Genomic DNA, 72089 nt, shown 5'->3' on the forward strand with positions numbered 1-72089 from the left:
ATAAATTTATTTATTTTAATTTTCAAAGAAGACTAAAGATGGAGATTGAAGCTCACTCCCGCTACATGGATCAAGATGGAACATCGAGACAAGCTTCTCGGGTCCATGGATGGATTCCAAAGTTGTATTAATGTTCATTTTGATAGGATAGGCCACACTAGGACTTTTTATTGTTTTTACGTTTTTCATTCCTATTGCTTTTCATTCACATGATAGTTTATGCATCATATTCCGCCTAAAACCAAACCACCTACTACTAAAATGCATAAAAAATGACACATATAGGTTGTATGTTAGTTTTCATAGACATACAGATGTCACATGTTCATTAAGCCATCATCTTAGTTTATTCATTCACGCATGCTAGATATTAGTTCACTTAAAATGAATTAAAATAAAGTTGATGGGATCTTCCTCTAAAACGGAAATTGAGATTAGTCTTTATAAGGGCAAACAACTATTAATTCCTTCTTCTTCGGTAGGCATAATATGACCCCTTCTACGTTGGGTAAGTAGTTTGTGTTGACTTAGTTTATCTCAACATTATAGTCCGAAGAGTTTCTCGTGATTATGATGGACTAAAGATAGAATTCACAGAAATTTATCGACCAAGAATTCTAACAGTAGAATTAGCCAAAAGGTTGGCTTATCAATTTACAGATAATTGAGTCTTGGGATCATTTATATAATTCTTGAGGAAGGTCAATTGTATAAATGCTTGAGTCTTCGCGTTATGACATTAGATCATTAGACTTAAATTAAATTGATGCACATGCTTATTATTTATTCTTCTTTTCGCAGTGTAGAACACGTTTATATTGTTGGAATATGTGTCCTCCGACAATAATGCGATCACAACTGTTGATCATAATGATCACATGTTTAAATCTCATTTTAAAAGAATACGTTTGGGAAGTATTTTTACTGTCAACTGGTCCACACATATCGGTAATGATTGACTGACTAGAGTTTGACATTACTGTCGTGCGACGGTGGTGATCAGTTGACCCCCTAGGTCATACCTATAGGGCAACACTCTTAATTGATCATTTAATTGATCGTATAACGTTAAGAGTCAATTAAATTATTTAAAATTGACGGAATATTTTGGAAGTATTATTTACGTATCTCATTGAAATTTGATTAAATGAGATACGATCCGAAAACTAACCGAATTGTATCATTACTCAGATGAAATTATTGTTTAAGGAAACATTTAAATTTGAATGAATTATTATAAATACAAATTGTTGTGATTTATAATTGGTAAAATATTTTTGGTACAAGTAATTATGAATTACTAAGTCGATTTTTGTATATGACGTATTTTTATTAATACGTTGATTTTTAATATGTTAAAAATACATAACAAATTTATGTAACATATGACATGTGACATAAGACAAATTGACATTTTGACAAAGATAATATGGAGTCCATATTATCTATATGTACCGAAATTAAGGGAGGATTAAGGATAATATTGTGTTTATAATGCGAGTGGTAAACACAATGATTACCTACTAAACTAGCCATGCAACCCTAATGCTCATTGTGAAGAACAACTCAAGCATGCATTGGCTCCCTCTAATCTCCCCTTCCACCAGGTTTTATGAGATGAAAAACCACTTTGGTTTTTCATCTTATTTTTACCTAATATACACTAAAATGTAGTTAGTGTATCATTCATTCTTCATTCACCTAAAATTAGAATTTTAGAAAGATAAAAACCTTCCTCTTCCTTCTCTCTAAAACCGGTTTTGAGGAGACCAAAATAAAATATTTTTGGGTCAATTTTCTTACAAAAATTAATATTGTCTAGTATACATAATATTAATTTTATTAAGAGTGTGCTTTGGGTATTAATCCTTGGGAGAGATCCTACACTTGGGTCTTTGTTCATCCAAAAGGAAAGCACAAGAACAAGAGAGAAGGTGAGCTCTCTTGTGCCCATTTAAACCGAATTTCCAATGTAAGGATGAATGCTTCTTCTTTATTTTGTTTATAAGTTTCCATGCATAAGATCATTTATTAATTTTATGACAAATTAAAATAGAACACATATGAATATGTTAGGTATATAGTTCTACTTTTCCTTCAATCGGTATCAAGAGCAATGGTTGTTTGCATGCAAATCGGTTAAAAGTTTTTCCGAGTTATAAAGATTAACATATAAAACTTGTATAATTTGTGTTATTATGATATATCACAAAATTAATTTTTGCATGTTAAATTTTCTGATCCTAAAACATTTTTAGGATATTTTGGTTATTTTATGGATTTTTATTGTTCATATTACACAATAATGGCATTAAAATATGATTTTATGAGTAAAAATGTCATTTTCGGACTAAAATTAGCTAAACTTCGAATTTTCCATTGATTTTTGGATATGTTGTCACATGTAATATTTTGAGATGACCTGTAAATTTTCATAATTTTTGGACTTCTTATGCTCGAAAAATGAATTTTTCATTGTTAAAATCGGATTTAAGTGAAAAATAGGTTAATATGAGATAAATTTCGAATCTGGTCATAGAAATTTAGTATGTTGTCACGTGAAATTTTAAAAGATGTGTGTAAAATAATAGGCTATAGTGAAGTCTTTTTTCATGATTTATGGATTTTTGAAGAAAAATAGCATGAATAGTGACTTTATTAGTGAAATATTAATAAAACATACTCTATGACTAAGGAAAAACATTATATGTTGCATTTTATTATCTTTTTCAGATCTAAAATTTAAAAGTTGATGTGTATAATTTTTCACATGTTTTTATGATTATTTTAGTTAAAACCGATAAACCGCAACATTGTTTTTCCGGATAAATTTCGTAATTTTTAACCTAAGTTTTTGAACATTATGAGTGTCATGGTATTTTTCCAGAATGTTCATGAGTTTAAATTTCAAATTTTTGAATTTATTTGAAATAATTAGTGAAGACTAAATTTTGAGTCCTAAGAGGTTAGGGTAATTAACTTATTCATAAATATGAATTTATGTAATTTTTGTGATTATAAAATGTTGAAATCACGCAAATCCGTAAAAACTGAGTAATATACGATATTGGCTAATTAAAGGCGATTTAGCATAAAATTGGGCATGTTCATACATATTATAATACTGCATTTTCTTTATGATTGTCATAATGTTAATTTATGTAATTTTTGAATTATGTAATTTTTACTTAGTATGGCCTTAGTTTTTAATTGGTATTTCCCGAAATGTATGGGAATATCGATTCGGTTGTAATTTATTGTGATCTCGTATCACCGTTTTGTAATTTAATAGATTTATTTTATTTTAGTTACAAATGTATAATAAGAAATTATGTAATTTATTATGTAATTTTATTCATTTCGGAGTTCCCAAAGACGGATTTCTTCAAGATGGCAATACATAAAGACGGTGTTACCTCGAGATGCGTGCCACAACCGAAGTTCAAGGGACCAATGGAGTTGGTTTCCGAATGTGTAATAGTTAAATAGTTTTCTATTTTAGGAAGGCCATACTAGGATTTTTTTTTTTTTTTATGCTTTGCATTTTATTTATATGTCGCATGCATCGCTAAATCGCCATAACTAAAACATGCATCTTCTTTCATCGAGTTTATCAACCGTGTCAATTAGAATTATCGTAGTTCACCGCTTTAGTTCACTTAAAACGTGATAGATAATAAATTAACATGACCTCTCGCTAAAACAATTAATTGAGACATAGCCTTACCAAATAGTAGAAACCATGAAAACCTATTTCGCGAGGGAGTGCACTCGGCCCTACCAGGGTACAAACCTTGTTGCGTAGGGGAAGTGGGTGATGAATGTTTATCCACCAAGTTCATGTTAATGAGGGTTTCATCGGCCATACCGTGCCCAAGTTGATGTGGATTTGGATCATGGACACATTTATTCGAAATTTGGATTGAGCTCAACGGAAGTATTCGTGACCGTAGTTGCATGTGTTCCGGGCTATAGATAATTATTAAAGTAATTTTATCGACCAAGAGTTCTAAAAGTAGAATCGATTAAAACGTTAATCAACCGGGTTATATTGATAAGGGTTTCATCGGCCATACCGTGCCTAAGTCGATATGAATTTGGGTCTTGGAATCATTTATCTAGTTGGGTAGAGGTCACTAGAAAAATGCATAAAACTTGTTTAAATTATAAATTTTTACGAGTATTATTATTAAAACGACATTTGTTTTACTCCTTCTATTTTGTTTTGTAGACCACTTCTTTTTCTTATAACAAATGGCAACATCAACCCCTAACGCCACGCCTCTCGCTAATTCATCATGGCTCCGATCCTTCATGGATCGATGTAAACTTGAAAAGAATGGGTCAAATTTCTCCGATTGGGATGCCCAACTCAAACTAGCCGCCCAAGGTGACGACAAGCTTCATTACCTTACCGAGGCCTCTCCACCCGAACCTACTACTAGGTCGACCGCCGCCACTAGGGAAGCATATGAGGCTTACCAAAAGGAGTCCGCCGCAATGAAAAATGTCTTGATATTTGCGATGGAGGCGGATCTCCAAAGGAGAGCCTTTAAAATGGGCAATGCTAATGAGATTTACTCCAAGCTTGTGACAATATTTTCACAAACTCCGCGGATCGTCCAATATGAGGCGGCCGCGGCATTCTTTGATCTCGACTTCAAAGAGGGCCAAAAGGTTAGCCCTCATGTGCTCAAACTTATGGTGCTTGTCGAGACCTTGAAGATTCAAAAGGTTGAAATCCCCAAAGAATTCATTGTAGATAGGATTCTACACTCCTTGTCTAAAGTCAAAGCATATGTTCAATTCCGGGTGAATTTTAACATGCAAGACAAGGATGTGTCTCTTGAAGAATTGCACAAGTTACTTGTGCAAGCCGAAAGGGACATGGGGTTAAATGTGAACCCTCCAAAGGATGTGCTTAACATAAGCACTAAGAGTAAGGGGAAGTTCAAGAAGAATGGGAGGAAGGGTAAGTAGCAAGCTCCCACTTTCACCAAAGCTAAGGCTAATGATGCTAGCACATCAAAAATCAAGAAGGGTCGTCTTGATAAATGCCATTATTGTAATGGTATGGGACATTGGAAAAGAAATTGTTCCAAATACCTTGGTGATATTAAGGCTGGAAAGATTACTCCAGTAGGTAAATGACTATCCTTTCTTTTATGTTTCTAATTCAACTATGGTATTGTGATACAAAGTTGTGATAATGTATCTCCCTTTTTATTGTAAATAGGGCCTCCACCAAGCAAAGACAAAGGAAAAGAAAAGCAAGCTTAAGAAACCATCAAGGAGCTAGGAATAGCTTTCATGGAGCTTCGCTTTTTATTGTCTTATTTTAAATTATGTTTTGGATTTTTAGAACCTTAAGTTTCCGTGTTCGACATGGAAAGGTATTTTGGATAATTGGTTGTATTTTGGATAATGGTGACTTGGTTTGCAACCCAAGTCACCCGTTTTATCATTTTATCCTTTTGTTCTAAAAATCATGTTTAAATGCTTGTTCTTAGAGACATATAACTTAAAGTGATCTAATAGACAAATATAATGACGGGATTCATTATATGTACACATGCTTAAGGCTTGTGTATGATCATTTACAAAGTGATTTTGAGTCTATGAACTCTCTTAAAGGATTGTCAATCACCAAGTACACTTGCGAAATCTAAAACTATTAGTCGATCTATGAGATATTTCTCCTTATACTTCAACATCATTATTTGTGTCTCATATGCTATCTTTGAATCTATAGTGTATTTATTCTAAAGATAGAGTGGGAGAAAAATGAGGACACAAAACACGATAAATTTGTGTACTTGTGTAAATGAGATCTACGCAAGAGAGAATGATTTGAATGAAGGTATATATATTCACATAGTGTACCCAAATAGATGAGATCTATGGTCTCAAGTAAGTTCTATATGACTTAAGAGACCAAGTAATATAGTCATAAGAGTATGTTCTCAAGATTACTACACGAGGAGACCAAAAGAAAGCTTTGGAAGAAAAAATGACTAATGTAAAGTCTTAACAAGAGTTTTGACTAGTTTATGAAAAATTTTGACCAATAGTTTCAACCTTGGGATTTACTTAAGAGCCTAAATGAATCAAAGTAACATACTAGTTATGAACGAATTGCAAGGATTGATATACCGATATCCTCTATAGCTAAGTTTTGAACCTCGCAAATGTCATTACTTAACCGCATTATGAAAATGAATTGGTTAAACCTCCTTCTAAATGGGATATTTTGAAGGACGTGTATTAGATATTACTTATATTTAATAAATGACATTGCCACACATCATTATGACATGAATGTGTTAGAGATTTAAAATCTCTTTCCATAAGGTTAAGATGAGACCTCTTCGAAATAGGAATTTTGAAAGGATATGATGGGAACATATATGGCTTCATCTTAATAACTTTGCAAAAGCAACATACATTCCAATTTTGAAATGTTTTCGATTAAGTAATCAATTTTGAAACATGTGTAATTAAGTGGGAGCATTAGAAATTATCATGTGAAGACATGGAATTTAGTGGGAGCTATCATCCTTTGAATGTTTACAACTCATTACTCATTAGGAATGACGAGCTAATATCTTCTTTCACAAAGAAGAATTTGAGTTTTCAATTCTGGATGAATTTGGACTATGATGAATCCCATTACGTCAAGGAATATTGGATTAGTATTAAGATATACACATCGTATCAACATACACATAGGTTATTCATGTAGATGAAAATGGAATTGCCATTAGCAGTCATGGTCGTTCATTGAACCTATGAACGGTTGATCTCATGATTATTAGTAACTAATGTTTCCGCCATTAGAATAATCATGCACGTGTCCAATAGTGAATCATATGCATGAGAGCATGATGATTCATTGGCAAGCCATACAAGAAACGTCATGAATTCTCGAGGAGAATCCGATGAGCGATTTCAGTGTTTAACAGAATACTCTATTATGTGTCAAGAGGTTGCACATATTATAGAAAATCCGAGCACATATAAGGATTTATGAGAATCCTAAGCCTTTAAAGCTAAAAGGAGAAATAAGAAGTTTGGAAAGATACTTAGTTGAATAAGAAGTTACTCAAAACTAATCTTTCCTAACTATGCTAGGACTTGTGAGAAGTGCTAGGCTAATCATCTTGACAAATTGTTGTAAGACTCTACAAAACATATACCTAGTGCATTATGTGTGGATGGAGTACTTGATCAGTACAAGTTATATCATTCACCACAAATTCGTTCGTTATGTGATAATCGATAAGGAAATTCTTTCAAGATAAAGAACCGAAACCAAGGTCGGGAACCTTGATGTGTACTTGGTAAGGTTCATGCTATGAGAGAGAACATGAATGTAAAGGAAAGTGCAAGTATAAGAAGTTTGAACACATGGACACATGACATGTTAAACTTCTATTGCAATCAACAAGTGTTTACACACTTACGATATGCATCACAAGGTTGTAATATGGTATTGACTACCCGAGTGTGATGTCGACATTTGTCGTTTGAGTTATTATTAACTCACCTAATACATTGTTATATCCAACCGGGTTGTAGAGACAATTGAACCCCGATAAAGTGAACATGGATTAACATTGTGTTTGCCCATAGTCACTTGTATGAGGTGACGTCTCGAAGTGACTAGAGTGTGATGCGATTGATGGCAAGTTCAAGTGCCATGGAGTCATGTGAGATGACTAGTCGATCACATAGGCAGACTGTTAGGAACTTTTGTCGGGCCTTATGACCGCTTATAGAGTTCTGGCAAATTTATATAGCCTGGTCGTGGCGAGAGCTGCTATAGTATTCAAATGAGTCGATTCTTTTGACTAAAGACAATTCGCCTAAGATGGCACAGTTTCAGATTAACTTTGATTTGTGTTACTACGACCTTCGTAAATGGGGTCAAATGGGCATATTTTGGGTTATGATGGTTGTGGCTAGTTGAAGGGAATAAGTGCGATAGGAATTGTCCACCCCTTGTCAGGGTTATAACAATATCTCAGGACCACTCGAGGAGTAATGAACTGGAAATGCGTGGCCACGCTCGGAATGTATCCATGGTGGATAAATCCGGTCAATCAGTTATTCTCCAGATCGAGGAAACCACTCTCAATATGATCACTTGCAAGTACGACCTGAAAGACACCTTGCATTGAGTGGGAGATAGTAATAGGACAAGGGAATTGGTGACGCACACTTGTCGAGGACAAGTGGGAGATTGTTGGAATATGTGTCCTCCGACAATAATGCGATCACAACTGTTGATCATAATGATCACGTGTTTAAATCTCATTTTAAAAGAATACGTTTGGGAAGTATTTTTACCACAACTGTCCACACATATCGGTAATGATTGGCTGACTAGAGTTTGACATTACTGTCGTGCGACGGTGGTGATCAGTTGATCCCCTAGGTCATACCTATAGGGCAACACTCTTAATTGATCATTTAATTGATCGTATAACGTTACGAGTCAATTAAATTATTTAAAATTGACGGAAGATTTTGGAAGTATTATTTACGTATCTCATTGAAATTTGATTAAATGAGATACGGTCTGAGTCACCGAATTGTATCATTACTCAGATGAAATTATTGTTTAAGGAAACATTTAAATTTGAATGAATTATTATAAATACAAATTGTTGTGATTTATAATTGGTAAAATATTTTTGGTACAAGTAATTATGAATTACTAAGTCGATTTTTGTATATGACGTATTTTTATTAATACGTTGATTTTTAATATGTTAAAAATACATAAAAAATTTATGTAACATATGACATGTGACATAAGACAAATTGACATTTTGACAAAGATAATATGGAGTCCATATTATCTATATGTACCGAAATTAAGGGAGGATTAAGGATAATATTGTGTTTATAATGTGAGTGGTAAACACAATTATTACCTACTAAACTAGCCATGCAACCCTAATGCTCATTGTGAAGAACAACTCAAGCATGCATTGGCTCCCTCTAATCCCCCCTTCCACCCGGTTTTATGAGATGAAAAACCACTTTGGTTTTTCATCTTATTTTTACCTAATATACAATAAAATGTAGTTAGTGTATCATTCATTCTTCATTCACCTAAAATTAGAATTTTAGAAAGATAAAAACCTTCCTCTTCCTTCTCTCTAAAACCGGTTTTGAGGAGACCAAAATAAAATATTTTTGGGTCAATTTTCTTACAAAAATTAATATTATCTAGTATACATAATATTAATTTTATTAAGAGTGTGCTTTGGGTATTAATCCTTGGGAGAGATCCTACACTTGGGTCTTTGTTCATTCAAAAGGAAAGCACAAGAACAAGAGAGAAGGTGATCTCTCTTGTGCCCATTTAAACCGAATTTCCAATGTAAGGATGAATGCTTCTTCTTTATTTTGTTTATAAGTTTGCATGCATAAGATCATTTATTAATTTTATGACAAATTAAAATAGAACATATATGAATATGTTAGGTATATAGATCTACTTTTCCTTCATATATTACTGTTACAACAAATGGCTGGAAATAACGAAATCCCAATGCCTAGTGCCACACTTGGACGCGAGTCCTGGCTGAAAGTTTTTATGGACAACATGAATCAGTACACGCGACTGAAGAATGATGGGTCCAACTTTGCGGACTGGGAGGCAGCACTACGGAATGCTCCCATTGCTGACGATAAGCTCAAGTACTTAACTGAGCCAATACCGGTAAACCCAAGCCCCAATGCGGGAGTTAACGAGTCACTTGCTTATAGTGATTTCGTTATGGAAGCGGGTGCGATAAAGAACGTACTCATCTTTGCAATGGAAACCAATTTGCAGAGACGCTTCATTGTCCAAGGTGCGAACAAGATTTTCATCACGCTCACTAACGAGTTCTCAAAAGCACCGAGGATCGTTACTTATGAGCATACCTATCGCTTCTTTGATGCGAAACTCCAAAAGGGCCAACCGGTTAGCCCATACATTCTTAACATGATTGAGAATGTCGAGAACTTGGAGGCACTTGATTGCAAAATCAGTGAGAGCATTGTTATTGACCGAATGCTTCATTCTCTTCACGATGGTTTTGCTCTTTTCAGGGCGAACTACTACATGAATGACTTGAAAAAGAGTCCTCATGAGCTACACTCCCTTCTCGTACAGACCGATGATACATGTATTTTATATAGTCTTATTAGCCTATTTTATGCACGTATTTCTATGCTTTTATCGTGGTTTTATGCTACGAAAGGCCCCGAATATGCTACTTTGGTGTATTTTGTCTTAATTGCAGGAATGGACCATAAAGTAGTGAAATCAAGCCATTTTTCGTCCGTTTTGCATGCATTTGGAGGAAGAGTGGATTTGGAGCGGGAATTATAGCTGTCTTGGGATGCGTGAAGCCTTTTTGAGAGCTAAAAGGACAAGTCAAAGTCAAACTAACGAGAATCATGAGCTGCTGAAGTCAAGATCCACTCGATCGAGTAATTAATTAGTCGATCGAGTGGTTTTAGGATGAATAATCAGGCGGTCGAGTAGTTTATCTAGTCGATCGACCATTTGCATTTATTGTTTTAGTTGATCGAGTAACTATTCTGGTCGATCGACCAGTTTTGAGCCTGAGTTGCTCGATCGAGTGGTTTTATTCCACTCGATCAAGTGGATTTTGCTACGGGCTGGGCTTTTTGCTTTAATTCCGTCAATTAGGTTTAGCAAATCCTATTTTCTTATAAATAGGAAGTCAGTATGTCATTGTAAACTCTCTCATCTCCTCCCTCCTTTTCATCTGACACTTCTATTACGTTACTTTGGCTACTGTTACTTTTGTTCTTCATTTCTGGATCTTTTAATTTAGTAATTCTTTCTTCCCTTTTCTCTCTTTATTTTAATGTTTATTGTTCCTATTTCTTTTATTCTAGTTTTCCTTATTCCCATGTCTAGCTAAATCCCCTTAGTATGTTAAAATTAAGGAAGCCGTGGTAGCAACATGTTATAATTGACTTGAATAGATTAGTCTGGCGATAAGAATTGTATTAGGCAATTTAATTGTTATTAGGTTGAATGTATGCATGCCGGAGACCAATTTATAAAAGTAGTTAACCCCGACCTGGATCGAAAGATTGGAAGGGAAGGCTTGCTTAATTACAATAGGTAATACCTAATTAGGGCGAAAGCTAAGATTGGAGACCCTAGGGCGGTTTAAGGACCGAAAGGTGACGACCATAGCTCTTCTTATCAATAGTCTAATCGCCTCAGTACACCCGATAGTACAGCTGCCACGGTAGACCGACTCCTAGCATATTCCCTTCTCCTCTGTTAAATTCTCGCTTTCCTCTCCCTCTTGCTTAGCATCTTTAGTTAATATAAATAATCAAAACCCCCAACTTGTGACATTAGACAGATAGAATAGACAAGTAGATAGTACACCGCCTCTCTGTGGAGATCGACCCTACTTATCGCTAGCTTCTGTTAGTTATACTTAGGTATTTTATTTTTGGTACAGAAACGACAGTATCAAATTTTGGCGCCGTTGCCGGGGAGGCATCTATTTATTTAATTGTTTCATTTTATCTGTTTCTAGCCTCAGGGGATTTTTCCCTTGAGGCCGTTTTAATCTTTTTCCTTGAGTGCTGTTTTGATAGGCCTTACAGGTTCTACCTAGACAGTTCTAGGTGAAAGATCGTCAAAGGGAAGGCTTGAGTACCTTTGACCCATCACCAATGTCCTATTATATGGGACAACCGGTGATTTACTGCGGGAGATGTGGTGCTGCTGGACATGATGCAGTTTTTTGTCTGGCAGAGAATGACGAAGTTTACGCGTTCAAGCAGCGTAGTCGAGCTAGTAAAGCAGCTGTAGTTGTGGCGCCACATCCACCCTATCAATGGCCACCGCAACAAGATCCTCCTGATATACAAGAAGAAGAAATTGCGGAGCTGAAATCTCTATTGGAGACACTTGCATCTCAATTGCAAGAGAAGCAAGATCATGATAGACGCACTTCTTCGCGATTTGCTAAGCTCGAAACTGACATTGCTCAGTTAGTAGCTGATATACAGGAAGAAGAGGTTGCGGAACTGAGGTCTTTAATGAAGACATTAGTGTCAAATTTATCCATGAGGCAAGAGAGTGATAGACATAGGGATGCTCGATTCATTGAGCTGGAGTCTGATATTGCTCAGTTAGTAGCTGAGATGCAAGAAGAAGAGGTATACCTTACCGAGAGCGGTTTTTCCCACGAAGAAACCGTGTTGCCCAATGCTGAGGATGACCTCTACGACTCGAATGACGAGTTTCTATCATATTTCAATGCCTTACGCGAAGATTTCAGCCCTGTACAGGAGGAATCACTCGATCGAGTGACTTATATTGGTCGATCGAGTGATTTTCCAGGAGAAAGTCCTCGATCGAGTGATATTTCCACTCGATCGAGTGGAATTCAGGAGGAAATTGGTCGATCGAGTGATTATTCTGCTCGATCGACTGAATTGGCCATTGGGAGCTTTGATCTGTCATATGGGTTTGATTTAGATGACGATTTTGATGACGACAATGGTTACGGTGAATCTCCCTTATTCAAAGCCGAGTTATATGCACTCGAGGCCGAGATTTACGGGACGAATTCCACTGAGGGCGACGAAAGGACAGCTGAGTCGGTACTTGCTCCTAGCACGGATGAGGTAATGCATTCCCTTGTCAGTGATTCCGTTGTTGAGAGCGACCAACCTGAGGTAGTAGACGATAATCTTATAATTGTTTGTTTTAATAGCATATTGCCCCGTTTGATTCATGCTTCTTCCTTTAATGCTATACCCCCTCCCATGTGGACGAATAAATTAGCGATTATTCACCATCCCTGTCGTCTTAATTTTGTTAATCCAAAACGAATCCTTACTATATTGACGATTGCTCCCGCGCTCCTTTATTTTGTGGATAAATTTAGGAGTTCGCATAGGAAACTTGTTCGACTTAAACGGTTGTTTAATTTTATTTCCTATTTCTTCATTCCACTTTGGTGCTACTTATGCTTTTGTGTAGCACATGCGCAGATGTACGATCTAATGTCGCGCTTTGAAATGTTTTTGATTGTAGCTGATTATAAAGGCTCGAAGAAAAAGGAGGTCGAGCTGGGACCTGACTGAAGCTAGCGCTACCCGGGAGGCAACCCGGATAATTTTATTTTATTTTGCATTTTATTAACTTTCAGTTGTAATAAATGGTTTTTATACCATAGACTATCTTAGTATGCTTGTTTAGTTAGTTTGCGGGCCGTTTTTAATTACGTTTTGCAGGGAACACGCTGGGAATCACTCGATCGAGTAGTTTCCCTACTCGATCGAGCACTTTTGCTGATGAATTCACTCGATCGAGTGAAATATTTACTCGATCGACCACCTGAGATAGAGAAACCGCTTTCGTCATCGTTTTTCCTCGATCGAGCAAGTTTTGAATGCCCACTCTACTCGATCAGCTACTGTTCATCTGCTATCGAGTGTATTTGACTTGGATTAGCTTCCTGAGACGGTTTTTCCGGGCCTTTAGCAACCTCCCATGTTCATGGTCGGTTTGGGGAGGTCCCTTTATTCGCGCATTTGTGAGTTTTTCCGTATTTACTCTCTTTCTCCTTCAGTTTGCATTTCCTTTTCATGTTTTGGTACAATGGGGGCATTGTACGGTTTGGTTTGGGGAGGTTTTGCATCCATATCTATGTCTGCATTTTGTTTTCATTGCATTTCAGTTATCACGTTTAATTTATGTTTGCATTGTTGTTTATTTTTGTTAAAAACTCAAAAATTCCATAAAAATTAAAAAAATTGTTAAAATTCAAAAAAATCACGTTTATTTTTGCATATAGGTTGAGTCGGAATGGTAGATTTCAGTGATGAAATTGCACTATTTTTTTGTCTTTTTGCTTAAGCCTTGCAATAAACGTTTATCTTTTAGCTTTGTCTTATTGCATATCTACGAGTTTATGTTAAAATTTAGCTGAACATATAGACTTGACCTGAGATTTTGGCAACCTACTTATAATTTCTAAGATTTAGAGCCTTATAAACTGGTGTCATTTGTGACTAGTTTCATGTAGGATTGTGAGTAGTTACTCCTTGCATAACATGTACCATTAATTTGCATATATATGAAATTCAATTGCTTTTTGCCTACATACATTCGGTTAGTGGTTGGTGTCACATGCAGGGAGGTACTTACAATTTCCCTTTCTTTCATTTTTACCCATTTAACTCCACATTAGCCAAATTTGCCTGTTGACCCTTAACTACATTCCAAATTTAGCCTGCCTTGTCAAGCTAGTTTAGATTGTTTTTGCGGTATATTGTCTATTGTATCAAGTTTGGCTTATATCTATTGTTTTGGAGTTGGTATTTATGAAGAAAAGGAGGAAAATAGAAAAAAAAAGAGTTGAAAAAAAACGTGAAAAAGAAAGAAAGAAGAAAAAAAGAAAGTTGAAAAAAAAGAATGAAAAAAAAAAAGATTTCGAAAAAAGATGTTGTTTGGTTGTTGACGGTTTTCGCTCCTATGTTTTATTTATATCATTTGAGGAGTGTTTCTAGTTCGGTTTGGTGAGTTTTGTGCCAAATGAAGGGCATGTATTTATTCATAATTGAGTTGGAAATGGATGTTGCCATATGGTTTTGTTTAGGTACTAGCTTGGCCGCCTATACCTCCACATTTCCATAAAATGTTTTGCCTTTTCTTACCCATTGCCTCACTTTACCATATTTTTATAAGCCCTCGGCCGTGACAGACCTTGTTTGGTTGGAATGTATGTACGGTAGTTAGAATTGTCTATCATATTAGTTGCATGCATGTTTATGTGGGTCGTAGTCTAGGTGAGCGACTATTTTTCTTTCTCTCTTACATATATATGTTCACCCTTTGCTTCATGAGAGAAGAGTGACCCGTGAGAGTCCATTATTAAAGGTCTTGCAAGTTCGACTTTTTCGACTTTATTATAAACATCCTATAACTCGTTTGCATTTGACTCTGTTTAGCTATAAGTGTTAGTTTGCTTGCACTAAATCGGCTTAAGTGGGCATTTGTAGCTAGCTCTGAGTTATCTTTCCCGTTCCTTTAGTTGCATTTTAGTTTACTCGAGGACGAGTAAAGGTTTGGTTTGGGGAGATTTGATACGTACATTTTATATAGTCTTATTAGCCTATTTTATGCACGTATTTCTATGCTTTTATCGTGGTTTTATGCTACGAAATGCCCCGAATATGCTACTTTGGTGTATTTTGTCTTAATTGCAGGAATGGACCATAAAGTAGTGAAATCAAGCCATTTACCGTCCGTTTTGCATGCATTTGGAGGAAGAGTGGATTTGGAGCGGGAATTATAGCTGTCTTGGGATGCGTGAAGCCTTTTCGAGAGCTAAAAGGACAAGTCAAAGTCAAACTAACGAGAATCATGAGCTGCTGAAGTCAAGATCCACTCGATCGAGTAATTAATTAGTCGATCGAGTGGTTTTAGGATGAATAATCAGGCGGTCGAGTAGTTTATCTAGTCGATCGACCATTTGCATTTATTGTTTTAGTCGATCGAGTAACTATTGTGGTCAATCGACCAGTTTTGAGCCTGAGTTGCTCGATCGAGTGGTTTTATTCCACTCGATCGAGTGGATTTTGCTACGGGCTAGGCTTTTTGCTTTAATTCCGTCAACTAGGTTTAGCAAATCCTATTTTCTTATAAATAGGAAGTCAGTATGTCATTGTAAACTCTCTCATCTCCTCCCTCCTTTTCATCTGACACTTCTATTACGTTACTTTGGCTACTGTTACTTTTGTTCTTCATTTCCGGATCTTTTAATTTAGTAATTCTTTCTTCCCTTTTCTCTCTTTATTTTAATGTTTATTGTTCCTATTTCTTTTATTCTAGTTTTCCTTATTCCCATGTCTAGCTAAATCCCCTTAGTATGTTAAAATTAGGGAAGCCGTGGTAGCAACATGTTATAATTGACTTGAATAGATTAGTCTGGCGATAAGAATTGTATTAGGCAATTTAATTGTTATTAGGTTGAATGTATGCATGCAGGAGACCAATTTATAAAAGTAGTTAACCCCGACCTGGATGGAAAGATTGGAAGGGAAGGCTTGCTTAATTACAATAGGTAATACCTAATTAGGGGGAAAGCTAAGTTAGGAGACCCTAGGTCGGTTTAAGGACCGAAAGGTGACGACCATAGCTCTTCTTATCAATAGTCTAATCGCCTCAGTACACCCGATAGTACAGCTGCCACGGTAGACCGACTCCTAGCATATTCCCTTCTCCTCTGTTAAATTCTCGCTTTCCTCTCCCTCTTGCTTAGCATCTTTAGTTTAATATAAATAATCAAAACCCCCAACTTGTGACATTAGACAGATAGAATAGACAAGTAGATAGTACACCGCCTCTCTGTGGAGATCGACCCTACTTATCTCTAGCTTCTGTTAGTTATACTTAGGTATTTTATTTTTGGTACAAAAACGACAGTATCAACCGAGAAGGATATGAAATTGAGTGGGAGCATAAAGCAGGATGTTCTCACGATTTCCAACAAGGGTAAAGGTAAGGGCAAAGCTCCAGGCGACCTAACTGTAGGTAAGCCAAAATTCAAGAAGCCAGAAAACGGTAAGAGTGGGCCCGGTGAGACTAGTGGCTCACAAGGCAAGGCAAAGAGCAAGGGCGGTGACATTGAGTGCCACCATTGTCACAAGACTGGACATTGGAGGAGGAACTGTCCCATCTATCGTGAGGACATCAATGCAGGCCGCGTCGCTCCTGTTGGTATGTCATCTTATATTCATATGATTGAGATTAACCATGCAAGTTTCGGAACTTGGGTACTTGATAATGGTTGTGGTTCTCATTTGTGTAATCATTTGCAGGGCCTAAGAAACATCACACCTCTCGGAAAGGGTGATGTGGACCTGCGAGTTGGGAATGGAGCTAGAGTTGCTGCTGTCTCGAAGGGAACATATGTAATCCAACTCCCTAGTGGTTTTGCGTTATTTTTAAATAACTGTTACTATGTACCCGGTTTGTCTAAGAACATTATTTCAGTTTCCGTACTTGATAAAGACGGATTTTCATTTTTACTAAAGGATAATAGCTGTATTTTCTCTTTCAATGAAATGATTTATGGCAAAGCGGTTTCCATGAATGGAATTTACATCTTAGATCAAACCACGGAAGTATTACACATGAATAATAAGAAATTTAAGGTTGGTGACAAAGATCAAACCTATCTATGGCATTGTCGAATGGGACACATAAATGAGAAACGCGTAAAGAAACTCGTCGATAATGGGACCATTCCCGCATTCGAATTTTCTACATATGGCACGTGTGAATCATGTCTCATTGGCAAAATGACTCGAATTTCCTTCAAAGGTGTTGGAATACGCGCTAGTGACCTATTAGGACTCATACATACTGATGTTTGTGGACCTATGTGAATTACCGCTAGAGATGGCTATAGATATTTTATCACTTTCACGGACGATTTGAGTAGATACGGATATGTCTACTTAATGAAGCATAAAAGTGAGTCCTTTCAGAAATTCAAGGAATACCAGAACAGGGTTGAAAACCAACTGGGTAGAAAGGTTAAAGCACTCCGTTCAGATCGGGGTGGCGAATATCTTTCAAATGAGTTTGATCAACACTTTAAAAACTGTGGAATCGTTTTGCAGTTAACTCCACCTAGAACACCTCAATTAAATGGTGTGTCTGAACGGAGAAATCGAACCTTACTTGATATGGTTCGATCCATGATGAGACACATGGTAGTGCCTGATTCATTATGGGGTTTTGCTCTTTTGTCAGCTGCTCTTATACTTAACCGAAGTCCGACTAAAGCTGTCGACAAGACTCCATATGAAATGTGGAAGGGAACGGTACCTAACTTGTCCTTTATTCGGGTTTGGGGCTGCGAGACTTATTTCAAGTGGAGACACGAGGATAAGCTCGGCCTGCGATCGGTCAAGACATACTTTATAGGTTATCCAAAAGGAACATTTGGTCATTACTTCTATTCGCCTACTGAACATCGAGTTTTTGTTGCGGCTAGTGCGACGTTCTTAGAGAAAGAATTTCTCGAGAAAAAGACAAGTAATATAACCTTCGAGCTGTCGGAGATTCCAGAACCAACAACCGAGGAACGGATGGAGGAAGTTATTCCTCCAACTGATGACACGGTTAATATTCCTGAGGAACCTAGGAGGTCGGGTAGAGTCTCTCATCCTCCGAACAGATACATTGGTATGGTCGAGGAGAATGACGTTTTACTCCTAGAGAGTAATGAACCCGCTACCTATAAAGGTGCAATGGCCTGTTCCGACTCAAAGCTATGGCTCGAAGCCATGCAATCCAAGATGGACTCCATGTATGAGAATGATGTATGGGATCTAGTTGATTTACCTAATAAGGTAAAACCTCTACAGTGCAAATGGCTTTACAAAATAAAGCATTCTGTAGACGCGCAACCAGATACCTATAAGGCACGACTTGTGGCAAAAAGTTTCACTCAAGTGCACGGATTGCATGATGATGAAATTTTTGCACCTGTAGTCATGTTACGTTCCATTCGGATAATCTTAGCGATTGCCGCTTTTCATGACTATGAAATTTGGCAAATGGATGTGAAAACCGCCTTCTTAAACGGTTATTTGGAGGAAGAGTTGTACATGGTGCAACCCGAAGGTTTCATAGATCCTGAACATCCTAAGAAAGTATGCAAACTTAAGCGTTCCATTTATGGACTTAAGCAAGCTTCTCGGAGTTGGAATCATCGTTTCGACCAGGTGATAAAAGAGTATGGTTTCACTCGATCGGTCGAAGAACCATGCTTATATATCAAGTCGAGTGGGAGCAAGATTGTATTCTTGATATTGTATGTCGATGACATATTCCTGATTGGGAATGACATTCCTCTCCTATCTTCGGTTAAAGAATGGTTGAAGAACCATTTCCAGATGAAAGATCTGGGTGAGGCACAACGCATTTTTGGAATCCGTATCTACCGAGATAGATCACGACGGACGTTATCACTTAGTCAGGAGTCTTATTTGGATAAGATTCTTGAGAAGTTCAGCATGACCAACTCCAAGAGGGGGAACCTTCCAATGACGTCTGGGATGCAGTTGAGCAAGTCTCAGTCACCCACGACGCCTGAAGGGATTGAGCGCATGAGTCGTGTTCCTTATGCTTCTGCAATAGGATCAATCATGTATGCCATGATATGCACATGTCCAGACGTGGCATATGCATTGAGTATGACGAGTCGGTACCAAAAGAATCCAGGTGAAACACACTGGAGAGCTATTAAAAATATTCTCAAGTACCTATGGAGGACTAAGGATAGGGTATTGACTTATGGAGGCGATACTAAGCTATGCGCAATCGGTTATGCAGATGCTAACTTCCAAACAGATCGAGATGATTCAAAATCTCAGTCCGGGTTCGTCTTCACTCTTAATGGTGCTGCGGTCAGCTGGAAGAGTTCTAAAAAGAGTGTTGTAGCAGATTCTACTACTGAATCCGAGTACTATGCCGCTTCGGAAGCAGCTAAGGAAGTGATATGGATGCGTCAATTCTTACAAGGACTTACGATAGTTCCTAGTTCGATTGACCCGATCACCATCTATTGTGACAATAGAGGTGTCATCTTCCAGGCTAAGGAGCCTAAGTCTAGCAACAAATCTAGACATGTACATCGGAAAGCTCACCTGATCCGTGATTATGTGGAGCAAGAAGAGATAGTGATTGACAAGATTGCGACGGATGATAACATCGCGGACCCTCTCACTAAAACATTGAATTTTGATAAGCATGAAGGGCACGTTATTTCCATGGGAATTAAATGTGTTCCTGAGTTGTTGTAGTCGATTATGGATTTGATACATTATCTTTTTCATATACTATTTATAACTTCATCGTTTTATTATAATATTTTTTTTTTCATGTGGTTTGTACTGACAACTTTGAACGCCACAAAGTGAACTGAATTATATTATATTTTGTTTTGGTCCGTAATCGCCTACAAGAGATGATAACTCTGGCTATTTTATTGTGCAGTCGATTGATGGTGGGTTCAACGAGCCATAAGTCAAACTGTTGACTAATCGATCACAAATGCGAGATTATAACGATACCTCGTAGGACAAATTTTTGTGACAATGTAATGGAGTCCTAAATGTTTAAAAACATTCGGTGCCAGGTCATGGATAGGACATCCATTGTGTTCCTAGAGTCGATTCTTTTGACTATCGACTGTCTCTTGAGATTAAGGCAGTTTTTGGGTGACTTTGGTTTCTTTCTCACGGTCTCCGTAAATCGGAGGCTAAGTAGATTTTTTTCTGGGTCATTTCATACTGTGCTTACATCTGCAGGATTCGAGTTGAGGAAAATATCCAACCCTTATCAGGTATAGTTATTTCTCAGGGCCACTCGAGGAGTTGTAACTGAAATACATGGCTATTCTCGAATGATGATTCGTTTATCAGTTAAGTTACTCTCTAGTCGGGGAAACCACTCTTGATACATATCACTTTCAAAATACGACCTTTGTGAATACAGATTTTGCAAATTGTTTTACATTGAGTGGGAGAAATTTTAGGATATGAGAATCGGTTATCGCACATACACTTGTGAGGACAAGTGGGAGTTTGTTGGAGCTTGTGTCCTCCACAAATTAGTGTGATAACATTTGTAAATATCTTACAGGTTCACAAGGGTATACTTCATATTTAATCAGTTGATTAACGATTACCTAATAACGGTTGGCTTGCTAGAAAGTTTGACGTTATTATCATACAGATGGCGGTGATCAACTGGTCCCTAAAGGTTACACCTATAGGATGTGTTTGAGAGATGTGGTTATGGAAATGTAATCACATTGATGCCTTATATGATTAAACAGTTAGTTAATGTGTTGATGAGACGATTATTTAATGCCGATTAAATAATATTAGCTGAGACGAATTAATTGTCAATTCGTAAATTGAATATAATAAGTTATATTTAATTAATGTATATAATGTTAGCTTAGACAAATTAATATGTTAATTCGTAATTAAATGTAATCGGTTATATTTAATCAACAAGATGAATGTGTCATAGTGGTAATAGTAAGGGTACTCAAACCAAGAGGTTATGGGTTCGATCCTCACTAGATGACAATTTATATTTAACACATTTTATACATTTTTGGAATAACCGAAAATAAGGATTTTAATCCTTATTATTTCGGTGGGATTTGGGCCGAAATGAGGAAGAAAAAAAGACTCCTCATTCACTTCTCTTTTTCGGTTAGAATAAGAGGAAGAGGGAGCTTATTTTTTTTAACCTAATCATTTTCTAACCTAGCCTCCATCTCATCAAAAGAAAAACACAAAACCTAAAAATTAATCAGTTAATTTTTGGATCGATTCTAGCAAAATCAAAGGGCATTTCTCATATCGTCTTGGGTGCAACTGATAGGAGAATACCATTGCGATATTGTTCATAGGCCATAAAAGCTAGGACCGAAGGTTATTTCTTAATCCTTTACGTTTTGTTTATGCAATTTAGTTTTATGACTCGTAATCATCACTTTATAATTCGTTATAATCCTTAAATTTAAAGGGATGCATACAGATAAATCCCACAAAGACTGCCCAGCCTCAGTCGGTGTGGACCCCTCTCCAGTCTCAGGTCTCTTCCGCTTCTTAGGGGCGAAAGTAGTGGGAGGAGCGAGTGTGAGGTGGTAGGAAGGTAGAGGTGGAGGTAACCTACCCGACATAATGGTCAAAGGTGAAAGACGGGGTAGGTCGGGAAACGGTAAGGTCATGGACTCGGAACCACAGATCTTCCAAGTCCGGTGATCCTTAACTAACCAAAACATCGCCTGCATGGCGTTGACATCTAAGTCTGCTTCCTTATCTAAGTGTGTCAGGACATGGGGAAAGTAAGTGAAGAGATAACGGGTGAGGTAGGAGGCTATGCCTCCACAGGAAATCGTGCCCGTCTTCTTCAGCCCGACAGCATTAAAATGCTGAGCTGTCAAGTAGGCAATGTTAAAAACGAAGGGGCTAGCGCTATCAGTGTTCAGATATCCCCCTAAAATAGACAACTCAACATTGTTAATGTTGTTAGGCTCCTTACGGCCAAAAATCGTGCTTCTAAGGAGACGGAGAAAGTAACGGGCCGGGGGAAGGTGAACGTGAGCCAGCCTTCGCTGCTCAAAGGGAGTCTGTGCCAAGGTGGGCCAAAGTAAACGCAGGACCTGTCGAGGAGGGTCCAAATGGCCATGAGAAGATAAACCTAACCGCCTGCCAAACTCAGCTAAGGTCCAAGAAGTGGTCTGGTTAAAACGTCTAAAGGAGACACAAGAGCTCTCCAGGTCAGTGTCATATGCACCAGCCGAGAAGCTGAAAGAGCTGAAAAACTCAAGGGTTAGCTACTCGTAGGTCAGTGCATGCATTGTGGTAAGCCCGGTCATCCCCGTCCCGTTTAAAATTTCAGCTACAGGCTCATAAATCCCCAATCTCTCAAGTAGTTCGACATAAAAACTTAGTATAAGTGATGTCACAGCGCATTAAATTCTTAAAACGTTTACGATGAAGCGAGTTCACGAAACGTACCTCAGGAAAATCAGGAAGCGGGTCCAAGGAATCGTCTGCTCGGAACGTCGCAGCAGTGCGTTCAGCAGTAGAGGCTCCTCGACCCCGTCCCCGTCCTCGTCCAGCATCACCTAAATAAGAAGAAGCCATTCTAGGAGCCTGGCCTATGACTGGTCGAGGCACTAAAGCTGACGAGAAAGCATCTGCAACGGCTGGTGACGACGGAGCAGGGGTCGTCACCGTGGAAGGGACAGTAGCTGGACTAACAGCGGCGACAGTAACAGTACCAGCAGAGCTAGTGACGGTGGCAGCATCAAGAACCACCGTCTCAGAAAGGGATGGAGTAACAGTAGAACTAGTAGAGAGCAAAGTGCTACTATCCATCCTATAATGCAAATAAGTCCGTTAATTAGTCAATTAAACAATTGCAACACGATTTTCCCAAATTTATCAAAAATTTTGAAACCCTAGCCCTAACTAAGGTCGAAAAGGATCAATTAAACAACAAGAATCAAAGGGAAATACTTACTTGATTGATTACCCACAGAAAGATGCAAAAGAATCGACAAAAACACAAGAAATTAGTCGGATTGAAACCCGACTTTCGCAAACCCTAAATCCCTAATTAAAATGCAACGAACACGAAATTGAGGGGGAAAAGAGAGGGCTTATGTCGAAATAAGCACAAGGAACACAATGTGGATGTTCAATAAGGTAAAGGGGAAGAACAATGGAGGATTGGGGGATTTTTTTTGGTGTTTATCGCATAAGTAAAGGAAGAGGAAGAGTTAGAATGAAATTAGAAGAGGAATAAAGTTACTCCCTCCGTCTTATAAGCCATAGTTCCTTGATTGAGTGATTTGAAACCACTCGATTGAGAGCTTCCTCCTTCATTCTGCTCGATCGAGTAAAACACCTCTCGATCGAGAACTCCTCTTTTTGGACCATTCGATCGAGGACTTGAACCTGTTCGATCGAAGACTTTGTCTGGGTATTTCTCTCGATCGAGTATAAAAAGTACTCGATCGAGTTATTTTCCTTTGGCACGCATCCCAATGCAGCATATCTACCCCAAACCTGCATAAAAACAGATAGAAATGCTTCCCGCAAATACCAAATTCAAAAATACGCAGTCTATATTCGGTCTTATGCTAAAACTAACTACGCCATTATCTAACAGTCTGAAACGCAAATAAAGGTGTCTAACGGAAATTCAAATTACAAAGTTTTACAACGGGGCATTCCCCGCTCATCTTCCAAAACACTGTAACAGCCCGAAAGAGGGCTTCTGACTGGAGGAGGTCCCTTCAGCATCGCGGACCGTCCTCTTGGATCGCCATGAGCTTGAACTTGAACTAATTGAAGAAGAATAGTTTGCGTCCAAGTACGCCTTCACTTTCTTCTTTCCTTTGGCATTCCTGCTGGCAGTTTCATTTGCAGCAAACCCATCACTTAACTTGACTTTCACTGTACCTTGACCGACGGAGTCTCCAATATCCACCCTGTTTGTACCTGTAGTAAGGGAAACAACAGAATGGTCCTCCTTTTTGCTCTCAGTCTGAGGCGGAGGTGTCACTATAGCAGCACAAAACTCAATGTCATCAGCTGGAGAATCTGTGTCTGGGTATATAGAGGGTAAGGCATTGCACGGTTGAACTTGCATAGGGGCCCTACGAGCTTTGGACTGATAAAATGTCAGCTCCTCGTCACCTACCTGAAAAGTAAGGGTCTTCCCCCCGACATCGATTACCGCACGAGCTGGAAATAAGAATGGTCGTCCTAATATAATAGGAGTGTAAGAGTCTTCAGGTATGTCTAAGACCACAAAATCAACGGGAATAAAGAGTCTCCCGATCTTCGCAGGTATGTCCTCTAAGACACCTAGTGGCCGTGATATAGTACGGTCGGCCATCTGAACAGTCATGTTGGTACAATGAAATTTGGTCAAACCTAGTCTCTTAGCGAGTGACGGTGGCAAGACACTTACGCTATCTCCTAAGTCGCATAGCGCATTATCAATTAAGTGGGTCCCTATATGGCATGGAATCGAAAAGCTACCCGGGTCGGATTGTTTGGGTGGTGTCTTATTCTGAACTAAGGCGGACCCTATTTTACAAAGCTACCGTTTCGTGATCTGTAATATGCCTCTTACGCGTTAATATTTCTTTCATAAACTTCATGTAGAGGGTACCTGGGTAAGCAGTTCGGTGAAAGGAACGTTGACATAAAGCCTCTTTAGGATATCAACAAATTTCCCAAACTATTGTTCGGCTTTCTTGTTTTGCAATCACCTCGGAAAAGGAACCGTGATAGGAATTTCCAAGCCCTTATTTCTTTCTGCCAACGTCTCAACACGATCTTCATCATTTCTACTCGATCGACCCCTTTTGCTCTCGATCAAGCTCTTTCACCAGCAATTTCCTTCGATCGAGAACAATCACCTACTCGATCGAAGTCTTCCTTTTCAGCACTACTCGATCGAACATCAGTTTCACTCGATCGAGTAGTTTCCTCAGCATTTCCTCTCGATCGACCACCTGAAATGAGTCGATCGAGGATTTTCTTCGGGTTCAGCATAGTTTCGTCCGATAACGACTGTTCACGCTCAACAACAGTAGGTTCCGGGTCTGATTTATCTTCGTCAGTTGACAATTTAGGTCCTTCGTAGGAAAGACCGCTCCTCAAATTTATCAGATTCACCGTCTCATGTTGGTTCTTATCAGGTTGAGATGGTAAATGGCTCGGCTTCCTTGAAGATTGATTAGTGGCAAGTTGAGCTATTTGAGATTCGAGTGACTTTATCGACGCATCTTTCTGTTGGTCACTCTTCTGCAACTGAATTGTCAATGACTGAATCATCGACTTCAACTCTCCCATTTCACTTACACCACTGGAGGAGCACCTTGTTGCGGCGGTGGAAAGGATGGAGGCTTTTGAAAGCCTTGTTGAGCTTTATGAGGGGGAAGGTAAGGCTGTTGCTGCTGCGGTAGAAGTGTAGAATTCAACACATTCTAATTAGTCCATCTCAAATTAGGATGGACTCCATTCTGATTGTTGTAATAGGAGCCCCCTTGCCTATATTGCTGAAAGGCAAGAACCTGCTCCTTCTTAGTTAGACAGTCAACAACAGTGTGACCGTCATTGCTACCGCACCTCTCACATGAAACGGCTTCTTGTCTAGTCAATAAGTGAACCGTCTGTTGATCACCAGCATTTTGCAACTCTAACTTATCAAAACGGGCATTCATGGCTTCCAGCTGAGCCATAACTATGCTATCTACAGAACAGACTGTTCGAATAACTCCTCTTGGGTTCCCATATTCAGCACAATGGGTAACCATCTCCTCTATAATTTCCCATCCCTTGTCATCATCATTATTCTTCTGAAATTGCCCGTTTGATGAGGCGTCCAAAATAGCACGGTGGTCGTCATACAACCCATTATAAAACTGATTGCATAAGAACCACTGATCGAAACCATGATGAGGAAGAGACCACACAACTTCTTAAACCGGCACCATGCGTCGTACAAGTTTTCATCTGGTGTTTGCTTGAAACTTGTAATTTTTCCTCTCATCTAATTAGTCCGTTGTGGAGGAAAATACCTTTTATAAAAAGCAAGGGCCAGGCTCTCCCAGTCGGTGATACCAGCCGTGGTTCTATCGAGATATATGAGCCATTATCGGGCTCCATCGGTCAAAGAAAAAGGAAATAGAACCTCCTTAATCTTGTCCTGATTCACTCCCTTAGTAGCGGGAATGGTTGAGCAATAGTCTATGAAAACCTCCATATGTTTCTGCGGATCTTCACCAGCTACTCCACGGTACATATTTCTTTCGACCAGATTGATATAAGACGGCCGAATGTCAAATGTGTTCCCATCCTCGATCGCAAGTTTGAAACCTTTGGGGATAGAAGCAGCTGTAGGCTCAGAGTAACTCACGATATTAGGCATCTTCACAGAACTAGCAGCAGAAATAGAATTATCTTCTTTGAAAGACTAGTCTTATGCAAATAAGAAGTGTTCTAGCTCGGGTTCAAAAGTACTCAAGCCTTCCTTTTGAATCTTTCTCTGCAGTCTTTGTCTATAACTAAAGGTCTGTTCTGGTTCAGGATCAGCTTGAACTAACTCTGACCTGTTAGACCTGGGCATAAACAGCACTGGAGAAAATAAATAAGAACTGTCTCAAGGAATTAAAAATTCCCTGAGACTGAGAGACAAACGAAATGAAACAGACAAATAGGCTAATTGCCTCCCCAGCAACGGCCCCAAAATTTGATACCGTCGTTTTAGTATCAAAAATAAATACCTAAGTACTACTAACAGAAGTCACCGGTAAGTAGGGTTGATCTCCACAGGGAGGCTAAAGTATCTATCTATTAATTACGTCTATCTAGTAACAAATAGGGGGTTTTTAAATTGGTTTCTAAACTACTGAAGGTCTAAGGCAAGAGAAGTAAAGACAAGAGCAATAAAGCACGAAAAGGCAAGATATGTGATTAGATAGAGAGAGAGATATGTCAGGATTTCAGTTCACCATGGCAGTTCACTAACTCAGTTATAAATAGTCCAGACGATCTACTATGATAAGGGCAAGGGAAAGGTCCTTCCGGTCCGCTATCCACCCTATATTACAACTAACTTAACTTCCGTCCTCATTAGGGTAGTGTATTGTTCATAATAGGTCTGTTCATTCCAATCTTCCAATCCAGGAGCAAATTTAACCGGATTAAGGGGTTTAGAAGCGTGCACTCAACTTAACTTATTACAGTTATATTGTTATAAAACAGTTCTCACAGTCAATTATCTAGCCTATTCACAACATCGTCACTTCTCTACCATGGCTCCCCTAATCCTAACATAAGAGGAATTAATTACTCATGCTTTTGATGTAATCAACAACAATAACAATAAATATGCTAAGGAAAGACATAATAAATAAATTAAGGATAAAGTATAAACTAATGACAATGAAGAAACAGTAATAAGGAACAAATAATTAAGAGCAAAGAAGATTAGATTGAATAAAGAGTAGAGAAAGATTACAAAAGAGCGAATCCGGCAATAGGAACGAGTTAACGTCGCAAGAGAAAAGTAGCAGCAGTCGTAAAGAGGAAAATAGTGATTAAGAGTGTATAAGATGATCATTAACCTAATGACGACTCCCTTTATATAGGGAGGTGATTATTACCATAAAATAAACCTAACACGGAATAGAAATCCCGAGTATATAAGCTAATCACTCGATCGAGGCATACCATTCCTCTCGATTGAGTGATTCTCCAGCAATTCTTCTCGATCGAACAGATGTAGCTCTCGATCGAACACTCCCAAAATAGCTCCCTTCGATCGAGTACAGCAGGAACTCGATCGAACAACTTCAACTGCCAATTCCACTCGATCGACCATAAAACCTCTCGATCGAGTGTCTTCCACTGGAAAACAGCTTGGTCTCGTTTGGTTAGCTTCTAAGAACCTCCTTCACGCTTCCCGAGGTACGACATTCTGCTCTAAATCTCCATCCCCTCAAAATGCATGCTAAGAGGAACGAAAAAGGTACGATATCGCCACTCTAAGGTCAATTCCTGCAAATGAGACAAAACGAACCAAAGTAGCCAATTCGGGGCATTTTGCAATTCAAAGCAATGAAAATGATACATAAATGCGTGCAATAAAAGGCTAAAAAGACTATATAAATTGCACGTATCACCTAACAACACACCAACAACACAAGCGTATCCAAAATGGTTCCCAAATGGAACACCCACATCACATATATCGTCCTCCTCCATGCTTATATATACAAAAAGAAAAGGAAAGATAAAGGAGAAAGGATTGGAAGAATTTCCCAAACGTCTTCTTCGATGCTCGCATGTGTTGTTAATAAAAAAGGTTAGGACAAATGCAATATATATAATATAAACAATGCAAATTTTGGTAACTTTTCGATTTGTAAGCATTTTTTGTAATTTTCTCAAATTAACAAGTATAAACAAATATTTACAAATATTTACAAATATTCACAAGGTGGATATTTCCCTCCCCACACATAAGATGTACATCATCCTCGATGGGACTAAAGTAGGGAGAGAATGGAAAATTAAAGGACATATTTTTGTATTTTTGATATTTTCAAAAATTAAATGCGTGTTTTTGGATCTTAAATTTTTGAAAATGAAATACATGTTTTTGCAATCTTTCAAAATTTTCAAATTTTTATGGTTTTTATATAATGAATCCCCTCCCCACACTTAAAACGTGACATTGTCCTCAGTAGAACAAATGTAGGGAGGGAACTAAAATGCAAGTAAAGTATAAGTGAGTAAGGGAAGAGAATATATACAATTTGGTGGTTCTTGAAGGACTCCACAAAACCTCTGATTCAAAATTTTGTTGCTTGAATTTCCAAGTAACATGATCCATGTCACTCAAGGCATGAAGGAGACGATCAAAGGCTCTAGCAAAATCCTCAAATAAGCATGGGTATCTCCAAGCTATAGCTAACCACATCCAACTTCTCTTCCAATGCTTCTTCCCGTTCTTCCTCTTTCTCCTCTCGGTATTATTTCTAGGACACTCCATTTCAATGTAATAGCGAGAAGGAGAGAGGGACAACATCTCATAAACTTCATAGGATGAGGAACCCTCCTCATGCAAATCAAGGTAAGGAGAATGGTGGGAAATAAGAGGTGGAGGAGTCAACTTCTCAACATTGAGGTTCACGATGCTATCATTTATGTCCTCATTTCTTTGACTCTCCAATTAAACCGAGCCATTTTCAAAGATGATAGCTTCAATTTTTTCCAAGCTAGAGTCAAAACTACAAACGTCGTAGTTTTTCTCATGGCTCCTTAACTCTCCAAATATGGCAAGCTCAAATTCATCAACCTCCGTTTCCCAACTTTTATCTTCTTTCCCACACTTGTCATTGACACACACTTCTTCTTTATCCTCACAAATTTCCCAACACTCATCCGTTGAGGCAACAAGTTCACGATCATTGATAAGTTTTTGCTTTGAGATAACTTCCGTTAAGAAGTTGTTGTAAGGGGGCATCCCTTCCGTGGAGGGAGGGGTTGTCTTCATATTTTTCACCAAGTTCATGAACTTCTCGTGTCGTGATTCTTCATTGACCACTTCCCCTTTTGAGAAAAAGGTGATGGTGGCACATAAGAAGGTCTTGGTGTAGTCTCGGATTGCTCAATAGCCAACTTACCCATGTTGTCATTGTTGCTCACCTTCTCAACCTCAATTTCCTCCAACACAAAATGCTCATCATTTTGGGGTTCATCATTCACCATCTCCATTGATCCTCCTAATTCCTTCCCACTTCTCAAGGTAACCAAGTGGACTTGTTGATGAAGTGGTAGTCCATCTTTGTAGTTAAGCCCTTGAGTTGGCAAAGAATGCGGGCTTCTTTGAGTGTTAGAAATCCATTGATTGTCTATGTGAGAATCAAATGTTCTTTAATGATCTTGGACATTAGCGAGATCAATTATCAAATTCTTGAATTGTTAATCATAATGGGCTTCTCTTTGTTGTGCCCTAGCATCCATTTCTTTCAACATTCCTTCAATGAAAGAGTTTGGGTTTGGGGGTTCAATTGGTAGAGGTTGATAATGGCTTTGTTGTTGATGGGAATGGTGAGGTGGTTGGTCTTGTAAAACATAGGGTTCTTGTGGGTATAGGTCTTGTTGTGAAAAGGATGAGCAAGTGTTATATGAATGTTTAATACCGCCACAATTCTCACAAGTAGGAGCATATCGTTGATAGTTCCTTAGAGGAGAACTTGGTTAAGAGTAGGTCCTTGGTGGTGTCCTAGGCTCTTGAACGTAGTAGACCTTGGGGTGTTTTGGTCTTTCTTCATGATAAGCATTTTCATGCTTCCTCTCCACCAAAAAGCTATCAAATTTCTTTGACAATTCATCCAACTTGGCCTTGTTTTCCAATTCTAGCTCCTTCACTCTTGGACTCATTTTCTCTTCTATAATCACCTTCTCTACCTCCACAGCTAATTTCCATGTCGGAAATATTTTAGATCAACTCTGTGATTTTGAGCATTTTTCATCTTGTCAAAGTTGCCACCGGAGGCCGCCACAATCATATCTCTAAACCTTTGCTCAAGGGTTTTAAAGAAGATTTGGGTTGTCATCCATTTGGGGATTCCATGATGTGGGCAAGAGGTAAGAAGGTCTCTAAATATTTCCCATGCTTCACTCAAAGTTTCAAGATGCTTTTGCTTGAAGGTTTGGATTTCATGTCTCATTCTAGCGGTTTTTGAAGAAGGGTAAAATTTGTTGATAAAAGCCCTTGACAAGCTTTCCCAAGTAGTGAAGTACCCGGTTCATGTGAATTCAACCATTTTCTAGCATTGTCCTTCAAGGAAAGAGGAAAGAGCATAAGGAGAATTTTCTCTTCCGTGATGCCATCGTACTTGATCATATCCGCTTTTTCTTTGAATAAGATAAAATGTTCATGAACATCTTCACTCTTCAAGCCATGAAAAATATCTTATTGAATAAAGGAGATTGTATGATGACGGAGCTCAAACGTATTAGGAGCAAGAACTCCATAATTAATTGCCGAGTAAGACCGATTAGGGTCCGGTCTATGGTAGTAACCCATTGGTTGGTCCGTCATTTGTTTGTCCATGAAGTTAGTTCTTGGTGTATTTGGTGGGCTAGGTGAGTTTGAATGTTGTGAGTGGGTGGGTGAGTGATTTGGAGAGTGGTTTGGTGAATGGTTTGGTTGAGAGATGGTGGAATGGTAAGGAAACAATTGTGGGAGTGGGTGTATTTTGTAGTTAGTTTGGTAAGGATGGAGATCCCTTTAGGGCCGATAGTGCCAACCATCTTCTTACCTGGAAAGACTTCTCACTCTCTCGATTAAGACGGAAAAGAGAACTGGTGTTGCACCTATACATACACTCAAAAAGATATCAAATGGTCCTCAAAGAATGCACTAGGACAAGGATGGAAAAACAAACAAATAACAAACTAAGCCTAGAAACAAACAATTAATCTAATCCAATATTGTCGTCCCCAGCAACGGCGCCATTTTGATACCGAGGTTCATTGTACTCCTCGATATGTAAACAATAATTATAATCTCAATACCAAACTAATGAATGTAGTAGGGTAAGGAGGTCGATCCACAGAGACAGTGCTTGGCTCTTAGATTAATTATCGAGTTTCTAGTTTAGTTCTAGCAAGTATTAAATGATTTATAAACTAATTACCAAAACTACAACTACAAACAAGTAAATAGACTAATGATTGCTAAAGCGATTTAAGATGATAATTAAGGAAACTAGGGTATTAAGGTTCACTTATGTAGAAGGAGATGGACACAAACATAGAATGACAATTATCAAAGAGTAAAATCAAGACTAATCCTAACCTCTCGGTGTGAGGCTAATCCTAGATTTAAGATTCATTAAGTTCTCGCTTAATTAACCCAACCCATAATTTTGTCAAGGAATTCCTAGCAACTAATCAAGCTCTCACCCAACTAGTAGAAAAGATAGTGGAAAAGACTCAAACTACTCATTCAAGCATTTCCACAAACACCTTATGTGCAAGACAAAATCAACATGGGTTTACTCAAAGATTGGAGTCACTTTATGCCATAATCCAATCTTATCTACACAAGATTCCCTCCACCTTAGTAAATGACTACTTACACATGGTAGTAAAGATGGAAGCAAAAGATGAAGAAACCAACACGAAATTAACATGAGACAACATAATGTGTAAGCAAATAAATTGGGTGACAATAAACATGTAATTAATGAAAGGAAATGAAATTGATATAGAAATTGTACCAACTTAACACTACAAGAAAAACTAAAACATGCGACCGAAATTTGGCGACTGATAATAGTAGTCGCCAATTTGGCGACTGATTAACAAATTAGCGACTGAAATCAGTCGCTAATTTGGCGACTGATTTTTTTAAAAAAGGGAATCTGATTTGGCGACTGATTTCAAGGTAGTCGCCAATTTGGCGACTGAAATTCAGTCGCTAAATTGCTTTTCAGTCGCCAATTTTTTTTTTTTACAGAAAATAGATCCTCCTCTCTCCTGCTTTACTCTTTCGAAAAAAAAAAAAAAAAGAACAAGCAGCGACAGGCGACAGGCGGCGAACAACCACACAACCACACCACCACTTCCACCGCCACTTCCACCACACTGCCTCCATCACTCTCTTTAATTAGGTGAGTTTTTTTTTGTTTAATTTCAGTTTAATTAGTTTAATTTGTTAGATTAAATTTTAGTTAGTTTGATTAATTTGTGGTTAGTTTGTTAGATTTATTTGTAGTTAGTATGTTAGATTAATTTGTAGTTAGATTTAGTTTAATTTGTGTTTGAATTAAAAGGGAATGATTAAGGGGGTTTGTGTTTAGGTTCAGGGTTATGGGTGGGGGTTTGGTCGGCCGTGGGTGGTGGTGGGTCGTGGGTGGCGGTGGTCCGTGGGTGGCGGTGGACCGTGGGTGGGGTGGGTCGTGGGTGGCCTTGGGTGGGTCATGGGTTGTGTTTGGTGAAACCGTCTCATTATTATTAGTATTAAGCTAAGTGGAACTGTCTTAATATTATTATTATTATTATTATTATTATTATTATTATTATTGTTATTATTATTATTATTATTATTATTATTATTATTATTATTATTATTATTATTATTATTATTATTATTATTATTATTATTATTATTATTATTATTATTATTATTATTATTATTATTATTATTACTAATTAAACCGTCTTATTATTATTATTAGTATTAAGCTAAGTGAAATCGTCTTTTTTATTAATGGAATTAGCTAAGTGGAACCGTCTTTTGAATTAAGAGAAATTAGCTATTAGCTAAGTGGAACCTTCTTTAGGACTTGATTTTGATAAATTTAGTTTGATAATTCATGTTATTGATGAATTGAAGTTGAATAACCCTGTTTTTTTTGTTTTTCTTTTCTCCTTCCAGGGTTGTCACCGCGCTGCTGAGCACCACCATCCGCGGTAGCTGTTGCTTATTGTTTTCTTTTCATTTTTGCTTTTACTTGATTAGGTAACCTCCTCTTACCAGTTACCTTTTAAATTTACTAATTTTATTTCAAATTATGCTACGGACTCTAGGATAGAAACCTTTATTATGTTGTTAAATTGTGCTATTGATTGACTTAATTAATTTAGTACCAAGTGTTGTTGTTTATCTTAAACTTTAAATTAGTGTTAGTTTGATTTGATGTTGACTTAGTACCCGTTCAAGAATTACTCATTAGGAGTAATTCTTGAATAGTCCCCATTTTGGGACTGTCTTTGTACGTTTTAAGTTATTTAGGTAGTAAACACGTACTTGTGATTTATTAATGAGGAATGAGTTTGGTGGCGATCCCTTTAATGTTCTTCGAATACATGTATATGTGGAGTAATTAGATATTCTACATTGATGTGTATTTGGAGAACTGAAGGGAATTGCTGCCAAATTTTTTCCTCATTAGACAAGTGAAGGAGATACAGTTTTGGTGTTGAAAAAAGGCAAGGGTAGTAAGAGGGCCAAAAAGAGTAAGAAACCAATAGCATGTAACCAATTGTTTTACTTTCCTCTCGCTCCAACACTTTAAAGAATCTATGCCACCAAAAACATTGCCGAACAAATGAGATGGCACAAAGAAAACCCATGTGCTCCGGGGAAGATGTGTCATCCTAGTGATGGGAAAGAATGGAAACGATTTGATCAGATGTATCCTGAATTTGCCAAGGAACCCCGCAATGTACGACTTGGCTTGTGTACGGATGGATTTGATCCTTTCGGTAATTTTGAGAGGAAGTATTCTTGTTGGCCCGTTATGGTCACACCATACAACTTACCACCTTGGTTATGTATGAAAAGACCATTTATTTTCTTGTCACTTATTGTTCCCGGACCAAAAAGCCCGAAACGTAATTTGGATGTTTATTTACAACCATTGGTGGAGGAGTTGAAATATTTGTGGGAAGTTGGGGTGGAAACTTATGATGTGTCTAAAAACCAAAATTTTCAACTTAAAGCTTCCCTTTTGTGGACAATAAATGATTTTCCCGCCTATGGTATGCTATCTGGGTGGTCTACACAAGGACAAAAAGCATGTCCTTGTTGCATGGGAGAAAGTAAAGCATTTTGGCTTCCCAATAGCAAGAAAATAAGCTGGTTTGATTGTCATAGATGCTTCTTACGAGAGGGAAATCCACATAGAAGGAACAAGAAAGCTTTCAGAAAAGGTAAAGAGGTGCTTGATGCCCCTCCGAAACGAGTTCCTGGGGATGAGATATGGAAGACGGTATGTGATTTACCATCCCCTGTTGATGGTACCGAAGAAGAATTTACAGAATTGAAAAGGCAGAAAAACGGTTGGTTTAAAAGAAGCATTCTTTGGGACCTTCCTTATTAGGAGACAATGTTGATAAGACATAATTTAGATGTAATGCACATATAAAAGAATTTCTTTGAGCAACTAATTGACATGATCATGGATGTAGAAGGTGAAAAATATGATAGCATTGCTTCTAGAAAAGATTTGCAGAAATTTTGTCATCGTCCCAAATTACACATTCGCGGCGACGCGTCTAAGCCAACATCCATTTTCACTCTCGACAAAGCTAAGAGAAAGGTATTGTGTGAGTGGTTACAAAATTTGAAGTTTCCTGATGGGGATGCATCAGATTTTAGTCAATGTGTTGATCTTAAGAAGCTGAAGTTGCAAGGCTTGAAAAGTCATGATTGTCATGTATTCATGGAGCGATTATTACCCGTTGCTTTGAAAAACCTCGTGCCGACAAACGTTTGGAATGCAGTTGTTGAGATTAGTCAATTTTTCCGAGATTTATGTGCCTCTTCAACATGTGTTGATGACATGATTCGTCTGGAAGAGCAAATACCACAGATATTGTGTAAGCTTGAAATGATCTTTCCTCCTGCATTTTTTAACTCCATGGAGCATCTACCGGTTCATTTGCCATATGAAGCCAAAGTTGGGGGACTCGTCCAATATAGGTGGATATATCCATTTGAAATGTAATTAAGATAATCTAGCTACTTTTAAATTAAAATTAATAATAATAACTAATCTATTTATTATATGTTAACTTTATTATTAATTAACTATTAATAAAACTCATCATTAACTTTTATAGGTTTCTTAATCATTTGAAGAAAAAAATTGGTAATAAAGCTAGAGTGGAAGGTTCTATATGCAATGCTTATTTAACGGAAGAGATTGCAAACTTTTGTTCTCTTTACTTTGAAAAACATATAGAAACCAAAGCAAAAAACTTGAATGTTGAGAAACCGGATGAAATAGACGGAAGTTTACCCGAATTTTTTCAAACTCAAGATGATGAAGAGTGTTCATCAAAGGGGCAAACAAGATATTTGGATGATAAGGAGTATAATCGTACCCACCTTTACGTGCTATCTAATTGTGACCTCTTGAAGTCATACGAAACACAGTTTGTTAATGATTTCATTGAGAGGAACCCTAATATAAGTAAGGATGATGTTTCGGACAAACATGAGGACCAATTTCCAACATGGTTTCAGAAACATATAATTTAGTTGAATATTCAAGATGATTTGATAAGAAGTTTGGCGTTTGGTCCTTCAAGAATGGTAAGTGTTGGAATATGTGTCCTCCGACAATAATGCGATCACAATTGTCGATCATATTGATCACATGTTTAAATCTCATTTTAAGAATACATGTGGGATGTAATATTTTACAGTCAACTGGTCCACACATATCGGTAATGATTGGCTGACTAGAGTTTGACATTACTGTCGTGCGACGGTGGTGATCAGTTGATCCCCTTAGGTCATACCTATAGGGAAATACTCTTAATTGATTATTTAATTAATCGTATGTCGACACGAGTTAATTAAATTGCTTAAAATTGACGGATGATTTTGTGAGTAAAATTAACGTGTCTTATTGTAATTCGATTAAATGAGATACGGTCTGAGTAATCGAATTGTTTTATTACTTAGATAAAATTATTGTTTACGAAACAATTGAAATTGGATAAATAATTTATTATAAATACAAGTTGTTGTAATTTATGTAATTAAGAATTACTAGTTGATTTTGTATATGACATATTTTTATTGATATGTTGATTTTTAATATGTTAAAAATACATTATAGTGTTACATGTCATGTAACATGTAACACATGACAAAATTGACAAATGACAAAATAAAATGGATCCTCCATTTTATATTTATATGTGTCGAAAATTTTTTGGAGGGTTTTAGTGGATAATTTGTGTTGATTATATTAATAAGTGGAAACACTATGATTACCACCTCTCATAGCCTTGCATGCCTATGTTTTCTTGGGTAGAAAAATTAGCCCATGCATTGGGCACTCTAATCCCCTCCAACCGGTTCATCCAAGAGAAAATGATAGAGTTTTTCTCTATTATTATTCATTCACACTTCAACTTTTTTTTGGCTAGTGTGTTAAAAATTATGATTTTTCCTCTCTACAATTTATGATAATTCTAGAGAAATAAACTCACATTATCCTATCCTCTTGACCGAAATGTTCAAGAGCATTGCAATTTATTCTGTATCAATTTTTAAGCAAGACTTATATTATTTCTAGTAAATAAATAATATTAGTTATTAAGAGATTTCTTTGGGTATATGCTTTTGGGAGAGATTCTATACTTGAATCTATGTTCATCCATTAATGGAAAGCTCAAGAACTAACAAGAAGGAGATCTTGTTGGTGCCCATTTGACCAAAAATTAGATGGTGAGAAATTGATTTTCTTATCTCTTCTTATTTATTTTGCATGCACAAGATTTGTAATTAATTTTATGACTAAATTAATTTGAAACATATATGAATATGTTAAATAATGAGATATAGATTTCTAACAGTAAGAACGTGGAATCGATACTCGGTTAATGGGTTTAATTTTCAAACATTCAACCACGGTAAAGGTAAGGCTAGGTGCAATTGGGGGGTTACTATTTCTTCTCTTGATGACAAAGAATACTATGGTATAGTTAAAGATATCTTTGAAATTAGTTATAATGGACGTTACCGAGCTTATTAAACCGTCTTATTCAAGATTGACTGGAAGGATAATTCTGTGGCTGGAATGAGAGTACATGAACAATACAAGCTTGTAGAAGTGAATCGTACTAGAACATACTCTAAGTATGATCCATTTATACTTGCACATCAGGCTCATCAAGTGTATTTTGATACTTATCCAAGCACAACAAATGATAGAAATCAAAATGCGTGGTGTGCAATCTTTAAGACAAAGGCACGGTCACAAGTTGATACAACTTTTTTCCAAGAAGAAAACAATTCAAATGAAACACTTTTGTCTCCACCCGATGAAATCAACTATGAGCATGAGAATAAAGATGGTGAAGACATGGAAGAGGAAGAATATTATGATGTGGAAGAGAGACTACCGGGGGAGGATGAGGAGGAGGAGGAGGAGGAGAAGAGGGAAGAAGAAGAGGAGAGGAGGGGGGGAAGAGGAGGTGAGGAGGAGAAAAGGAGGAGGCGGGACGAGGGGTTTGGAGATGAAGATGATTATGATTATGATGATGATGAGGATGAGGATGAGGATGAGGAGGAAGACGATGACGATGATGAGTATGATTAAATTGGTATAATTTTGTATTCCTCAAGAGTAAATAATTAAAATTTAGAAGTCCGTATAATTTACATTTATCATTATTTGTGTTAATTTTTATTTGTATTACTGCAGATGGCTGGAGCAGGTCGAGGTAGGAAGCTTGGAGGTGGTTCAGGTTCTGGACAGAGTACGCGTGAGGAGGAGGAGGAGGAGGAGTTTGTGCGTGAGGATCTGATGCAGATAGACGGTGACGGTGACGAGGATCAGCCTGACGCTACCGACGAGGCAATACAGGTGTAGATACGGTACAATTCGGATCATCGGATGATACTTGAGCCGGCAGGATTATGGTAAGTCTTATTCTTTATTAGTCTACTATTATTATTATTATTATTATTTTGTAAAATAATAATTGTTTCTAATTTTACATGTTCAAAATAAATGCAGGTTATGGACGATTGCGTGATACGAGGTGTAACGAAAAGCACGAAGACTAATTTCGTGGGTCCAATTCCTACATCGTGGACACAAGCTTCTAATGCACAAAAAGAGACGTGGTTCAATAACTTTCGGGTATATATTTTCCGTAGTTCTTTGTTTTAGAAACCAAATAATTAATTTTGATAAATTTTTTAAGAACCAAGTTAGACTTTTATTTTATACTGATATGAAATTTTGTCGCCTTTTTTTTGTAGCAAGCATTTCCTTGGGAACCGTCTCAAGAAATGAATGTCCGTAACAGGTACAATGAAGTCGGTACTCGACGATATAGGGACGTGATCTGAAAGACGGTCAGGCGCCCGAAGGAGCCAGACAACATGAAAGGTATTTAATTAACTTGTTTTGTTATTTGTATTAATTAGCATATACTCTCTTATATTATAAATAATATCAGTAACTTATTAGTTATGATTTCATATGTGTAATTGCAGGTGAGAAGTATGAAGGCTTAATAAAGTATACCAAAAGTGAAGCTTTTCAGAAAAAGTCTAAGCAAGCATCCCTCAACAAAAAGGAGGAAAGATAGATGACGTGGTCGAGCCTACTCATTACGGGGGATCCCGATCGTGTATTGGGTGTAAGTTTGTCTATTATTTCACACTTTTTGTGGTTTTCAACATGTTTATTTTATGTTAGATTTTTTGTTGATTTTCTAACATGTATGTTTTTTTTCATTCAGAAAGGAAAGAAGAAGTCAAAGCCGATTCTGACGATGGGAACTTTTTCTGGACACGCATTCCAGGGTTGACCACAAAGGGATTAGAAGTTGGACTAAGCCAAAAGACAAGGAATTATATGTAAGTTTTCCCTAACACTTAATTTTTGTTAATTTACTCTTTTTTAATGTCTTATATATTTTGGTTACCATATTAACTTATAATGATTTGTTTAATATTGTAGGATGCATTTGAACATGCAAAAGGCGCCAATCCAGAAAAGGCGGACAATGACATATGGTTTGAGTTGGTGAAGGGCTTCAAGAAAGGGCACGTGTATGGTACCAGAAGTTCAACACCGGCTTTCTATGAGAACACGCGTAGGAGATCGACTTCAACAATTCCTAGGAACACGTATCAACCGGGAGTTATTAGTCAACTTTACGCTCAAGTAAGAGAGCAAGATGAACGTGAAAGAAAACGTGATGAAGAATTCCGCCAAATGAAGGAAAAAATGGCAATGTTTGAGACTTGGTGGCATGGTTTTAACCCCGGACCTAGACCCAACTACGATTCTTTTGATCCGAATAGTCCACAAGGGGGGAGTGGAGCCGGTGTTGGCTTCCAAGTAGTTAAGTAAGTTTAATTTAGCATGTAATAAGACTTGAACTTTAGAATATGTTAGCTTGTAAAACTTTCATTTTCAATATATGAAATAAAGTTTGGGAAAATGTGTGGTGTTGGGTTGAAATTTGAAATGTATGGTGTTTTGTGTGTTGAAGTTTGGGATGTATGGCGTTGTGGAACTTCGGTTTGTATGCAGGTTGTAAATATTTGGCTAGCAATGAAAACGAAAAAAACCACCAAAACAATCAGTGGCTTTGGCGACTGAAAAGCCATTTAGCGACTGAATTTCAGTCGCCAATTTGGCGACTACCTTGAAATCAGTCGCCAATTTTGCCTCAGTGATATTGGCGACTAAAAGGCAATTTAGCGACTGAAATTCAGTCGCTAATTTGGCGACTACCTGGTTTCGGTCGCCAAACTGGCGACTACCATTTCAGTTGCTATTTTTCTCATTTGGCGACTGATATGTCAGTCGCGAAATTTGGCGACCGACATTAGTCGCCAAAATTAGAAAAGGCAACTAATGTCTGCGACTGGCGTTTGGCGACTGAAATCAGTCGCTAAATTGATTTTAGCGACTGATTGCAGTCGCCAAAATCGGTCACCTGTTTTATTTCTTTTTGTAGTGTTAAATTAAAGGAGTAAACTTGGATTGAAATAAGGAGGATCATTATCTTCTTGTCTTCCAAAATTACAACCCAAAACTAATTGTAAACTAATGAAAAGAGTAGATCTTGAATAAACTAAAGAGGAATTAAACTAATATGGAAGAAAGATTACAACTTTGATTAAAAGGAAATTAAAGAGAGAAATGTTCTAATCTAGGGCTCTTGTTACAATAATGAGAGAGTAAGAGAGATTAATTATTCTAATATGGGAGAGAGTAATCTAAGTAGTCTAATTGGTAGAATAATCTAAGGTAAAGGTATGGTAGTCTAATAATAATAATAATAAGAGTGTGCCTTTTATACTACTAGTCTAATAGTCAAATAATAATAATAATTTTAACAATAGTAGTAATAATTATTATTAATAATTGCATTGTTGAATATGATGGAGTATGAATATATTGTGAATAATTTGCAGGATAAAAAGCTGAATGACTAAGTGGTTGTATTCCTTTGTGGGAATATTTTGACTTCGTTAATTGTCATGTATCATAATCTGAAGCATCAGGTTTTTTGGCAGATTATCAAGAGTGATGGATAATCTAATCGGATAATGGGTTCACAAAGATTGTGAATTGTAAGTGGATATTGAGATCCCTTACACAATAATGTGATATCATGATAGTACGTATGTAAATTGTGAAGAGGATATTGAGATCCTCCTACCAATGGCCATGGTAGAAGTTGGTATTGGTGACACCACAAGGAATGAGTTTAAGGCCTACTGGGAGTGAATCGTGACGGGGCTCCCCTACTTGGGTTTACCAAGTTCAATGGGTCAAACGAAGTCACGAGGATCTCATGTTGTAATACTACTACCATTCCTATTTTAAAAGTGATTTATTATTCTTTCTATATATTGTGCTATTTCTCTCATGTGAAGAAGGCTGAGCTAAGCTCTTAATAAGTCCATAGTCCTTTTTTAAGGGTGGTTTGTGACAGTCAAACCTGATGGATTTACCTATGTGAATGTGGGGGAAATGCCCTACCCCCTATGAGGTTCTTAAGCCTTAGGACCTCTAGAGCATTCACGAGATCCCAGGCATGTGAGGGGCACCTTTTATGACATTTTGCGAGGACGAACACAGATTTGAATGCGGGTTTGTGCGCAGTTATCCGTTACAAACGACCGTGGAGAGTCCAATGCCGAGAGCAACTCGATACGGTTGTAGCAAGTAATTGTATGCACTGGGTGACAATTCAATTCCTCAGGAACATTCCCATATTAAGACTTACGTTCCGTTGCCTTATATCCGCTATTCTTTTTCTCTTCTTTTGAATCATGTGGGGGATTGTTGGAAGTGTTGCTTCAAAAGAGGCTCTTTTTATCCCACATTGGTAGAATAAGTTGGGGTATTATAGTTTATAAGTGATCATTTTGTGTTTCACTACTAGATGTGTAGTAGTAAAGGTGCTCTTTTTGGATCACTTATTCTCTATACTCTTTTGCGCAATTTCCGAGACTGAATGCTCAGTCTTCTATTATTGATTTTGTATTTTACTATACTAATTGTGTGGTCTTCTAAAGATGATTAAAGTTTTTACAACACTGATTTTTCAGTCTTCCACAAATCTATTTCCGAGGTGCTTTAATGGTGCTTCTGGATCCTTCTTATGTACCTATAAATACTACCTATTTTATCATTTCAAAACACACAACATATCCATTCTCTCTTATATTCTCTCTAAATATTTTCTGATATTCTAAGCTGATATTTGGCAACGTTCTGCAAGTAGTCCTCATTCTGAGTCTTTGTCGTAAACCTTAGACTCGGACGTCGTCGTGTAACCCTGGGAGTTGGTTGCCAAGAGGTCGTGTGTATCGAGCGGGGCAAATTCAACTTTAGGGCAGTGATGCTCATCACGCCACAACATAATCTCTCCTATATTCCGTGAGATTTACTATTCTTTATTTTCATACTAGTCATACCGCCTACACAAAGGAGATCAGAGAGGGTGTGTGGGAGCCGGCCCGCCGGCCGCCGGTGGGGGACCGGCTGGGGACTTTCTGAAACAAAAAGGAGTGAATTGCTGCGTTGTGCGTTGGGAGTCGGCCCACCGGGCTGGTGAGGCGACCGTTTGGGAGTTCTCTGGAAACTTCAATTCAATTGGTTCGTTCTGGGAGCCGGTGGAGGGGTCGACAGCCGGTGACCCATCTGGGAGTGCGATTGAGTGATGGGTGATGCGGTAGCCAGGTAGGAGGCAGCCGGGTAGCCGGCTGGGCCCGGCTGGGGATGCACTTGGTGATGTCGAGTTGATGCTACTGTTGGATTCCTCTACCAGATTCGATTCGGCCGACTACTGTTGGAACGGAGGAGAGCAACGTGGTGGTGTGATGATGGTGTGATGGTGATGTCGGGGTAAAGGTCACCTGAGCTTGATTAGTGGTAAACAAGTGAGTAGAGGAACGAGCAGGTGGTGTCGTGCTGCTGCTGGGTCGTTGAGGTTGCTGGTCATAGGGGCAAGTATTGTGGTGGGTTCGAGCATGGTGAATGAGGGGAATGCACAGAAATTGGGAGAATATGGGTGGCAAATTCGAGGCTGGTGACGGAGCAGGGGAGTGAAAATGATGATGGTCGTTGATGCTGCTGCTGGCGGATGCGTAATGGCGAGGCAAAGGATGGAAATTATGGGGTGGTTGAATTTGGAATTGGTTGTTTGTGTATGAAAGGTGAGAATGGTGATTGAATTGGTGTTACAAGGTGTCGATGATAGTGATGGTATGGATGGGTTGATTGTGTTGGGTGAATATGGGGTATTGACTGATAAGGTCAAATGTTGACCATAATTCTTTAATTTCCATTGACTTGCCTCCTTTCTAATTAACTCCCCGATCCGTATTGCCGTATTTAACCCGTCTCGCTTCTCGATCTTATTTCCTCTCACGAACTCGGACCTACAAATCAATATAACAAAAAGTAGTACCAATTCTACGAGTATAATAATTATTTATAATAAATATAATTAAATTACTAATTACGATAATAAAATGAGCTATTTAATCATAAAAGCACACAAAATCGAGTTAAAATAAGAGAATAAGACGAGGCTAAATCGTCCTAAATTAAATTAGGACGATATCAAATAGTTATTTCATAGACTCTATTGTGTTTGATCGCATATTCATATATGTCCACTTGATCAGCGAAAAAAGCTTCACACATCTTTGTGCCCTGCAAATATAATCAGTAATTAGATGAAAAAAAAAACAGGAAGTCGTTGGTTAGATTAATGTTATGTTAATAAGTATGCACTGGACAGACAACAGTAGCCGCGAGTATAAACTTCTAAAAAACAAGATGAGAATCTAAGTTGTTTAAGCTGAAACTTTATATAAAAAATGGACTTGCCTTATCATTCTGGAGCAACAAACTTTGGTATAGCACCTTTTGAGGGGATGTCTTTGGGCGTCGCTTATCTAATATCCTCACCTTGACTTTGTAGTTATTGCTTTTAGTGGTTAACTCATCTAAGTAACCCGTCTTAGGTTTCATTCTGCAATGCCATTGATTTACAATTTTAAATTCTGATGATAGGCCAGATATATACAGTAAATTGAACCAAAAAAAAAAACAAAGGATGCACTTTGACCTCATTTACAGCAACTAGACTATAAAGTGATAATCTTTTTGTATATGTTCAACATGATTTCTAAAAATTTGTTGATTTTAAACAAATGTATGCTAAATTCACTACAAGCAACCTATTTCAGTGTCAAATGTCAAAGCCTATAATCAAAAATGAATTCTAACTTTGACCTAAAAACAAAACGATAAGAAATACACATCATTACTGAACCGCCTAAAACTGCAGGTCATTAAACATTGTTCTGTAGTAGTACATAAACATTCCTAAACATCTTAAATAGAAGGTCTCAGTTGGAACTAAAAACTTGATCAAACACCAAGACAGAAATTAATCGCTATGATCTAACAATGTTAACAAATGAAGACACAAATTAATTACTGGACTACCTGAATACTCCTCCTACTGTACTTTAATTTCTAATTTCTACCTTAATTTGTATGCTTTAGCCATGTCAGCAAATCTATATAGAAATTAAAGCGATCTTTTTAATCACTAAACAAAATTTGGTGGAAGAATGTCTACTTTTGCTAAGAGATGTTCACAACAAACATAATTTGACTTAATTTTCTCACAAAAAACAACATTGAACCTATCTTGAACTGAAGTCATTTACATAGTATTATCACCTATATTTGAAGAAGCAATGAAACATCAAATCAAACTCTTATGCAGTCAATAAATAAATAACCGTAAACAATAATAAGGAAACAAACTGATTGAATGAAAATTTAGATTTAGTCCAAAGTGTAAGGGTTCATACCTGAAGCTGCTTATTCTCCCCAACTCTTCTAATCTAAGAGAGAAGTTGTATAGTGGTAATATTGCAAGTATCAATGTAATGTTGATAGGTAATAAAGGAGGTGGAGTGTGATATAAGGCTATGCTCTTAGGTGTGTATTGATTAGTACGGCTATGTCAGTAAAACATGGCTTGCTATAAGGTAATGTAGTATATTTATGTCTATTGTGTAAAATGCTTGTGGCTATGTTTAATTTTGACACTATTTACAACTGTATAAGTATACATAATAGTCCTGGTAAATTGTTATCCTTTAAATTTGGTACAAAGACTAAGGAAAGAGAAGGGAACTATATTAATAAATGATAATTGGACCAAATTGTGTGTGAATGATCAAATTGTTCATTAAGTTTATTTTTTAAATAGAACGGATAACAATTGACTAAGACACTCCAAAATAAAATAGGACAACAAATGATCAGGACAAATGGAGTATCGTATTTAAGGAGTACAATAGAAGAGTGATACTGTCATTTGTGTACCAAAAATAAACCTAAATATACTAACGGAAGCTAGCGATAAGTAGGGTCGATTCTCCACAGGGAGGCAAGATATCTGTCTAAAGGTCCGTCTATTTAAGTCACAATATGGGGGTTTTGATTTTGATTTCTAAACTACTAAAAGATTAAAGGAAAGAGAAATTAAGCAAGAGCAATAAAAGTGAGAAAATACGATAAGAGTGATCAAATAAGAGAGGGTATGCCAGGATTTCGGTTCACCATGGTCATCAATCGACTCAGTTGCAAATAGCCTAGACAATCAACTATGAGAAGGATAAGGGAAAGGTCCTTCCGGTCCACTTTCTATCCTAGATTTCCACTAACTTAACTTCCATCCTCATTAGGGTAGTCTACTGTTCATAGCAGGTCTATTTATTCCAATCTTCCGATCCAGGAGTAAAGTTAACCAGGTTAATGTAATTTAGAAGCGTGTACTCAACTAAATTGGTGTTACAGTTAAATTGCTATGGGAACAGATTCTCACATATAAATTATCTAGTCTATTCGCTTCATTGTCACAATCCTACCATGGATTCCCTAATCCTAACATATAAAGAATTAGCTACTCATGTTATTTATGGTGTCAATAATGATAATAATAACCATGCTAATGGGAGATATAATGAAACGATAACAATTGAGCATAAACAAACTAGGGCAAGAGTAAATAAAGGAAGAACAAAAGATTAATGCAAACAAAGTATTAAGATGAGATTAAAGAGGAAAGAATTATTACAATCTTGAAATTCCGACGTAAAGAACAATCCACTAAGCAAAGAGTAATTAAGAACAAAAGTTTCAGAGATTAAGGGAGGGATTAAGCAGTGTGTAAAGTATGAAAAGTGATAAGAGAGATGTTTATTAACCTATTCTCGACTCCCTTATATAAGGAAGTGATAATTAACAAAATTAAACCAATCACGGATTAAGTCAACCCGTGTAAACTAGTAAACCTCTCGATCGAGCAGATTCAGACCACTCGATCGAGGTCTTCTTCAGCAATTCCTTTCGATCGAGAAATAAAAGCTCTCGATCGAGGAACTCCAGTAATCACCATTTCGATCAAGCCAACAGAATCACTCGATCGACCACTCGTGTCAGCCAAACAGCTCGATCGACCCTCAATTCTTCTCGATCGAGTGCTTTCCATCAAATCAACCTCTAACTCGTCTTTGGCAGCTTCCTTGACCTTTCTTCACGCACTCCAAGGCATGACTCTCGCTCCAATAACTCCCGTCTCCTTATAATGCATGCTTAATAGGACAAATAGGGTGCGGTTTCACTACTTTCAGGCTCATTTCTGCATATTAGATAAAATAAACCAAAGTAGCCAATTCGGGGCATTTTGCAATATATAACTATATAAAAAGGCATAGAAATACGTGTAATAAAAGGCTAAATAGTCTATATAAATTGCACGTATCAAAGAGCGTGTAAAGGATATATTCATTATTTACTGAAGTCATATCCTTTTACTGGATTTATGGAGATTTGTTTAACACAACTTGAGGATTTATTTATTTATTGAAGCCATACTATTGTGCTGTTTATGTTGCTTTTTTATTCTGTGATATTTTAGCCATACTACTGTTCTGGGTATGTTGCTTTTTTGATGATGTGATAGGGCTTATAACATAATAAATGTGAATTTTCTGTCGATATTTTAACCGATATGCTGCATAATTCTAGGAGGTCTGTCATTTGTTCTTTATCTAATGACATAGAAATGGGGTTTGTTGAGAGTTAGTATGCATAATTCCATTACTTCATTCTGAATATTCGGTGGCATTTTAGGACGTCTAATCTGCAGTAGTTTCCGCATTTGTGAAATTTGATACGGTTCAGGCCATATATAGGCTCTGAACATATCGAGTGAATTACTGCATGTTTTGGAAATTGTTAAAGTGTACGCTTATAATAACGAAGGGTGTGGGAAGTTTGCGAACGACTTATTATAGACAGGTAACATAAGCACACGACAATAAAATTGTAAAATATTCTGCATAAGTCCGTATATGAAATCGGCACAATTAAGAAGCACTAATACATTCCTTGATACAATACAGCCAACCCAAGGTTCACATACTCATTTGAGCATATAGGTTGGCCGAGTAGCATGGTTGCACTAAAGGAGCAAAACCAGGATATTGCAGATATGAGTTACATCTTGCCTGGTAGGGCAGCCAATCAAAATTAGAAATACAAATACAAATACGGTGCATATGATATATGAATGCGGCTAACCGACAAAAGGGATACTTACCTCGCATGAACAATGTTTAAGAGTTGATGTACTGATTCGTTAGCTGATGTAGTGCCTAGATGATGCCTGCAAGCCTTAAGACTTCGTAAGAAACAATGTTTTTCACAGAGCATTGCAGTGAATTCTGGACTGTTGGTGCAGAGACTATAGTTACTTTACTTGATTCTCTAGCTCACGAAAGAGCAACATATAGCAGGCCATGAGAGAAATAAGATCTTGGAAGGTAAATAGCAACCTGGTCTAATGTGACCTATTAGTAATATCAAAACTTAGTTTCAAAAGGAACTGATTACGTTCAAGCTGGAATGGATAACTAATAGAGCTTGACAAATGCATTTTAATACGCGGAATAAAGACATGTTCACCGCTATGATGGCCATTGGTTATGACGCATTCAATCAGATTTGGCATGAATCTTTTGCATGTTAACCTAGTTCCATTTCATAGGCCCGAAGATGGAAGGAGGTTTCTGAGAAGAATGATTGGACAATTTTCCTTCAAAATTAGTTCATAAGGACTCATGCCCTCCTGACAAAGTGTATTTATAAATTCAGTAGGGTAGATGTTGCAGTTATCAGTGAGCATTGAATCATATCCCTTATACGTCATAGCTAGCCCTGGGAATCCCTCTATTAGAAGTGTGTTAACAGCGTCAATGTCTTCATTTATGGGCGTTGATATTGATTGGTGGATAAATATATAAACTTCCAAAGCTTTGACATCAGCCTCTGGATAAGCAGCGTCAGCAACTGCATTAATTAGCTCCGCCTCTTCACCGTTTATATGTTGCATAATTCCGAATGGTAATTCAACTAACACAGTCTCTTGAGTTTGTAGTTCACCATTTCCTAGAGCTAAGAGGTATTCGAAGAACACTGGGTCAGTTCTGGCCCGTACATTTACAGTTAGCCAAAACTTTATGAGTTGAGGCCAGATTGCGAAGGCGACCCTCATAGATTTATGCTGTACTACTGGGAGCACTTGACGGAAGTCCCTACCAAACACAATCAACTTATCGCCGAAAATTACATTACTTTCACACAGATCGCGTAACAACAGGTCAAGTGCTTCGATAGATTCCTTCCTTGCCATTGAAGCCTCATCCCATATAATCAAGCTGGCTGCCTGTATTAAAGCGACTAGGCTTCCTTGTTTTGGCACATTGAAGGTTAATGAAATAGCTAAATACAGAGGAAGTTAAAATCTTGAATGGGTGGTCCTTCCCGATGGTATGTTTGCTGCAGCGATCCCTGATGATGCTGTAGGCAAGACAATCTTCCCAAGCAGAGGGACTTCGGCATACAAGGCATTGTATATTTATGTTTTATCGGTGCCACCGGGTCTGTCCACAAAAAAAGCTCCAGGTTTGTTTGCTGTGACATGTTCCATTATGGTGTCAAAAGCATGCTGCTGATCTGAGTTCAATGTTGTGCGGCATAACATACATTCCTCAGGTATGGGTGCGTTAAATGCGTCAGTTATATCTCATGTTCGTTGATGTACAGAATCTTGAGGTTCGCTTAAATGGCCTAAGCCAAATTATCCAAGTGATTTTCCCATTGCTTCTAGATGTTGTTCTAGCTTTCGAACTGTAAGGACCCATATAGTATAGGTATCGCATGGGTATTCTCCTGAGTAATCTTCAGAGAGTGAAGTGTAGTACTTATCCCAAAGGTTGACTAGGTCTTATGGTTGGCAGAAAATGAGCAGAGTTGCAAATAGGTGCCGGAGAGCAGCATGCATTTGCATAGCTATTGCTTCGTTGAGGCACAAATGTACCATGTTATCTTGCTCCTCTAACTTAAGTTCTAGCACAGCTTCTTGGTATGTTGTAAAACGTTGGCCGTTGACAGTTAGAAGATCTTCAAAAGATTTGGGTGCTTTGACATGAGCAATTAGCAACCTCAAGAAATAGCGTTCACCTTATGACAGGGATACGAATACAAGCCTGCCTATTACAATTGATTTGGTTTTTCTCTTGAACCACGTCCATTGCGTTGTATCCCATCAGTACTGCTCTGTGAAATTGGGGTATAGGTATTTCTCAATGGGCTGATTAGCAGCCGCACTATGATTAGCAGGTGCACTATTAAGCCTGAAGAATTCAGTCAATGGTGTTCTTATCCGCTTTTCGTCTGAAACTACACGGGTAAGTTTTCATGAGGTCTGAGCTATATTGATTGCATACATGGAAGATGGACTAGCAGTGGCAAAACTGGTGGGTTTATCTCGAACATATCAAACCCATAGATGCACCAAATTGTTTCTACTAGAGACACCCAACGGCCAGAGTAATATTGTTCTATTTCATCGACCACTTTTACTTCGCCCTCTGCCGCTACGTTTAACGATATCTTATCGTGACCTTTATAAACGTACTTATAGAAATATTTGACTACTTGGATGGTGGAGTATACTTATACATTTAGGTGGCAGTCGAACAGAGCAAGCATGTATGGATTATATGGAATAACCCAATGATTGTTGAGGTTATGATCTCTGATCTTAGCTCTCTCTCCTGTATCACGGCGCCTGTAGACTAGATATCCATCATCACTATTTGTGGTGTCAGTTGCAAATGGCTTCGGGTAACCATACTTGCAATAGCCTTCAGTCTGTTTGTGTTTCATGCATTGACGGTCAGGGTTTAGACGACCGCATGGGCCGTGCATCATATGTTTCAGCACAGCCTTGCAGAGGCTTTCATTTGTCATTGAAGGAATCTCGGCGCTTACAAACTTGTCGAAATATTCTGGACAATTCATTTTACTACTTGGCTTCATAATTAGTAGAAGATGTACGTGAGGAAGGCCTCACCTCTTTTCTGGAATTCTACTACATATACAAATGCAGCAACTTCTCCAAAGATTTTATCCTCAACAATTTTTTTCTTCAAAGCCATTAGTTTAGCTCGGAAAACCCTAGCTACTACATCTGGTCGTTTCTAAGCTTCTTCTCCATGAGCAAGTTCATTTTTTATTTCTGGCCAGCTTGCATTTTAAGTTATTGTCACAAAAAAATCTGGCTTCCCATAGCGTTGCACAAGAGACATTGCATTCAGATACCTTCTCTTCATATCTCTAGGGCCTCCAATGTAGGTTGCTGGAAGAATTAATCTTCTCCCGACATTAGCTGCGCACGGCTCACCAGCGTCAATTGTATCAAGTAAGCCGTGATACAATTGAGCCCTTATAGTATCTTGATTGTGTCAGAAGAAGTCTAAGCGAGTGTTTTCTAACTTCACGTACATGTCTACTACATATTGCTGAAAACATCTCCCCACTCTGAGAAGCATGTTCCCTGGCCTGTTCTGTAGTTTGTAGGAGTAATACTCTCGACAAGACACATTCTGTTCGTCTGAAGACGTTTGTTGTGAACTCCCTGCATTAAGGAATTGTCACTAAATGAACTTAGTAGTAATCAAAATGACCTCACAACTATAACTATATGTATTATTGAAATATAAGAAGGGGTTATAGCATGTTGGCTAATTCTTTGATATTTAGCACCATATAAGAAGGGGAAATAACTGTGAAAGTATCTGTGCTCAGGGGAAGGAGGGTAGCGGTCAAAGGAAAAGGGGTTTGACAACACCAGAACAAAAAGATGAATTTTAAACAATGAATTACTGGATATTAGAAGGTGTAATGAGTGGTATGATTACGGAATTCAGGACTAATATCATTGATATTGTAAGTATTAATACTGATGGAATTCAAGGACTATTATTAATACTGCTACTAATAGAGTCTTAATCCACTTATGGTCACTTCTCACTATGTTTATTTATTATCAAAAGTGTTATGTATGGACTCCTTTAGTTTTATTATGTGTGCCTTGATATGTTTGTCCGCATTAATCTATAGTAGCTACTATATAAGAAATGTTACAACATAATAGAGATATGTGACGAAAGCATACGTTGTGCCTCTGCATCCAATAGACTTGCAGCAGTTGCGAAACTAGACGAGGGGCTACATTATTACGGTTGCCTGCTGCTGTGTTAGGCATGTGCTTTTCAGTCCTTGGTGCCAACCCCACTCTCCATTTGGGAAAAGAAGAGGGTACTGAAGTGAGTCATAACACCCGTAAAAGTGCATAATTCGATGTGAAGCTTGCGTTCATCCAGTCACTAAGATGTGCAGTCCACTGGTTTCGCCCAATGTCGAATCTTCAGACCAAATGAAAGTGACCTCGTCAGAAGTTGGAGCATTACTGACACGCTGATCCCTCATAGGATTTTTGTTTATATGTATTTGTGTATCTTCATTGATATCGATTTCCTGTAATGACCGGAAAAAACGCGCGTATGGGTTTGACTGTGTTATACCCATTAATATGTCTATAACATCCTTGTTTAGCTCCGTGAAGCACCCTGAACGGTTAGCAGCTTCATGTTGCCCGTCATAAAAGTAAAGTTGAATGTATTTTGGGCCGCCGTCATTGAGTACCAGATCTGGAATATTGTGGTAAATCGAACCGTATAGTTTAAAAATATAGATTCCTTATTGCGTCTTTGAATCTATGTGACCTCCGATTGAGCTGAATGCAAATAAGTTATTGTAGAGGCGGGCATATTGCCTAAAGTGGACCTAGTCTTCATCTGCAGCTGTGTACAATCTGGTCAGTTGGGGAGGGTATGTGTATGACGGCAACACTATTGCTCCATCGCCGCAACAGAATGTCCGAGGTTTATAAGCGAACCTTTTGGCAAGGCACTTTGCACACGACAGAGAACTTGGTAAATGGAGAGGAGTTCCAGGTAGTGGTTGCCCAATCATAGCAGGAGGCAAGAGGCAGGTGTACTGTAGAGAGGTAACACCCTGGTCAGAGTTCACATACTGTAATACCCCGTAATTTGATAAATATTTATAAGAATAAATTATGTAATTCAAATAATTAATTAAAAGACATTTTTATTAGTAATTGCAAATAAGACGATAATTAATAATAAAATAATAAGTGAGCTGGGAATAGGATATTGGGCCGTGAGATGGGTCGTGGATGGGTATGTTGGGCTCGTAGTGCTTGAGTGGTATTGATATAATAATAACAGTATATAATAATAATAATAATAATAATAATAATAATAATAATAATAATAATAATAATAATAATAATAATAATATAATAATAATAATAATAATAATAATAATAATAACAATAATAATAACAATAATAACAACAATAACAATAATAACAACAATAACAATAATAACAACAATAACAACAACAATAACAATAACAATAACAAATAGTAATAATGATAATGATAATGATAATGACAATAATAATAATAATAATAATAACAACAACAACAACAACAACAACAACAACAACAACAACAACAACAACAACAACAACAACAACAACAACAACAACAACAACAACAACAACAACAACAACAACAACAACAACAACAACAACAACAACAACAACAACAACAACAACAACAACAACAACAACAACAACAACAACAACAACAACAACAACAACAACAACAACAACAACAACAACAACAACAACAACAACAACAACAACAACAACAACAACAACAACAACAACAACAACAACAACAACAACAACAACAACCTCAACAACCACAACAACAACAACAACCTCAACAACCTCAACAACCTCAACAACAACAACAACAAAAACAACAACAACAACAACAACAACAACAACAACAACAACAACAACAACAACAACAACAACAACAACAACAACAACAACAACAACAACAACAACAACAACAACAACAACAACAACAACAACAACAACAACAACAACAACAACAACAACAACAACAACAACAACAACAACAACAACAATAATAATAATAATAACAACAACAACAATAACAACAATAACAACAATAATAAAAAATAAAAATAATAATAAAAATAATACTAATAATAATACTAATAATAATAATAATAATAATAATAATAATAATAATAATAATAATAATAATAATAATAATAATAATAATAATAATAATAATAATAATAATAATAATAATAATAATAATAATAATAATAATAATAATAATAATAATAATAATAATAATAATAATATAGTAGTTTCCTAATATCGCTCTATAAGACCTACCTTATCACTATAAATAGATGGTATGACCTAATTGAAGACCTTATTCACTCATAAAATTCATAATCTCACAATATATATATAGAGAGAGAGAGAGGGAGACCTAGGAGGAAAAAGAGGAGAATTCTAGCTAGAATATCGTCACAAGGTAACTTTCTATCGTCTCTTAACATACTCACCTTAAGACGATTATAACTCGTTAAATAGACAACCGTTGACTGACCAAGACTATGACTTGAACGACTGCTGTGAGGGAACCTCCGTGGATCACCGTTGACAACCGACCGGCGAGAGAAGGGCGTTCGAAGGGCGTCTTGGTGGGTGGCTGGTTATGATGGTTTACGTACTATACATGTTATGAACCCATATTTTAATCGTGTCTGACCTGGGTTTAGGTTAGGGTGGAACCTAGGGTTGAGTCGACCACTCTAAGTGGCCAGGGGACAATAAAGGTGGTGGCTTTATGGGTGGTTGGCCGGATTTTGAAGGTTTTGTACGGTTATTTGATACACGGTTAACCCGAATATTCAACCCCTTACCGTGACTTATTTGACTAAGACTTGGGTTGGTTGGGTTCGTGGGTTTGGGTCGACCTTGGTGGTGGAGTTGGGGTGGTCTAGGGTGGTGGTTTGTGCGGTGTTACTGGAATTTCGCAAAAACAAAGGATGGCGAGTTTGTTGTTGCTGTCGGTGTTAGGTTGTTGTCGTGTGTGGTCGTGGCAGGTGGTGAGACCACCGTAGGTCAAGGGAGACCACGGTGGTGGCCACGGGTTGTCACTGGTGGTGGCAAGAGTGGTGTAAGTGTGTTTGTGAGAGATTGTGTCGGGTTTGGGAGGCTGTTTAGGGCAAGGTCGTGTGGTCTGTTTAGGACGGTTCAGGAGGTGGTTGGTGGTTGTCGGGATACGTCGTGGTGCGGGCTAGGAGTTGGTAGGCTGTGTGGTGTTGCTAGGTGGCCGGTGGTGTCGTTTATGGTGGGTGTAAGGGGATGGTGTACCCGGGATAAAAACCATGTATGTGGTTATGTGTTTGAGGTTGTGTGTGGGTATGGCATGGTTGGTTAGTGGGTTTACATGGGTATTGGGTTTTGACTTGTTTATTTATTAAGACGGGTTTTTACGTAATAATAATTCGAACGGGAAATAATTAATATAATTAAATTATAATTGAATAGATTAATATAATGAATTAAATAATAAATAATAATTAGAATGTAATAATTAATAATTGGATGAATTATTAATATGTTAGGTAACGGATTGTGAAGAATTTATAATCGGGTTCGTCTGCTTTATTATTTGATCCGCTTTAAGCTGTGTAATTGGAATTGCTTGCCAGGTAGGAATTTCCTACTCAACTCCTATTTTATAATTATGTGAATGTATATTGAATTGTGATGGATGACGAGATTAATGTTAATATTATGAATGAGTATTGGAGACAGAGTATGTGTATGCTAAGTTATTAACGGAGCCGTGTGACTGGATTGTTATTGTTTATTATTGTTGGTTATATATGGTGTGGTGCGATGGTTGTTTAGTTGAGCATAACACGGAGGGTGTTACTGCCAGTTGTGCATAGCAAGTAATCGTTACTGCCAGATGTGCATAGTAAGTAATTACTACTGCCAGAGATAGTTGTGCATAGTAAGTAATTACTACTGCCAGGTTAGCATGGTACGCAAGTACTACTGCCGGTTGAGCATAGCACGGTGTTAAGGGGGTTGTGCTACTGCCAGTGATGTAAGTGAGTTGTACCTATGAAGTGATGAGAATTCGAAGGATGTCTATTTTGGTTGGATTATTATTGTTGTTTGGTTTATTCCTACTGTAGATACCCAGTATTTGCACCTTCCAAAAACCACCCGATGATGATCGGACTATAACGTGTTTTTGATATGCGTGCGTGGATTGACTATTCATGAGACGGTTTAATGCACTACTCAGATATGAAAAATGATTTCAAAAGTTTTCTAAATTCATTTGCATTAAAATAACACTATTTAGAGTTAAAACCGTCTTCGGACCCAAAACCGACTCAGAAACCCGCAACTCGAGTCAACCTGAGTCAACCCGAGTAAACCCAAATTTCGAATGTCAAAAATAATGCCACGAATGTCTTCATCATGTCATTTACATTAAAATGAACCTAATTAGAGTCAAAACCGACACCGAGCCAAAAACCGACTCCAAATTCAAATCCCGACTCACACGGGTCAAACCCGAGTCAAGCACACAAAACACCTACCTCAAATAACACCAAAATCATCTTATTAGATGCTCATATTGTTACACGACATCCTATTTGATTACCACAAATCAATAATGGATGGAGAATAGGCCACGCCCAAATTGAAAGGGACAATACACCCCTTTCCATCACGAGGTAGCTCGCGCCTAAAGCAGGTGTCTGCTTAGCCTCTAAGCAAACACAACTGACCTACCACCCCACATTTCTCTATAAATACCACCCTTCAACACCATAATCTTCACGCGAGTGTCTGCCCCTCACCTTTCTCTTAAACTTCTAGACTCGACTTCCTAAGTCAAAAAAATCGACACGTGTTTACGACCTACCGATCGTAAACACAAGCCTTACACATATTGTTTGGTACCGTCGCCGTGCATTTGATCGACCCATTTGACCAACTCATTTCATCAATCAACATGTTTTAATTAACATATTTTCAACATATTTTCAAAACCAAATCCTTTTTTAAGGCACTCTTTTAAACTTCTTTGATCGTGAGTAGTCGCTACGAGAAAATCGTCTCTAAAGTCGTCTACCTTGCAAACATCAATACACGTAAGTTTGAGGGTGTAAACAACTCCTTTATTTCATGTCTCTACTGTTTTTACGAGTTTATGAGCATGAACAATGCATAACACGATTCAAATATAGGTTAGACGAGCCAAAACCGAGTTTTGGCCTGAGACATGAGCTCCTTGTTATGCAGGGAAGCTCGCGCCTCTTGTGGTGTCCAGGTCAGACTCAAATGTGTTTGAGTTCGTCTTTCCTCCAACACTTTCTTTTATTTTTACTTCTTTCCTTTTACGGTTTTTACCATTTTAATTCATTTTTATGACAAACTTTTTAACCATAAATTATAATCACCTTTGGTTCCACATACCATGACGGTTTAATCCGTGACTCAGTGATATTAATTGGTTAATTACATTTTAAAGGAAATCCTTTTCTTTTATTTACCATTTTAATTCATTTTTATGATAAACATATTTTGACCATTACAAAAATCATCCTTGGTTCCTTACACTATGACGGTTTATTCCGTGACTCGATGATATTATTGGTTAATTACATTTTAATGGGTATTTTAACACCCTTTTCTTTTATTTACCATTTTTCTCATTTGTTTACATTTGCAAATATATTAGTCATAATTCATAATCATCCTTGGTTCTTTATACCATGTCGGTTTAATCCGGGTACGATGATTAACTTGACTAATTACAAAGAAATGAACTTAACATGATTAGTTCAAATCAAGCATTTTACATTTTTATTTGTAAACTATACTTTTCAAATTTGCAAATCCGACAACGAATATTACTAATATTATAGTAATTATTCCGAGTCATGCAAATCGTACTTGCAAATCACTTATTCACAAAAACGGTTTTAAACAACCATTTTAACAACCAGGAGGCATCTCTTGGTTCGCCCCATGGCTCGCGCCCAAGAGGCCCTCTGCTTTCATATTTCAAAACCTGGGCAGAGCCCTTTACCTCGCCAATAGGCTCGCGCCTTAACAGGGCTGCCTGGCACTGTTCTGCCTCGTTTTTAGCACTTTTCTAGGACGATCCCGATTACGGTTAATCCGAATACATGACGGATCAGATTGACAAGCTAACGTTTTTACACTTTCTCATTTAACACCCTTTTTCAATAAATGGATCGTGTTAAGCATCATAACCCGAACTTTCTAAATGGATGTTTAATTTCTGTTTTCACATGTAAATCAATCTAAATCCAATTTGACATATTATGCCTGATATTTGGATTAATAAACCGACTTAGAAAGCTCACATGTTAGGTTAACACTTTTGGATGTGCATTCATGCATTTACACCGTTTTTTCAACTATTGCACTTAAACAACCATGATCGATCAGTAGAGGCCGCTAACACGGGCAGGATTGGGTGTCCAATTAAAGGGCTTCCCAATACGTACCCTCACCCCTTACTCAGAACCTTTGGATAGTGGATGGCCTTATCCAGGGCGTACGAGAGTCATTTTAGGCATAGACTGCTAAAAGGGGGACGAGTCCTTATCTTTGGTGCCTATGTCAAACACTGCTTTGTGCTTCATTTGACCGAGGTATAAAGTGGATTTCGAACGGGTTCCAGGCATCCCATAACTTCTTGGTGGCGACTCCAAACATCTCTAATCGTTTCGAGACCTTTACCGAGACGAAACCGACCGATCTAAAATGATCCGATCGGAAGCATTTTTACGCCGCCGAGCGTGGCTTTCTAGACCGCTGCATGTCCACAGATTGGCTTGGCGTTCAGGTGGCCCGTGACAGCATATCGGTAGGTGGCCCAAATCCACAGACCGGCCAGTGGCCCATGTCCACATTTTGGCGACTCTGCTGGGGAAAACGAGGACACTTGTGTCTTTGTGATCCTTAGAGGTGAAACTCGAACGAGGTTGTGGTTAAAGTGCATTAATTGATATTACGGTCATAAATCGGGTTCCGTGTCCGGGCCCATAACCTAACCCTTTTCGACCAATTGGCTCGTCTCGTCGGCGTGAGTTTTCTCATCCCCGCGTTTCGAATCCCAATTGAGTCAAGCATACCGTTGACATTACACATTTCTGTTTCGTCAAAGAGCTTTCATCACTTTCGAGCACGAGGCTAAGGCACCCTCATTACACATTTTTTTTGGATTGGTATACCTCTCGCAAATCGGGGTTTGATTGCTTGGTGTTTAACCCACACTTTTAAGCCAAAACCCGTGTCAGCATTATGCATAATATAATGAACTGTGAGTGCTTATGTGTTATATGATCATAAGTCATTCCGTGTCATTTCAAACTTTCAAAAACACCTTTTTACGCCGTTATAATGGCCGTTTCAAACCTCGGTCTTTCGCCGACCGTTGAAACCTTTTTATGCCGTCATAATGACGATTTTCAAACCTGGTTGTTCACAACCGTTTAAAAAATCGGTCTCTCGCCGACCGTTGTAAACCCTTTTTTATGTCGTCGTAATGACGATTTTCAAACCCGGTTTTTCACAACCGTTTCAAAAGCACCTTTTTAGGCCGTCTTAATGACGATTTTCAAAATCGCTTTTTCACAACCGTTTCAAACCTCGGTCTTTTGCCGACCGTTGCATAACTTTTTGTGCCGTTATAATGGCCATTTCAAAACCCGATTTTTATAAGCAATGTCAAATGCGCCTTTTCACGTCGTTGTACCGACGATTTCAAACTTTGGTTTCACAAATCATTTCAAAATACCCTTTTGCGCCGTCATAATGGCCATTTCAAACCTCGATCTTTCGCCGACCATTGTTCACCTTTTTATGCCGTCATCACGACGATTTCAAATCTTGGTTTTTCACAGCCGTTTCAAATCACTTTTTACGCCGTCATAATGACGAATTCTACTCTCGAATTTTCAAAATTCGAAATCAATTTTCAAACAAAAATGTTTTTCAAAACCGTCATAATGACGATTTCAACCCGTGCAACTGTCCAAATTCCAAATCTCGTTTTCGAAATCAAATTTGGCTTTTCTAAGCCGTCGTAATAACGATTTCAATTCTCACACTTTTCGATTTGCATACCGTCTTTCAAAAGTTAAAACGGTTTTCTAACCCGTCGTAATGACAAATTCAATCCTCACAATTTCCAATTTCAAATCATTTGAAAACGAATTTAACTGTTTTCAAATTCCAATTCAAAATCAAATCGTTTGAAGGCCAATTTAACCGCTTTCAAATTTCAATCAAAACCAAATCATTTGAAAACAAATCTAACCGTTTTCAAATTTCAAATAAAAATCATATATTTGAAAACAAATCTAACCGTTTTCAAATTTCAAATTCAAAATCAAATCTTTGAAAACCAATTTAACCGTTTTCAAATTTCAAATTCAAACTCAATCATTTGAAAACAAATCTAACCGTTTTCAACTTTCAAATAAAAATCAAATCTTTGAAAACAAATTTGACCGTTTTCAAATTTCAAATCCAATTTCAAATCGCTTGAAAACAAATTTAGCCGTCTTCAAATTTCATCCAATTTCAAATCGCTTGAAAACAAATTTAACCATTTTCAAATTTTCAACCCAATTTTAAATCCTTTGGAAACAAATTTAACCGTTTTCATGGCCATTGTAATGACGATTCCAAATTCTTCAATTCTCGATTTTCTAATCCGTGATTCGGAATTTCAAAAACCGACTTCTGGAAACAACATTTTGTTTTCAGAGCCGCCGCAATTTCAACTCAAACCGTCTTTTGAAAACAAACCTAAGACAACCCTTTCAACGGGCCAACCTTCTAAAGATCCCTACTCTTCGGAAGCCGTTCATAAAACGACAAATGAACCCTTTTGAAAATTTCTATTTTCAAAAATTTCAGTCCACCTTTCCGATTCAGCCTCGAGTCGATTAGAGTCAAGTCGATTTCAAGTCAGGTCGTCTAGATAACGTCGAGTCTCCACCGAAGTTAGCACCTACCTTGTGGTTTAGGCCGTGTCGCCTAATTGTCGAGACATCTACAATGGCGTTTAGCAGAGTCAAAACCTATCGGGTGTTAAACCCTTCTTTCCCCTGTATTACGGGTCAAAGGTCAAAGTTTTTGTACATGTCTTGTCCAACGGCGTCACGCCATCAACACACATCCAAACTAAGTCAGAAGTCGTCTGTCTAGGCATCACTATGCCAAAGTCGACATTCGAGTCTAAATTCAAGTCATGCACCAAGAGTTCAAACACAAGAGGTCATTCACGATCTTTAAGGAACTCATAACCTAGTCACACCGTCGCGTCTTCACAACAAAACTGCCTTCTGTACATATGTGTCGTACTTGCCTTTGTTTGTGCAATACCTTGCCAAGACAAGTTATAACGCCTATCGTTATGTCAAATAGGAATCCCTTGGGTGCCATCGATCGCCAACCGGAAACTCAAGAAGTTGATCGACCTTCATCCGCCACGACTTCTGTCGAAACCAACAACATGGTCCTTCGACTCCTAGCTACCGTGGAAAACTTGAGCACTCGTCTCTCCCAAGTTGAGGACAAAATGATAACCGAGAATTTTCCCTCTTCTAATTTTGAGCAAAGGGTTAAGCTCCTTGAAAGCTGGCTACTTGCCAACAACAAAACCAACCCTATTTGGAGGGCTACCAAAACCACTGAAGCCGATTCCTTAGGTGCTTCACCAACCAAAACTTGACGACCTCATAGGTCCTTCCCTGATTTGGGTATGCCTTATGCCACAGCCTTGGAAAGGCTAATCTCCCAAGAAAAACTCCAACCAATTGGTCCAACTCCAGACCCTCTACCAAACAAGCGAGGACGTAGATGGGACGGAAAACTGTTTTGCCAATATCACCAAGGTCGCGGACACGATACTGAAATGTGTCTCCCCCTAAAATGTTCCATCCTTGACATGATTGAAAAGGGTGAGTTACCATTACCTCCCTCAACAAACAAAAAGAACAACCCTCCAGAATACCCTACCGAACACGGCCCAGAATCTTCCCTAGACTTCTCTCACCTCAGCCCTCCTGACGATGAGGAAATTCATGCAATTGATGAGGATGGCATACAAAGCGGTATAATGATGCTCTCTGTCTCCATCAACAACATATTCTCAAAGCTGTAAGTGGCTATCGATGATTTGAACACTCGGATAGCTAATTTGGAGAAGGGGTTTGGTAGTACAGAAAATGAACCTGGCCACCATGGAGAAAACCAACCCTCCCTTCACCAACCAACAGCTGTTGAAAATAAGGAGTCATACGATGGTTCCCACATCCACGAACCTACCAACAAAGAACATGAAATGACCTCACCAAAATACCCTTCAAAATATCAAGCAACATCCCAAAAACTTTCCACTGACAACAACCCAATCCTGCTTCCGCCCAGGATTGACAAAAACAAAAACAAAACTCACAAAAACATCCCCAAAAACACCATTGTTGGAACCATGGGAAAACATCAAAGGTTATTCACGGATCTGGGAATAACATATGGCACCGCTCTGGAGATACTGTAATACTCCGTATTTATGAGTCTCTGGGTACTCTATCGAGTAGGCCTTACTCTGTCGAGTAAGGGTGAGTTGCGTTTTAAAATAGTTTCTGACTGTTGGGTACTCGATCGAGTACCGTTGATACTCGATCGAGTAAGGGGGCACTCGATCGAGTACCTTAGCTACTCGATCGAGTAGCCGGTATATGGGGAGTTTTTCTCGGGTTTTGTTAATTATGTGATTAGGTATATAATCTTTTCCGTCATTGTTCTTAAACACTTTTCAAAACCTATTTATTTTCAAGAGAGAAAACAAAACATCGTTCTTCACTTTAATTGCATTGTTAGCAAATCCCGGAGTTTGGAAGGTCGGATTTCACCTTTCTTTATACCGTTGAGATCCTTGCGTCGAGGGTAAGATCTATGTACCGTTTTTATAGTATTTCCTTTAAGTTGTTTAAACCCTAATATGGGGAATTGGGGGTTTTGTTGTAGATAATGATTGGTAGTGATTATGTGTATGTATGATAGGAGGAGGATTTGTAGAAGAGGCTTTTTGATACAGCTGTTGAGACCGTCTGATTGTTGTGCTTTCCAGGTAGGATTTCCTACTCAGTATTAGTCCCATAATGGGATGATTGTTGATGTGTTGTGGTTGATTGAATAATATAGTAATTGTATTGTGACGGTTTGTTGATTGTGCTTGTTTGTCTCTGGTTCTCGAGGCGTGTCCTCGGCTGAGTGGGGTCACTTGCGGGAGTGGCTTCACGCCCTAGTTTCGCTCTTCGTGGAACCCGCCATGGAAGGGGATGTGCACATTAATGGACAGGGTTATTGCTCATTATGAGGAGCGGGGATTTGGTGGGTACGGCTGCGGTCCCCCACTGGCAGGGCTGGTCCAGTGGACAGTCGGTGATTGAGATTGATGGGACTGGTGTGATTGTGTGTGTGTGTGACGGTGTAAGCTATCTGTTTGTCGTATTGTTGATATATATAAGTTGTGTGATTAGTACTGACCCCGGTTGTTGTTTGTAAAACCTGCGGTGATTCATTCGGGGATGGTGAGCAGTAATTAAGCAGGTTTGAGTTGAGTACGGGATAGGCCGGATGTGCCACCGTCTGACGATAGAAGTCTTCCGCTGTAGCTTTGCTAGTTTTATAACATTTCAGTTAATTCAGTAGACAATTGGTTTGAGAACATGTATCGTATTTTGGTATTTGGTTTCAGTTGTAACCTTTCACTAAACTTATATTATTTAAAGTTGTTTCGTTATTGTCTTATGAATATCATGCCTCGGGTAACCGAGATGGTGGCATCCTTATACCTGAGTGGTCCTGGTAAGGCACTTGGAGTATGGGGGTGTTACAAATGGTATCAGAGCGACGATCCTGAAACCTGTAACCAATGAATCCAATGAATATAGGGAGTCAATTAAAATGAACCCGGGGTAAAAGTTGTAGGAGCTAATGCAAAGGCTTGGGAGACGTCCTAAAGTCGCGAACTCGCCCTACAATTTTGAACCGGTCACTATGGGATATGAGTCGGGATCGCTATGTGTTTACTAATGCTCTATTGCGTGTGTTGGATGGATGAGTGTTATATAGTTGAATGGATGTGTGGTGGAAAAGATGAAGGTAATATTTTTTTTATGATAACATGAATTGTGATGGGAATTACTACTAGTTACTATTGTGTATATGCATATGATTGCGTGCATATAATTGGATGAATAAATTGTATGAATACGGGTATGAATGTGATCTATGATTTGGTTTGAAAAGATGAGGTAAGAAATTTCATGAGAATATGAAATTCATGTGGAGAACATGTTTATGTGATGGAAGTGGATTTTCTACTTTTTCTATGTTAGTAACATGTGAATAGGAGGATTTTATGTCGTATATTATGTTATTGTTGTACGTAAAGGTATAGAATAAAAGGATGTAGGTAAATTATGATTGACAAGTTAAATAATCTATGTGCATGATGAATGTTGTTGATTGGCTTTTGGAGATAGTAACATGTGATTAGGAATACTGGTTTTATGAGTATTGAGTTGTTTTTGTTTACCTTGTTGTCGTTTAAGTTGTTTGAAAGAGAAAATCGAATAGTTAAGTCGTCTGATTACAGCAAAGTTGTCTTTAAACTGTTATAACCTTGGATGCATAAATGATTTTAATGTGATTCTAATTGGAGGTGATAGCTTGTTCTTTTACGATTCTAACGATAGGTCACACGCCCAAAACGACCAAGAAATGAGTGAGTTATGACTGTTTTACGAAAACTGGACAGTGCTGAGAATTGGGGTACTCGATCGAGTAAGAGGGCACTCGATCGAATACGTTAGTTACTCGATCGAGTAGCCCTGGTGATTTGTTTTACGTGCTTCTGATCTTCGCCTACTCGATCGAGTAAGTCACTTACTCGATCGAGTGGCTCAGATCTCGATCTAGTGATCCCTGTTTTGGGTCATATGCTTATCTTTTGGACATTCGTTGCATATTATGTTTAATTCAAAGGTATTATTTTGCTTCTTTATGCACCGTTTTACATGTATGTTGATCCTGATGCGTAAGTTACCCAATCTTATGGTGTAGTGAGTGGCACCTGTGGTGAGTAGGAGTTCGGTGGGAGGACATGAGTTCTATGTGTTGTGATAGATAGTGGAAAAAGAAAAGGGAGATTGGTATGGCTTAATTGAGGCATAGAGCATGTTTTGTGAGACGGGATGAGTGATATGATTGTGTGTTGAGTAATGTAAGAGTAAGTGAATGTGGGCAAAAAGTGATGTAAGTTTAAGGAACGTGAGAATGAAAAGATTGAAAGAAAGGATGTGGATAGTAGCAACCTGAGATGTATAACGAATTATGGAGGGAGATGGTTAGAAATAGTGTTGAGTAAGAATATATGTAATGAAAGGTCGTTTTAGAGGAATTGAGAAGAGTGGTATATAACGAACTTAATGGAGACATGTCGCGACGTGGATTTGCAGATAGTGACTGAGTTTGGAAATTTGTGTTATCGAGAGACGAAACTAATGTGTGATTTCCTTGGGCAATTAACGGTATAAAAAGAATTTTGATTTCTAGAGATGTAAAAAGGGAGATGTAATTGTTTGAACATTAAACGTTGATTTTTTTTATGGACAAATTAGTGACAAGTGTGAGTGAGTGGAGTGATGAGAGGGGACCCATGGTAAGAAAGAGTGAGATAATATCGATAAGAAATAATGGGATTGGAATTTTGGAGCAATGAGAAGGTGATCGGAGCACTAAAGAGTTAGGAAGAAGTAATAAGGAGTTGAATGGTTAATTGCTTTAGTCGAGTGTAAAAAGAAAAGCATGAGGAGAGTAAAACTAAGAAAATGTTCACCGGAGTTATGTGATAAAAAAAATAAATAAATAAATAAATAAAATAAGGAATCGTCAAGATGCATGATACTATCATGAGGAATTGAATTAATGATTACACAGGAGCTTCGGAACAACAAGATTAGTCTTGAGTTTTGAGGAATTAAGTAAAGTAAGAAGTTGGTAGAATGTCTGCAGGATATGAGATTTTGGTGGAGAGTTAGATGATGATACAATTAAGGATAGTATTGGGAATAATGTTGAGGTAATTTTGTTGATGGATTTGATGCTCGTTATTGGGGATGATATCCAAAGATAGGGAAGAAACGGTGATGTTTAGAGATGAGTGTAAGAAGTTTGATGTACGAACGGTAGTTGTGTGGAGGTGTTGTCGCTAGTGGTTAAGGTTAATGATAAATAGGAAAGATGACAATTCTAAAGAGGCTGATTTTATAGAGATTGAATTGATAGGTATGGTTGTGAGGAAGTATAAGACATGGTCTTAGGAGGCGGTTTCTCATAGTAAGTGTTAACTGCATAGTTATGTATGGCAGAAGGTGCTGGTTATGCGAATGGAAGAATGTGATGAGGGGCATGCGAGTTAAGCTTGGGCGACAGGTAACTTTGTTGAGTGGTAACTTACGTGATCAGGATTGACTAGTTGGATGTGATTATGGGTCTAAGATGTATATAAATGTTTGTGTGAGGTTATGACCTCACAAGACGTGGTATGGTGTGATTATCATAAAGTTGTTATTTGAATGTTCTGTAATGCATGTTGAGTACGCTAATCTAATTGAATGATATTCAAAAAGGTAATAATTTGAGTGATCTGGCATGACTGGCTATACTTGTATGTATTCATGATACATGTCAATCTGTGATATGGTAAGGGGATGATATTCACGAGGTTATTACCTGTTTAATTCATAAAATATGTTGTGTTATGATTTAGTAAAGTGGATTTGAGTAAGTTTTTCTTGTCTGAGAAGTTATTCTGAGTTAGTATTTATGGGAGTTGTATGCAGTTGTGATGACTATCGATGTGGTTGTGGTGCCTCGGGTGGTGATCCGGGCACGATATTTAGTGTTGAGATGCGGGTATTTTTTTTTTTCGCACTGCGGTGTGGCTGTTGGTGGCGGTGTTGTGATGCCGTCACCGGTTGTGGTGGAGTAGGCGGGATGATTATGATTCGAGTTTCGAAAGTACATACCAGTCATACATAGATTGTTGTTTTGTTTGACGTTGCTTCCTGTGAGTTTCAGGTTGTACAGATAGACAATTGTTTTGTTTATCGATGTTTCTTACCAGTTAAGTTTTGGTATGTGAGTAGAGTATGATATGAAAGAGAGTTGTACATGTTTTCGTTGTTGTCATGGTATAGTGACATTCTGTTGATGGGACACAGTTGTGAGAAGTTGTTACAGTAATTTTGATCTTGTTTTAAGATGAGGCATCGGTAGTCATAGTCATGCCAAATGATTCGTAGAACATGTGTGGTAATGATCTGATATATGCAGGTGGTTCATAATCTTTTGTTGAGACAGTGAGTGTAGGGTGTTGACTAATAAGTGTCGTGTTAAGTTATGTATGAGTCTTGCGGTAATGAAAGAAAGGAACTTGAGGATCTAGTGTGAGTGTACGTAACAAGTGTGGATCCTGAGTTATGCTTTTGGTGATAAGCGTTTTATATAGTTTATATAGAGAGGTGTGTCATGTTGCGGTAATAGGGAACAAGTGAAGTGTACGCACCACCTTCAACATAGCTAGCGAGCCTTTGCACGCGCACAAGAAGTAACTCAAGGACATATCCCGAAGATGCCTCAGGTATGACTCCTTCTTATGGCTGGCGAGCCTCAAAATGCACCACCTTCAACACCGGCTGGCGAGTCTTTGCGCGCAAAAGATTCAAGGACGTATCCCGAAGATGCCTCAGGTATGACTCCTTCTTATGGCTGGCGAGCCTTTATACGTAGTCTGATGGACTTTAAACGACCCTCATCGGAAGTCGACATGCTCTAAAATGTTCCCGACGGCAGGTCCTTGACTCGAATCCCCGAGTCGCCTCGACGTCGCCCTTTCCGACGGCAGGTCCTTGGCTCAAACCCTTTTGAGTCGCCGCGACGTCGCAATGGTCTTCAGGTTGTAATATTCGATTGACCTGGAGATCATACTTTGACTTTCGCACTTTTGCCCTGTCCAAGCCTCAGTCAAAGTGGGGGCTCTGTAGATACCCAATATCTGCACCTTCCAAAAACCACCCGATGATGATCGGACTATAACGTGTTTTTGATATGCGTGCGTGGATTGGCTATACATGAGACGGTTTAATACACTACTCTAATCATCTTATTAGATGCCCATATTGTTACACGACATACTATTTGATTACCACAAATCAATAATGGATGGAGAATAGGCCACGCCCAAATTGAAAGGGATAATAGACCCCTTTCCATCACGAGGTAGCTCGCGCCTAAAGCAGGTGTCTGCTTAACCTCTAAGCAAACACAACCGACCTACCACCCCACATTTCTCTATAAATACCACCCTTCACACACCATAATCTTCACGCGAGTGTCCGCCCCCTCACCTCTCTCTTAAACTTCTAGACTCGACTTCCTAAGTCATAAAATCGACACGTGTTTACGACCTACCGATCGTAAACACAAGCCTTACACATATTGTTTAGTACCGTCGCCGTGCATTGGACCGACCCATTTGACCAACTTAATTCATCAATCAACATGTTTTAATTAACATATTTTTAACATATTTTCAAAGCGAAATCCTTTTTTTAGGCACTTTTAAACTTCTTTGATCGTGAGTAGTCGCTACGAGAAAACCGTCTCTAAAGTCGTCTACCTTGCAAACATCAATACATGTAAGTTTGAGGGTGTAAACAACTCCTTTATTTCATGTCTCTACTGTTTTTACGAGTTTATGAGCATGAACAACGCATAACACGATTCAAATATAGGTTAGACGAGCCAAAACCGAGTTTTGGCCTGAGACAGAAGCTCCTTGCTATGCAGGGAAGCTCGCGCCTCTTGTGGGTGTCCAGGTCAGACTCAAATGTGTTTGAGTTCGTCTTTCCTCCAACACTTTCTTTTATTTTTACTTCTTTCCTTTTACGGTTTTTACCATTTTAATTCATTTTTATGACAAACTTTTTAACCATAAATTATAATCACCCTTGGTTCCACATACCATGACGGTTTAATCCATGACTCGGTGATATTAATTGGTTAATTACATTTTAAAGCAAATCCTTTTCTTTTATTTACCATTTTAATTCATTTTTATGATAAACATATTTTGACCATTACAAAAATCATCCTTGGTTCCTTATACTATGACGGTTTATTCTGTGACTTGATGATATTATTTGTTAATTACATTTTAATGGGTATTTTAACACCCTTTTCTTTTATTTACCATTTTTCTCATTTGTTTACATTTGCAAATATATTAGTCATAATTCATAATCATCCTTGGTTCTTTATACCATGTCGGTTTAATCCTGGTACGATGATTAACTTAACTAATTACAAAGAAATGAACTTAACATGATTAGTTCAAATCAAGCATTTTACATTTTTATTTGTAAACTATACTTTTTAAACTTGCAAATCCGACAACGAATATTACTAATATTACAGTAATTATTCCGAGTCATGCAAATCATACTTGCAAATCACTTATTCACAAAAACGGTTTTAAACAACCATTTTAACAACCAGGAGGCATCCATTGGTTCGCCTCATGGCTCGCGCCTCAAGAGGCCCTCTGCTTTCATATTTCAAAACCTGGGCAGAGCCCCTTACCTCGCCAATAGGCTCGCGCCTTAACAGGGCTGCCTGGCACTATTCTGCCTCGTTTTTAGCACTTGTCTAGGACGATCTCGATTACAGTTAATCCGAATACATGATGGATCAGATTGACAAGCTTACGTTTTTACACTTTCTCATTTAACACCCTTTTTCAATAAATGGATCGTGTTAAGCATCATAACCCGAACTTGGTAAATGGATGTTTAATTTCCGTTTTCAAATGTAAATCAATCTGAATCCAATTTGACATCTTATGCTTGATATTTGGATTAATAAACTGGCTTAGAAAGCTCACATGTTAGGTTAACACTTTTGGATGTGCATTCATGCATTAACACCGTTTTATCAACTATTGCACTTAAACAACCACGATCGATCAGTAGAGGCCGCTAACGCGGGCGGGATTGGATATCCGATTAAAGGGCTTCCCAATACGTACCCTCACCTCTTACTCAGAACTTTTGGATAGTGGATGGCCTTATCCAGGGCGTACGAGAGTCATTTTAGGCATAGAATGCTAAAAGGGAGACGAGTCCTTATCTTTGGTGCCTATGTCAAACACTTCTTTGTGATTCGTTTGACCGAGGTATAAAGTGGATTTCGAACGGGTTCCAGGCATCCCATAATTGCTTGGTAGCGACTCCGAACATCTCTAATCGTTTCGAGACCTTTACCAAGACGAAACCGACCGATCTAAAACGATATGATCGAAAGAATTTTTACGCCGCCGAGCGTGGCTTTCTAGACAGCTGCATGTCCACAGATTGGCTTGGCGTGCAGGTGGCCCGTGACCGCAGATCGGTAGGTGGCCCAAATCCACAGACCGGCCTGTGGCCCATGTCCACACCTACTCAACCTCGTGGTTGACCGTGTTTTCGTGAACACGTGTGATGAACCATAATTGGGGAGCAGATTTGACAAGTACTAAAGATTAGCTGACTTGGAAGCTTATGGGAATGCGTAAGAACTTGGCCAGTCTACTTAGATGTCTAGACCACATAGATTATTTATTCACTTGATCTATTTTTGCTGTGAGTTGTATTTAATTTTATGTTAAGTTTTAGTTTGGTTAAGTTGTAATAAACATGAAATTGCTAAACTTTATTTAAAGTACTTTGGTTTGTTGTACTTTGTTATTCACTACCTCAGGAAACCGAGATGGTAACACTCTCATTTACTTGGGATGTCTAGCTAAAGGCTCCTGAATAAATGGGGGTGTTATAAAGTGGTATTAGAGCAAAACAATCCTCATGCCTAACCAATGAATATAATAATAAAATTAGGATGTGTCTAATAAAATGAACTCGGGTATAAACTGTTAGGAGCCCTTTTGGCTTAGGATGAGAAGATACCTTCACTTCGAACCAGGGCCCTTCCAGTTTTGAACCGGTTACCTTGAGAGATATTGAAGCGTGGGGTAATTTAAACTGAATGTTGTTTACTTTCTTAAGGGTTTTTGTTTGCCTTGGATGAGTATTGTTTTCATTAATGATTGCGGTTACGGGGATGTAACCTTGATTTTAAGGTGAATGGAATATTATATTATATGATTTCAAGCATTGGTATAAGCATGTGAGTATGGGAAAAGTGTGTTGGCATATATTTGGGAGGCGTAGTTATGATTAACATGTGAAGCATGACGGAAAATGCGTGAAATTGTGTCAATTGTAATTTTGGTTGATTTCTCAGATTCTTATCCTTGTTTGCATTGGCTGCCATATATTTCCTGTTTAAAATACGTGGACGAAATATTTATGTGTGATAGCCATGTGTGTTAGTTTTCATATGCCACTAGTTTCATGCTTAAATAATTTACGGTTTAGGAGTAATAAATATTTTAGTGGACAGTGGTCAGAATGTTCCTGTACAGTTATGTTTTCGACAAACAATTTTGTGAAATTTCTCATTTAATATGTAGTTAATACTTTTGCCTAATTCCAACTCCAATGTTTAAAAGGTTCGTATATGTTTTCAAATTGATAAGCCACGTTAATTTTTGATGTCTCTAAATTTTATGGTGATATTTACAAGTTGACCTAAGTTTCTGACAAGCTGCTGTTAAATTATTGTTTCGACCAAACAAGTTGGAAAACTCATTATAAAGTGATCTTATGAGTTTTGGACTTTATTCTTTCTCTCACAATTTTTTGACTCTCTGTATTTTCTAAAAAGTATAAGTACTCAAGAGATAATTAAGTTATTATTTATTAATGATTTTTGAAAGTTGTAACATGTTTTCTTATCCTTGAAAATGTAAGTTTTATGCCAAAGTTTAAAAGGAATTGTTTCTCATCTCTTGCACCTTGATATTTTGATGATGTAAATTATGTGGAGTAGAATAACGTGTCTAGTCATATGCGGAATGTATTGCCCTAAGCTTATATATTTACATTAATTGCATCCATGTTTAAGTTAGACTTCGTTATTAAGAAATAAACGTACAAGTAATAAAAAGTAATTCAAGGATTGTTATTATTCATTTATCCTACAATCGATGTTGTGTTGGAAAAAAAAATAGTTGTCTTATGTTATAATGTGTATTACATGTTCTTGAGAGGTTACAATAAATGGTTTAATTATTCCTATTGTTTGGTATCTCGAAACTTCGAGGACGAAGTTAATTTTTAGGGGGATAGAATGTGACACCTCATATTTTAAGTTTATTTTCTGATATATTTTGATAAGTATGATATGATTTGATGACGATTAAGTAAGTT

At 37.8% G+C, this 72089-nt stretch overlaps 1 protein-coding gene and 1 non-coding gene across 2 annotated transcripts; one reads left to right on the top strand and one right to left on the bottom strand.

Annotated features, from left to right (window-relative positions):
• Positions 1-30768: 30768 nt before the first annotated feature.
• On the top strand, positions 30769-30875 carry LOC141635685 (small nucleolar RNA R71). Its single transcript, XR_012540355.1, has one exon. It is a non-coding gene; the product is annotated as a small nucleolar RNA R71 (small nucleolar RNA).
• A 17413-nt stretch (positions 30876-48288) lies between these two features.
• On the bottom strand, positions 48289-48939 carry LOC141628682 (uncharacterized). The gene has a single exon (XM_074441790.1). The coding sequence runs from the start codon at positions 48937-48939 to the stop codon at positions 48289-48291; it is 651 nt and encodes a 216-aa protein (XP_074297891.1).
• Between the last annotated feature and the right edge of the window lie 23150 nt (positions 48940-72089).

Source organism: Silene latifolia, chromosome Y (assembly GCF_048544455.1).
Source record: "Silene latifolia isolate original U9 population chromosome Y, ASM4854445v1, whole genome shotgun sequence".
NCBI classification, from domain to species: domain Eukaryota; kingdom Viridiplantae; phylum Streptophyta; class Magnoliopsida; order Caryophyllales; family Caryophyllaceae; genus Silene; species Silene latifolia.

Bases quoted from the DNA above. Each gene is read 5' to 3' on its own strand.
- LOC141628682 (XM_074441790.1), bottom strand. From the start codon at position 48,939: ATGGCAAGGAAGGAATCTATCGAAGCACTTGACCTGTTGTTACGCGAT.